Source organism: Cololabis saira, chromosome 2 (genome assembly GCF_033807715.1).
Source record: "Cololabis saira isolate AMF1-May2022 chromosome 2, fColSai1.1, whole genome shotgun sequence".
Taxonomy (NCBI): Eukaryota; Metazoa; Chordata; class Actinopteri; order Beloniformes; family Belonidae; genus Cololabis; species Cololabis saira.
The window spans coordinates 2,262,572-2,334,311 of record NC_084588.1 but is presented as its reverse complement, the minus strand read 5'-3'; the positions used below and the strand labels follow the sequence as shown (position 1 = coordinate 2,334,311).

Sequence of the window (71,740 nt, the reverse complement as noted above, 5' to 3'; positions counted from 1 at the left end):
ATCATCAATGATAATGACAAGAATGAAAAATGTGACAGAAATACATTTTTTGAATAGTGCACATTTGTATTGTTTCAGAATAAAATATAAACTCCATGGTTACAGAACCAATTATTTCCATCCGTGCACCTTAGTAGCACATTTTCTAAATTTCTTGCAAATGAATCCTATAACTTGGCATTCGTACCTTGACAGTTAAGTCTAACTGGATACAGCTTTGATTTTATTTTTTTGTTTTTATTTTATTTTTTGCCTTTCGTTTCAACCACTAGCCACGTTTCAACTGTACTTTTGCACAAAATACTGTATAATCAAATATCTGAATATGTGATAAAGGTGACTGGCTACATCACATCCAGCTGCCAGAAACAAAAAATAAGTGCATTATTGAATCGCCTTAAAAACAACCTCATGGAAGCGTAAAAAGGTGTAATATTCTGTCAATATTCTGGAGTTTTTTCAAATGAGTGCTGTTTCCATTACAGCATTTCTTTATAGTTCATGGATATTAAGAACGACAGCAGTGCATGGTACACTTTTCTTCCAAACAACGTCTGGAATACTGGTTTGGAGCATAAATTAGAGCGTCATCTACATATAAACTTTAAAAGCAAACTTTTAAACTTTCCAGTCACAGTAAAACCAGTCCTATAAAAGACAAACCACCAAGAGGAATTTCCCTTTATGGGGAGTGTCAGATTTTCTTTTTTCTTATCTTTTAATCTATTTATTTTAGTTTTTGCAAAACGGTAACCAACACATAATCACTAAAGCCTTGTATATAAGTTAGTTCATGGATATTAAGAACAACAGCAGTACATGGTACACTTTTCTTCCAAACAACGTCTGGAATACTGGTTTGGAACATAAATTAGTGTCATCTACATATAAACTTTAAAAGCAAACTTATTTGGTTTTGCACAAATGTAGGGGTGATGGAAAAGTGCCTACTGTCATTGGAAATTCAGCTTTGAATCACAAATTGTTACAATACAAAGTTGGTCGGCCTTCGGGGGCCCCCTTATAACTCTGGGCCCCAAGCATTTGACTGTTGATTATGCTGGGAGTGACCCCCTGCAATGGCTTTGCATGCCACCTGGGGGCACAGTAATGGACTGGGAATAAATCACAGGTTTGTAATAAACCTTACTTTATTTTAAGTCTTTGCTGTTTTATCATCCATCCATCCATCGTCCGCCGCTTATCTGTTCCAGGGTCGCAGGGGCAGCAGCCTCAGCAGGGATGCCCAGACTTCCTTCACCCCAGACACTTCCTCCAGCTCTTCCTCCAGCTCTTCCGATGGGAGTCCGAGGCGTTCCCAGGCCAGCCGAGAGACTTGGGGTGCGTCCCAATACTCCCCCTCGCCCTCCTTTTCTTCACTAACCCTAACTTTTGCGCGTTCCTGTGAAGGTAGTGGTGTCCCAATTCCTCTTTTCACCAAGGGGGAGGGGGCATAACGAGGGCTAGGGGCTGAGAATAGCCCCTTCAAATCGAGGGATTTCAGATGCTGACTTGGCGAGCGAGGGGGTATGAAAATCTCCCAGAATGCTTTTCGTCGTCATTTGCGGACTGAATCAAAAAAAAAAACATGGAGGACATTTCTTGTTTTTTTGGGAATAAAATCAATATTTTGAGTTAGTTTCTGCATAAAAATGCGTTTTGATTACATTTCCTTTTGCAAACCGATATTTTACTTTCATAATATTCACTCAGTGAATGTACATAATCCCTATTTTGTCCGTTGTTCGCTAAGATCGCGCCGGAATATGGTTACGTAACCTACGTAAGCGACGCCGTAGGTTACGTAAGCTACGCCGTAGGTTACGTAAGCGACGCCGTAGGTTACGTAAGCTACGCCGTAGGCTGCGTCTATTTAAAGCTCGCCGACCGAGGAAAAGGAAAAAGGAAAAGTTTTTTTTGAGTCAAATGGCGACCCGCAAAGAGCAGGAGGATATTGAAAAGAAAACGCACAAATGTAAGTATAATGTCCCATGGAATTTAAAAAAAAAGTTTTGTAATCACAGTGCTTTTGTATTTTTGTATGAACAGTACATAGAAATCCAGGGTAGATAACGTTGCCGTGTCCTGTTAACTACTCGTTAACTCCCATATTTTCTACAAATGTGTTGTATATTTCACATTACTATAAGGCAGCAACGTTATTTGGGGGGGTTACGAAGTAATAACGTTGCTTGCTGCCTTGTTATCATAGTTCAAACGTTTTTTTTTTTCGTTTTTTTTTTTTACGAGGACGTTTGTGCATTGCAGTAATCACATTTCATTCCAGGGACTCCGGATCAGGTCCGACACCTAATAAGCTTTAGAACTACCAACGAGGATTATTTTACTAAGAAGAAATATGCTGCTAAACCGCTGTGGGAGTGAGTGATCTAGCTATCTGCTTGCAGAATATCTGTGATGGGGTCCTTAACCATGGTATAACTACTATTCACCACTGAAAATCTTTAAAAAAAATATAAGGTAAGCAATGGTTATGGTAATATTATCTGCTGAAGAGATGATGCTTAACAAAAAAAAATACATGTAAAGTATTTATCAATAATCTTCTGTAAATTTTGTGTGTGTGTGTGTGTGTGTGTGTGTGTGTGTGTGTGTGTGTGTGTGTGTGTGTGTGTGTGTGCGTGCGGGCTCCGAGACAGACAGTGGAGAGGCCACAGCAGCCCCATGGCCTTTCTACAAAGAGATGCATGAGGTTTTGGGGTCCAGACCTTCAATCCAGCATCCATGTTTGTTGGCGTCTTATGAAGATCCCACGCAAATACTCATGGTAAGTTTAGCAGTAAAAAAGCACAATCTTATTCCCCAGTCCTTCTTCCTATAGCTAGCTTGTGCTACGACCGGTGGTTCTCTAACTGTTATTTTCTTTTCAGAACATAATCGACCCTCCATCCTCACCGGTGTCCTCTCTGACAAATTCAGAGGAAAGCACAGAGGTCATTTTGTGATAATGAACCTGGTATGATGTTGTGGGTGTGTATGATAGTCCAGTCATGTGTGTAATCAACATGTGTATCCATCTTTTTTTTATCTCAGAACACTTTGGAAGACGCCAGCACATCGGCCTCAAGCTCTGCCTCACCAGCTGGAAGAGGAAGCTGGAAGCTTCAGGCATCAGGTCCACTTTCCCCCCGATCCCCAAAAAAAAGAAACTCTCTATGCAGGACTTCCTTCAAGCTGAGGCCGCCAAAGAAGACAGAAGATGTCAAAAGAATGAAGAACACATGGACAGGTTCCTGAACCTTTTAGAGAAAATGGTGGACTAGACACCTCATCAGCAGTAGCAGCACATACACTGCAATTTTTTTTTTTTGTAAATATTTCTGTGCAAATTTTTTTATATGGAACAGCACCTTTCTTTGTTTTGCGTGCAATGTTTACTTTTTTCTTTTTAAAAATTGTATTTGAATATAGAAAATAAAGCCTTTTTTACTGCAGATTCTCTCACTATCCTTATTTTACTATTGATCTTGTTGTACAGTTTATAATTTGAGACATTACCTTACTTTGAGAAACCCCAGAAGAGAAAACTGTTGTGTAACAAGTTTTATTAGACAATTTAAAAGTATTTCCAAGTGAGTAAAACCACACAAATACAAAACTATTTACACATATGCACGATATGAGCAAAACCCACTTAACCGATTATTAATTTCAGCAAATTTTTTAACAGGCGTTATTTGGATAAACTGAGCCCTGGTTGCGGATCTTAAGGTTACCTTTATGCCTGAAAAAATATTAAAACTTAATAAAGTGCCATATTAACAGCGCTACAGCTGAAGTTAAAACAGCTTTTAGCTCTGGGCTTCCTGATCAGGCTAGGGATGAAAACGAGGGGGAGTAGGAGAATTGGGACAGGCCCCTGGGCCAAGTGCCCTAGATCTCAAGTGCCCTAAAATCTCCCCCTTCTTTTTTAGGGCTTAGGGAAGAAAAGAAGTGCGAGTGGAGAAAAGAAGGGCGAGTGAAGTTGAATTGGGATTGGGCCATAGTCTCTCCAGCGTGTCCTGGGTCTTCCCCGGGGTCTCCTCTCGGAGGGACATGCCTGGAACTCCTCCCTAGGGAGGAGGGACATGCCTGGAACACCTCCCTAGGGAGGAGGGACATGCCTGGAACACCTCCCTAGGGAGGCGTCCAGGAGGATCCGATACAGATGCCCAAGCCACCTCAGCTGACTCCTCTCAATGTGAAGGAGCAGCAGCTCGACTCCGAGCGCCTCCCGTGTGACCGAACTCCTCACCCTATCTCTAAGGGAGCGTCCAGCCACCCTGCGGAGGAAACTCATCTTGGCCGCTTGTATCCGCGATCTTGTCCTTTCGGTCACTACCCAAAGTTCATGACCATAGGTGAGGGTAGGTGCGTAGATTGACCGGTAAATCGAGAGCTTCGCCTTTCGACTCAGCTCCTTCTTCACCACGACGGTCCAGTACATCGACCGCATAACTGCGGACGCTGCACCGATCCGTCTGTCAATCGTTCCCTCAGTCGTGAACAAGACCCCGAGATACTTGAACTCCTCCACCTGAGGCAGGACTTCTCCACCCACCCGGAGAAGGCATGCCACCCTTTCCCGGTGGAGAACCATGGCCTCGGACTTGGAGGTGCTGATTCTCATCCCTGCCGCGTCGCACTCGGCCTCAAACCGCCCCAGCACATGCTGAAGGTCCCGGTCCGATGAAGCCAACAGGACAACGTCATCTGCAAAAAGCAGAGATGAACTTCTTTGGTTCCCAAACCGGATCCCCTCCGGCCCCTGGCTGCGCCTAGAAATCCTGTCCATAAAAATTATGAACAGGACCGGTGACAAAAGGCAGCCCTGCCGGAGTCCAACATGCACCGGGAACAAGTCTGATCTACTGCCGGCAATGCGAACCAAACTCCTGCTCCGATCATGCAGAGACCGGACAGCCCTTAATAGAGGGCCCTGGACTCCATACTCACCGAGCACCCCCCACAGAATGGCACGAGGGACACGGTCAAATGCCTTCTCCAGATCCACAAAACACATGTAGACTGGTTGGGCAAATTCCCATGAACCCTCGAGCACCCTGCGGAGGGTGTAGAGCTGGTCCAGTGTTCCCGACCGGGACGAAAACCGCATTGTTCCTCCTGAATCCGAGGTTCAACTATCGGCCGTATTCTCCTCTCCAGTACCCTGGCGTAGACTTTCCCGGGGAGGCTGAGAAGTGTGATCCCCCTATAGTTGGAGCACACTCTCCGGTCCCCCTTTTTAAAGAGAGGGACCACCACCCCGGTTTGCCACTCCAGCGGTCCTGTCCCCTTCCTCCATGCAATGTCGCAGAGGCGTGTCAACCAAGACAGCCCTACGACATCCAGAGACCTGAGGTACTCGGGGTGAATCTCATCCACCCCCGGTGCCCTGCCACTGAGGAGCTTACGAACTACCTCAGTGACCTCGGCTTGGGTGATGGATGAGCACGCCTCCGAGTCCCCACTCTCTGCTTCCTCAGTGGAACGCATGTCAGTCGGGTTGAGGAGATCCTCGAAGTATTCCTTCCACCGTCCGACGATGTCCCCAGTCGAGGTCAACATCTCCCCACCCACACCGTAAACAGTGCCGGCAGAGTACTGCTTCCCCCTTCTGAGGCGCCGAACGGTCCTCCAGAATTTCCTTGAGGCCGACCGAAAGTTTTCCTCCATGGCCTCCCCGAACTCCTCCCAGACTCGAGTTTTTGCCTCCAGGACTGCCCGAGCGGCTCGCTTGGCCTGCCGGTACCTATCTACTGCGTCAGGAGTCCCACAGGCCAACATAGTCCGGTAGGACTCCTTCTTCAGTCTGACGGCATCCTGTACTTCCGGTGTCCACCACCGGGTTCTAGGATTGCCGCCACGACAGGCACCGGAGACCTTGCGACCACAACTTCGAGCCGCCGCGTCGACAATGGAGGCAGAGAACATGGTCCACTCAGACTCGATGTCCCCCGCCTCCCCCGGGATCTGAGAGAAGCTGTCTCGGAGGTGGGAGTTGAAGATGTCCCTGACAGAGGGCTCGGCCAGACGTTCCCAACAGACCCTCACAATCCGTTTGGGTCTGCCCGGTCTGTCCAACCTCCCCCTCCGCCAGCGCATCCAACTCACCACCAGGTGGTGATCAGTTGACAGCTCAGCCCGTCTCTTCACCCGAGTGTCCAAGACATACGGCTGAAGGTGAAACGACAACAAAGTCGATCATTGACCTCCGGCCTAGGGTGTCCTGGTGCCACGTGCACTGATGGACACCCTTATGCTTGAACATGGTGTTTGTTATGGACAAACTGTGACAAGCACAGAAGTCCAACAACAAAACACTGCTCGGGTTCAGATCGAAGAGGCCGTTCCTCCCAATTACGCCTCCCCAGGTATCACTGTCATTGCCCATGTGAGTGTTGAAGTCCCCCAGCCGAACGCGCAGGGAAGCGACCCTCTCGTTCACCGAGGTGAACTCCAACACATGGCGACTGAGCTGGGGGGCTATAACCAAGCCCACACCAGCCCGCCGCCTCTCACCCTGGGCAACTCCAGAGTAGTGGAGAGTCCAGCCCCTTTCAAGGAGCTGGGTTCCAGAGCCCAAGCTATGTGTGGAGGTGAGCCCGACTATCTCTAGCCAGTATCTCTCAACCTCACGCACAAGCTCCGGCTCCTTCCCCCCCAGCGAGGTGACATTCCATGTCCCCACTGTGAGGGTTTTGGTCCAGGGATTGGGTCGTCGAGCCACCCCGCCAAGACTGCTAACTAGTCCACAATGCACCAGCCTCTCACGGTCCTTCCTGTGGGTGGTGGGCCTACAGGAAGGCGGGCCCATGTCGCCATTTTGGGCTGAGCCCGGCCGGGTCCCACGGGCAAAGACCCGGCCACCAGGTGCTTGCCTTCGAGCCCCAACCCCAGGCCTGGCTCCAGGGCGGGGCCCCAACCCCAGGCCTGGCTCCAGGGCGGGGCCCCGGTGACGCCGATCCATGCGACGTGACAATCCTCGATTTCTTCCTCCTCATGAATGGCTTTGTGAACCGCTCTTAGTCTGGCCCGTCACCTAGGACCTGTTTGCCATGGGAGACCCTACCAGGGACGTAATGGCCCCAACAACATAGCTCCTAGGATCACTCGGGCACACAAACCCCTCCACCACAGTAAGGTGGCGGTTCAAGGAGGGGGCTGTTTAATCAACGTGAGAAAATCTTCTTGGGTAAATTGTGGTAAACTCATCTTTCCGAGCCTCCTTATCTCTTAGCGGTTTTTACCGGCTGCCGAAGATGCTGTGAACTGATCTGTTCATTTTTGGTTTCTAAAGTCTGTTTCTTATCTGTGCCACATATCTGACACTTGTTTAGCTGCTGAGTTGCTTCCGTTTATCTGCATGAGATCAAGAACCTTGATCTGATCTTATCTACCGAGCACACACACGGAGACCCAGGAGGAAGTGAGTGCTCTGCCCTCGGTGATGTCAGCGCTCCGGCACTGATGTGGTGACTCTGGTTTCTGTCAGAGGCGTCAGCGTCTTCTCTCTGACCTGGTTTACTGGCACAACCGTCAGTTTCCTGACCTCGATAAATTAAGCTTGTGAAATACTTAGTTACTTAATATAGATAGATAGATATGAACATTTATTAATGTAGATATATACAGTAGATGTATATTATGGATATAGATATGTTAGATGTAGGTATGTATATGGATATATTGAGTTGTATTATACGTACAGTATTTGTGTATCTATTCTCTATCTATCTCTATTAATATACAGGACTGTCTCAGAAAATTTGAATATTGTGATAAAGTCCTTTATTTTCTGTAATGCAAAAATGTCATACATTCTGGATTCATTACAAATCAACTGAAATATTGCAAGCCTTTTATTATTTTAATATTGCTGATTATGGCTTACAGCTTAAGAAACCTATCTCAAAAAATTAGAATATTCTGGGAATCTTAATCTTAAACTGTAAGCCATGATCAGCAATATTAAAATAATAAAAGGCTTGCAATATTTCAGTTGATTTGTAATGAATCCAGAATGTATGACATTTTAGTTTTTTTAATTGCATTACAGAAAATAAAGAACTTTATCACAATATTCTAATTTTCTGAGACAGTCCTGTATTCTTTATCTATCTCTATTAGTATATACTGATTCATAGTTATATGTAGATATGTCGATATATAGATTTATAGTAATTTTTATGTATATAATTGGAGGTAAATATATGACTAGTGTATATATAGCATATCTACTCTTATATAGTTATTCAAGTATATTGTGATACCATTGCTGTCTATTGTTCTCTATTATATTGTAGTATTATAGTAAAGTAATGATAATGTAATACTATGCATTATAATGACTTCTATTAGTCTATAGTACATACATGTACATACATAGTAACAGAACTAAATGCTGGGTGTTTGCACATCAGGGTTCATGGTAAGTCATGGTGGTTTTTTGGTTTAATTAAACCCGTTAATGGAAACTCTGTCTTCCAGTGTTGAAAGAGTTCAAATGAACGCGTTCATTTAACACGTTCATTTCTGTGAGAACGTTGAACTGAACGGAACATATTTGCAAATAAAGAACTTGAACGTGAACTGGAATTTGAACTGTTCAGATTATGTGGGTTTCAGCTTCACTGTTTAGGTCCAATTATTACAGAATAATCCTTCTCATTTCACCAGCGGGTGGAACATTTAAAATACTGGACGAGATGACGACTTCACACTACATTACCCACAATGCAGTGCACACACTAGCATAACAACGGGCACCATCTCCATGGCAACGGTGGCCCGAGCCCGGTGCATCTTTACATGACCAGTGAAGAGAGAGACGTTGCAGACGCAGATGATCCTTATCATTATCTGCAGGAATTTTATACATCGTCTACCAAAGAGTCTGACGTTAAAAATCTAACCTTTCTGTGCTAATTATGTCCACCTGAGAAAACTAGTCCGAGCGTCTGCCTCGTCAACTTCACATTTGAAACGTCATGTGGAGTTTAAGCATCCGTCCAGTGTGAGGAAATATCTGCAATATCTGACAATCAAACAAAGTGATCAGGAAAGAGCAAGAAGACCCAACAGCCCCAAACGACCCCAGTCCCCCTGCTGCTCCTTCAGGGGGAGGATTTACCTGCATGCATTATAATTACTTCTATTAGTACATACATACATACATACATACATACATACATACATACATACATACATACATACATACATACATACATACATACATACATACATACACACACACACACACACACACACACACACACACACACACACACACACACACACACACACACACACACACACACACACACACACACACACACACACACACACACACACACACACACACACACACACACACACACACACACATACATACATATATACATACATACATAGTAGCACAACTAAATGCTGGGCGTTTGTTTTCTTTTGTTTGCTTTGATTTGCTTTGATTTTGACTCTATTTGTATACTTGAGTATTATATCACTGTATTGAACAGTTATTGAAACTCGTCTGGTTATATGTAAGAATGTACTGTATGTAAGATTCAGGGGTAGGACTCGATAAGTGGTTACTTCATTCCTACTCCGTTTCGAGCATGTTGGTTGGTATGAAGTGCTGTACATATATATTTTTATTCAGTTTTTTTCACTTTTTTGTAGGCTTTTTTTTTGTTCGAAATAAAAATCTTCAAATCAAAATTCAAAAAAATAAATAAATAATGAAAATAAATAAATTATTTATATATATATATATATATATATATATATATATATATATATATATATATATATATATATATATATATATATATATATATATATATATATATATATATATATTCTGGAATACTGGTTTGGAACATAAATTAGAGTGTCATTTTATATATGTGTGTGTGTGTGTGTGTGTGTGTGTATAGGGTGTGTCCTTGCATTAACAAGAGCGATGAAAAACATTAAACATTTTGGTAGTTTCTGCAAAGTACATTTAAATTTCTGCAAAGTGAATTTAATAATGTCTTTTTTTAAATGAGCATTTTCCCTATCTTTCCAACTGTTTCTTGTTTGGTTATAAATAGTCATGAATGGAACTATAAGTATAGCAAAATCATAGTGAATTGAGAAGTTTTATTCCTGGATTTCAGTTGGTTTGTGGTTGATCCAACCACAGCAGAGTCTGAGGTTTGTTCTGTTCAGAAAGTCCCTTGAGCTGCAATTCACTTTGTCAAGGTGTTTCCAGTCACAGCAGAACAAGTTCTACAAAAGACATCCGGTCGGTGTGTCCGAAATAGCATACTTCCACCCTAATGAGTATGCAAAATGAGTATGCAAGATTTTTTAGTGTGTCCGAAACATTAGAACGTACTCAATAGTATGCTCTATCCATACTCATTCTGGAGAAATGTATTAGTGTGGAATGATGGACACTAGCTAAGCAGAAACTTCCCACAATGCAATGCAGCGGTGTTTGGTTGCTAAGTGATACGTATATGTCATAAGTATAATATAAGTATAATAATATTATTATATAATATTAATATTATAATATTTGTATACAGGTCTGTCTCTTGTATTACAGAAAATCACAATATTCAAATTTTCTGAGACAGTCCTGTAGAAAAAAAATATCCAACTCTGGGTGTAAACGCTTAGTTGTTGTGTCATCAAAAACACCAAAAAAAATCGTTTTTTATGACCTTAAGAACATAGCCAGAGTCCGCCCATTTCTCCCTCTGGCAAACACAGAGGTGCTGATGCTTTTAACTCCAGTTGTAATGATTATTGTAATGCCCTGCTTTCTGGTCTTCCTAAAAAGAGCATTTCTAGTCTCCAACTATTACAAAACTCAGCTGCACGTGTGCTGATGAAGACCAGAAAGCGGGCTCACATTACACCAGTTTTAGAATCGCTGCATAGGCTCCCCGTGTGCTTCAGGATCAATTTTAAGGTTCTCTTATTAGTTTTTAAATCTCTTAACGGTCTGGGACCTTCTTATCTGTCTGATCTGCTTTTACCCTATAAACCAGGGGTTGTATTGAACCAAAAACACAAAAAACAAATATGTCTGGAGCCGCAAAAAATCTTGTATAAAAGTCTTGTATAAGCCTTAGAATGAAGGCGACCAACCCAGTCTCACATAAAAACGTACTCTGCCTATGTTGGTCCAAAGTGCAAAAACGTAGAGGGGTTACCATAATAGCCCTTGAATTGTATAACTATTGTATGACTAGAGTAGTCATCACTAGGTGGCGCTATAATATAAGGGTAAAACATGGTTAAAATTAATTTTCACACATTTAACAATTATATATTTAAAATATATTTACACAAATGTGTGTATCATGTCCTTAAACTACTATGTGCACTCTTATTTTAGTATTAACAACCTCCATTTCTGTGGAAAAAAAATAAAAATAGCTAAGAACTACATTTCCCTAGTCATGCTATACAGCGTTATGCTAATCAGCGCCATATTTGTAGTCACATTAGACAACTAACAGCTGACAACTAACAGCTGACAACTGACACAGAACATGCATTGCTAAGCAACCATAAAACGCCCCGTGACCACGCCCCCTTCCATACAGTCCTGATGGCTGCGAGGTCCGTAATTGTGTCCTCCACAATACTTTATTTAACGTCCTGTAACTGAATTGATGTATTCACAGTGATTCAATATAAGTTGTAAATGTACCTGTGTACGGTTTATTTTAATATTTACCGTTCAAAAGCACAACATATTTAACCGTTTACTTCCACGTCCACGTCGGGGCACTCGTCACGTGATCAGGATCTCCGCTCGTCACTCTATGACGAAGGGGGGACGCCCAGGGAATTCCCCAACCTGATCGATCAGGTTGAAAATGTTGCAGTTTCACATTATCCTGGCGAGATCTGAAACAACTTCGCAACAATGAGCAAGCGAGTGATTATGTACATTCACTGAGTGAATATTATGAAAGTAAAATATATATTTCTCGCTAGAAATGTAATCAAAATGCATTTTTATGCAGAAACTAACTCAAAATATAGATTTTTTTCACTAAAAAATGAGAAATGTCCGCCATGTTTTTTCATGTCACGGCCAGAATCTTGAAAGTCACGTGACTTGGACGTAAAACGAATAGGCAGAAAAATGTAATAGTTATACAATTGAAGGACTATTATTGTAACCCCTCTACGTTTTTGCACTTTGGACCAACGTAGGAAGGGTACGTTTTTATGTGAGACTGGGTTGCGGACTGTCTCAGAAAATTTGAATATTGTGATGATGTTCAAATTTTTTGGGATAGGATATTTGAGTTTTCTTAAGACATGACATGAAACCGGCAGAAACCTGAGCAGCAACCGTCCCAGGTCTCGAGATCCAATCACAATCTGAGCTAAGATACCGCGATTAACAAACCCCAAAAACTACAGAGCAAGCATGCAGGTGAACGAGCCGGTGTATCTGTCTATATGTATGTGTGTGTCTGTGTGTGTGTGTGTGTGTGTGTGTGTGTGTGTGTAGGGTGGGCTATGTATGAGTAGGATCAGATGAAATACATTAATAATAATATCCAATAAAAGTCAATGACTCAAAACTAAGTCCGATGACACCACCCATGACTCTTTATGTCAAACCATTCAAACGTGATGGCAGAAAATAGGAACAGAGTGCGAAATACGGCGGGGTTTGGGGGGGTCCAACCCCCCCAATTAACCCTTGAGCCCCCCTGAAGGACTCAAAAGCCAAATTTAGGGGGGGTCTCAATGTTGTCAAAAAAATAAATAAATTAGGCTATATAATATAATATGATCATTTGATTGTCACTAATGGTCAATTCAATATGTTTAAGAGATCGCCATATCAAGTATTCACAATTCAAAACTTTTATTGGTTTAATATATTTTCAATCCCTCTTTTTAATATTAACAACAAAAGTGTTGCTACAATAGCATTAATAAGTAAATACAGTGTATATAATTAGTAGAATGTGAATAAACTACAACTCTCCATCCCCTGGGGGAATCATGATGGTACTTGCAGGCATTCATTCACTGTTTAGCATGAGATAATCCACACTACAGTCTTACATTTGTATTTGCTAATAAACAGACACAGTTACACATCTATGTGTCTGTGTGACTAATGTTCCAATTGTTCAAGTATTGCATTTTATTCATACACTTTTTATTTTATTTTTGAATCTAGTGGAGCCGCGTTTTAGGAGACGGGCAGATGGAAGCCTGAACTTAACTAACACCATAGAAGCATCAGAGCACCAACAGGTAGATAAACTAAGCAAGAACAAGGTCTTGACTGTTTAAAAAAAAAAAAAAAAAAACAATTCAAAATATCTCATTACAAAATAATAACACTGAAAAAAGTTGTGTTTTAATAGTATGTATGGGATTGTATTTTTCAGATCTTTCATCGGGGCCCACAGTCCAGCTCAGTGGCCTGACTGTAACAGGGTGGTGGAGGCGTCTTCCTGAAGCTCAGTGACTGTAACAGGGTGGTGGAGGCGTCTTCCTGACCCTCTCTACCCAAATGCTGTGCACTGTGACGGGAAAAAGGTGTCCCGGTTCACAGTGGTGGCTCGTTTATACAAGCACATCTGATAACACACGGTAGAGTGATGAGTGAGACCACCATCCAGCTCCCCGAAGTAAACGCTGCCACACTCACATAATGGTGAGGACCTCAGCATACTTCATATACAGTTCAGTACAGAAGGATTTGAACGATGACAGAATATGTACAATTTTGCACCAAAACAATGGATTTACAATGAAAACAATCAAGTGTTATCTTTCACCTTTATTGCTGCTGACAGCTTTACAGAGATTTCACTTTACCTCACATTTACCTGCATTTCCGAGGTAATTAAAGCCTTGAAAAGAAAGTACTTATCTTCTTATATATTTATTTTACACAGGTACAGCAGGCGCAGCAGGGGACAGGAACAAAAAATTCTGCTCCGGGGCGTCCCAGCTCCAGACCCACTCATGACTGGCCAGAAAAACCTTCAACGTTACAGAAAGTTCCTTCCCTGTTTTCAGCCAGTTTACTGCCGCTTCATCAATTCATATTGCCACCAAATACTGCTGGGGAAGCACAACTGAAAGGGAGGCCACAACCCCAAGCCATCTTCCCAACTCCACAGCCCCATCAACAGCTGCACTTCCTGTCACAACTGCCACCTGGCTACGTTGTCCCGTCAGGGGCTGCATCCTCACAGGTGACGGCTGCACCTGGATGCTCACAATACATACTTTCATATATACCATTATCATCACCATCCACCCAGACACAAGCACACAATGAAAGCGGACGTAGGAAACAGGTAGAAGAGCACACAGCCCAAGGAAAAAGAAAATACACCAGAAAGACAGATGTGATTATTTGCAGCAAGTGCAAAGAAAGCCAAAAAACGCCATCACACAGGCAGTAATTCGGCAACTGGTACTGTGGAGAAACAGAGACACAATCATATGATCAATGGAGGGCTGAATTGGAGAAAAAGGGCTACAGAAAAAGCAAAAAAAACAGAAAGCAAGGACCCTCCTGCTTCTTAAAAGTTAATTAGTTGGGTTTAGTTTATTTGGTGGTAACTTTTTTGCTGTTTTATGTTTTTGTGTTTGGGTTTAGCAGCTTTTTTTAAAACAACCTTCATCCTTTTGGGAATATTGTTATTGCTATGGGTGTTTTTCTTTTTTTATTTCTAAATATTAGTTATTAATTATATGCCTTTTTCCATCTTATTGTAAAATATTAGTATTGTAAATATAAATGAGTGCCTTTCTACATCTTAACGTTACAGCTACGATTGTTATTGTTGTTATTGCTGTTTTATTTTACCATGTATATTTATATAAGTTAATAGAAGTTTATAAATATGAGTCAGCATTTATTGTTTTATTACTGTTTCTATTGTTGTTATTGTTATTATTTGTTATTATTATTATTTGTTATGTTGTTGTTATTTGTTATTGTTATTATTTCAATAAAATTGTATGTTTATAAGTGATTTTATAACTTTCTTCCTCTTATTCCATTGTTATAAACTTATAGATTAAGGATAGATAAAGGATAAGATCCTTTAGAATCTATACAAGGCTAACTGTCCCAAATTGGACATAGCTTAGGGAAGAAAATGTGTAGAATGAACCTTTATTTCTACCATCTCATTTGTTTTTACTCTTAAAAAACACGTTCTCGTTCACTCCTCAGGTTAAGGAGGAGACCTGAGCTCAGTGCAGGGCCCTCCCGGGGTTGGTAGAGGATGGCAATGCCCAGGACTGTTAGGTAGGAGCACTGGGTGATAAAATAGGGAAAAAACCGGGATAAAAATATAAAAAAAAAAAAAAAAACATCATTTCCTGGATGGTTACATAACGTTAAATAATCAGTCATCATTGCGCAGGCTGAGGATCTGTTTAAGTGCACTGATTGCACGTCTCCGATAGTGGAATTTGTTGTTATTACTGTTATTTGAATGCACAATTCATTTTCATTGTATTTTTTTTTTTATTTATCTAAAAAAATATATTAGCCTATTTTATTTGTTTATTCGTTTCTGCAATGCACTGTTCGTGCGCCAGTGTCCTATACCTGGCATTTATTCATTACGTGCACCAGTGTGGTGCCAATTAATGTCTTTTATTTATTTTAATTATCAGATTTAATTTGTAAATAACATTCTGGATCGTAATGCACAATTTTGCCTCCTGTTAGAAAAACAACGTGCATCTAAAATGGTTAAAAGTGTGCGTGTATTTGTCATAGGCTATAGTAGGCTGGTTGTATTGGTTTATTGCATAGGGCCACACTGTTTAAAAAACAAAAAACAAATAAAAAAAACGCGAGTAAGGGACCCCCCTGAATATGGATGGGTATTTCGCACACTGAATAGGAACTATCACATATCAACCAATCAGAAGAAGGGGCGGGGCTAATTTGCACCAATTGTGTTCAAGGACTCAAAACCGAGTCCGATGACACCACCCACAAGTCTTTATGTCAAACCATTCAAACGTTATGGTAGAAAGTAGGAACTATCAAATATGGACCAATCAGATGAAGGGGGGTGCGCTTTTTGGCGTCTAGCGTCGCCACGGTAACGCTTTTGACTGAGAAAAATAATACCTATCGTCACAGGATGGAGACGCACATTTTGATGTATAACACACCTGGGTGCACGTTACGGTTCGGGCCGTATTAACTGCCGAAGAAATGGCATAAATTGCGCCAAAATTACACGATTAATTCAAAATGTCCGACTTCCTGTTTGGTTTTGGCCATGGCGCCAAGAGACTTTTCTTTAAGTTGCACCATGATACAGGTGTGTAGCGATTTTCGTGCATGTACGTCAAACCGTATTGTGGGGCTTGAAGGACAAAGTTTTCTAGGGGGCGCTGTTGAGCCATTAGGCCACGACCATTAATGCAAACCATTAAATATCAAATTTTTCGCCAGGTCTGGCTTGCGTGCAAAATTTGGAGACATTTGGGGCACGTTTAGGGGGAAAAAAGACGCTCTTTTCGTCAGAAGAAGGAAAAAAAAAAAAAAACGTGAAAAATTCCTACAGATACAACAGGTACTACCGATACTTCGCACTGTCAGTGCTCGGGCCCTAATAATAATAGAGAGAGCCGAAATATTTGTATTTGAAGTTAATAACCACTTGTTTTATCATCGTTTTACATATGTCTACCTTATCTTTAGCTAAAACCTTCATTCTGAACATTTTTCTGAAAATGGTATGAAAGTGTTAATCTGCTGAGTCACCTCATGACTTCACTCCATGTCATCAGGGTCTCTTTAATGTCAAAGATATGATGCAGCAATAGAAGCGTTGCCCCACTCCTGGCCCCTCAGTTGTGGTCCCACCAGTGCTACAGATTTGCAATGTTCATTGTTTCCTGTGCAGCTTCATTCTTGTGATTCAGACTCTGACCTGGTTTATGATTGTGTTGACATGTGACTCGGGTTGCTCAGAATGCGGCATCATCTTTTCGTTTTTTGTTCCTGCCCACGCTGCTAGCTCTACTTTGACCCAGTTGATTCTAATCATTCATCCGATACATTTCCTGCTTCCTTCAGCAGTCTGCAGAGTCTTCCCAGAACATTCACCAGATCACCAGAACAGGCGTATGCACCGTTTAAGGAGCTGAAAGGGTTGCTACATTCAGACGTGCTTGTTCTTATTCACATATTTTCCGATCTGATTTATGTAATAGATAGTCTGTGCTCTTGGTTTAAAAACCTAACAAGATAATAATAATACTAATACATAATACAAATAAACCAACATACGGGACTGTCTCAGAAAATTAGAATATTGTGATAAAGTTCTTTATTTTCTGTAATGCAATTAAAAAAACTAAAATGTCATACATTCTGGATTCATTACAAATCAACTGAAATATTCCATGTCAAGGTTGACATTCCCCCCAGCTTTCAGTTTCTGTTTTGCCCCGCCTGTGTCCCATCTGCCCTGATTGTGTCTGCACCTGTGTCTCGTCATGTCTCGTTATCCCCTCAGTCTTGTCATTCCTTTGTTCCCTGTCGGCCCGTACTGTTGTTTCCTCCATGTGCTCCAAGTTTGATCCCTGTTACGTTGAGTTTTTTGATCCTGCTCTGCAGCATTTAGTTTGGCTTTTTGTGGAATAAATCCTTTTTGTTGCAACTCCTGGCTCCTGCTCTCCTGCACTTGGGTCCTAACTAAACCGAACCATGACAGAACGGACCGACCAGGTGGACCCAGCGGGAGAATACCTCAACCTACTGGACTCCTCTGCCGAGAAGCGGCTAAAAACGTGGGCCGAGGAGGAGTATTGGGACCCCTTTTGGGGAACACGCCTGGCTCTGGGTGGGCCCAGGAGCCTGCAGAGGCAACGACGACGGCGTCAGCGCCAGCGCCAGCCCCAGCTTGTTCCGGCTCCAGCTCCTGCTCCTGTCCCTGTTCCAGTGGTGGTCCCGGACGCACCTGTCCCTGTTCCAGTGGTGGTCCCGGACGCACCTCCACATGTTCCAGTGGTGGTCCCGGACGCACCTGTCCATGTTCCTGTGGTGGTCCCGGACGCAGCAGCCCCTGCTCCGAGGACCTGTGTCGCCCCCCAGCCAGCTCCGAGGACCCGTGTCGCCCCCAGCCAGCTCCGGGGACCCGTGTCGCCCCCCCAGCCAGCTTCGAGGACCCGTGTCCCCCCTCAGCCAGCTCCGAGGACCCGTGTCCCCCCCCCAGCCTGCCCTGGATGTGGACTGTGGGGACATCTGGAATCTGTCCCTTGAGGGCGCGGCGCCCCTTGAGGGGGGGCCAGCGCCACGGACCCGGGCTCCCCCGCAGCCAGCGCCACGGACCCGGGCTCCCCCGCAGCCAGCGCCACGGACCCGGGCTCTCCCGCAGCCAGCGCCCCGGACCCGGGCTCCCCCGCAGCCAGCGCCCCGGACCCGGGCTCCCCTGCAGCCGGCGCCCCGGACCCGGGTACCCCCGCAGCCGGCGCCCCGGACCCGGGTACCCCCGCAGCTGGCGCCCCGGACCCGGGTACCCCCGCAGCTGGCGCCCCGGACCCGGGTTCCAGAGCCACGTCAAGTTCCAGAGCCACGTCAAGTTCCAGAGCCACGTCAAGTTCCAGAGCCACGTCAAGTTCCAGAGCCACGTCAAGTCCCAGAGCCACGTCAAGTCCCAGAGCCACGTCAAGTCCCAGAGCCCAGCCAAGTCCCAGAGCCCAGCCAAGTCCCAGAGCCCAGCCAAGTCCCCGAGCCCAGCCAAGTCCCCGAGCCCAGCCAAGTCCCCGAGCCCAGCCAAGTCCCCGAGCTCAGCCAAGTCCCCGAGCCCAGCCAAGTCCCCGTCACGCCCCCCGCCAAGACCCACGCCAAGACCCAGGCCTAGGCCTCGGGGACGCCCCCCGAGCTGTCTCGCCGGTCTGCCCAGTCCCCAGGATGGCCCCCGGAACGTTGGCCATGTGTTGGCTTTCTGGTCTTCCTAAAAAGAGCATTTCTAGTCTCCAACTATTACAAAACTCAGCTGCACGTGTGCTGATGAAGACCAGAAAGCGGGCTCACATTACACCAGTTTTAGAATCGCTGCATTGGCTCCCCGTGTGCTTCAGGATCGATTTTAAGGTTCTCTTATTAGTTTTTAAATCTCTTAACGGTCTGGGACCTTCTTATCTGTCTGATCTGCTTTTACCCTATAAACCAGGGGTTGTATTGAACCAAAAACACAAAAAACAAATATGTCTGGAGCCGCAAAAAATCTTGTATAAAAGTCTTGTATAAGCCTTAGAATGAAGGCGACCAACCCAGTCTCACATAAAAACGTACTCTGCCTATGTTGGTCCAAAGTGCAAAAACGTAGAGGGGTTACCATAATAGCTCTTAAATTGTATAACTATTGTATGACTAGAGTAGTCATCACTAGGTGGGTTGGATTGTGCTGTTCAGTTATTATTTTCCTGATAAGTCAATTGGTGCCCCGTTTTGATTTAATCATCTTGATAATTCATTTTGATAAGTCATCTTCATTATTAATCATCAATAACTCTCTCTAATAACTGAACCAGCGGAGGAGACTTTGTTGCACAACACCGCACAAACTGATACGAACTGGTATGAACTGATGTGACTCAGCAGCATATGAATAAAGTTGTTATTGACTGTTAGGATACTTTCAGAGTCTTATATCGAGTCGGCTGCAGGACTATAGGAAGAGTTTCTCCGGTGATGGACCGGGACCCAGACCGGTCTCTCCTCCTGCGGATGCATCACTCCGAGTTACAGCAACTTTGCTCTTTATTTCTCACGTTTGCACCTTGATAATCACATTGGTGTAGGAGTGCGGTTGATGTAGGCAGAGAAACAACAGAGATTAATTCCTCTTTGGAGAGCACTTCATTTAATTCAATTAACACAGTGAATAACCAAAAACCACCATCAGAAAACCGTCGCGCAGGTAAAACGTCAGCACCTCTGAGGTGTGTCTCTACTCTTAAAGTAGCACGTATAATTAAAGGAAAGAATATCCCTAGTAAAAGGAAACAACAAGGCATTGTAACATGGGCGAGGTCGCCGTGAATTATAACTCTGAGAATTAACAATTGTCCTGTGTGTGTATATCCACCACACACGTCCCCCCAGAATTCACAAGAACAGGCCCAGTGAAACGACCAGGGACCCGTATGACCCTCCCAAAGCTATTCCGAAGCTCCTAAGCAGGCGGAGGGGGTCGAGGCGGGGGGATGGCAGCAGGCTGCTGACGGCGAGCAGGTGCTGGGTGGCAGTGTGGGGAGGCCAAAGGGGGCGGGACCAGCTTCAAGGGAGGCCTACCCGGGGGGCGGCCGCGCCGTGGTGCCTTAGCCACCTCCGCCGGGCGGCCCAAATCCAGGTGGGCCGGTGATAAGACAAAAGTCTTATCACCAGCCTCCACAACCCGATAAGGTCCATCGTAAGGCAGTTGCAGGGGTCCCCGATGGGCATCGTGGAATGTGCACCCGAGGCAGGCAGTGGTGTGAGGTTGGAACTTACCTGCCATTGTTTAGGTAATGTGTTGTTAGCAGGATGTCCAAGTAATTTGCTGAATAGGCTCCAGCTGATCCAGAATGCAGCAGCATGAGTACTGACAGGAATCAGCAGGAGAGACCACGTCTCTCCAGTGTTAGCGTCGCTCCATTGGCTACCTGTAAAATTCAGAATTCAATTTAAAATTTTATTACTTGCATATAAAGCCCAAAACGGCTTAGCTCCGCAGTATTTACAAGATTTGATAGTGCCTTATGTTCCTGGCAGAGCTCTCCGCTCCCAGGGTGCAGGTTTACTCGTAGTTCCTAGAGTATCTAAATGTAGATTTGGAGGGCGGGCGTTCTGCTATCAGGCACCATTACTTTGGAACCAACTTCCAATCTGGGTTAAGGAGGCTGACACCACCTCCACCTTTAAAACTAAACTTAAAACCTTTCTGTTTAGTAAAGCCTATAGTTAGTGTTTAGTAAACCTCTAGCTGGTGTTGGTAAATCTCTAGGTAGTGTAAATTCTAGTGTGTTAGAGTCAGTAGTCATAGTTGGAGCTATAGAACAAAACTATAATAGTTAGTCTCAAATATAGCTTCGTGGTAGATATGCTGCTATAGGCTTATGCAGGGGGGCACCGACATGATCCGCTGGGCGGTGCCTCTCACCCTTCTTCTCATCTCCTTTTCCCTGCCTCTCTTCTCCATTACCATTTTTATTTATTATAAATATCTCATAGCTATCGTTTTTGTCCATCGTTCCTGTAGTTTCTTGTGCTGGCCCCCCTTTTTTCTCTTTTGTGCATGTTTGCAGGCTGGAGCCTCGGGAGCTGCGTTCTGGCCTGCGTACCCGCCCCCCCCCCCATCCCCGGTCATCCCGTTGCTGCTTCCACCTGCCTACGTGGATGTCTGCTGTTGCTGCTTCCGCCTGCCTGCACCCCCCCCCCTCTGGTCATCCCATGCTTCCACATGACTGTTGTGTGCTGCTGACGCCCCCCCACCTCTGGTCATCCCATGCTTCCACATGACTGTTGTGTGCTGCTGACGCCCCCCCACCTCTGGTCATCCCGCTGCTGCTTCCACCTGCCTGCTGTGTGCTGCTGACGTCCCTGACTCCCCCAGTCTGGCCTTCGGCAGGAGGGTCCCCCCTTATGAGCCTGGTCCTGCTCAAGGTTTCTTCCCTCCTAAAGGGGAGCTTTTCTTGCCACTGTTTGGCTTAAGGCTTTTCTCCCACTAGAGGAGTTTTTACCTGCCATTGTTTATATAATAATTGCTCGGGGGTTTATGTTTATGTTTATGTTTATGTTCATGTTCTGGATCTCTGGAAAGTGTCTAGAGATAACATCTGTTGTATTAGACGCTATATAAATAAAATTGAATTGAAATGAATTGAATTAAACTCAAAGTATATTTGAATATTTAGATAAACATGTTTATTTTTTTAATTTCTTATTTATCTTTGATATTTTTGCTTATTTTGGGGATTCTTATTCTACTGCTGCTGCTCTTTTTTATTGTTAGTGTGAAACTAAACAATGAGGCTACATAAAAGTTCCCCCAGTTTTCGTTCAAGTTCTTTGATGTATTCGTGATTCTTCAGCAAAGCGCTGACCTAGAAAACGAAGTGCTTTGCGTGCAGAATGGATCTCGGCTGAGTCAGTTTTTGCATTATTGTGGTTTGTTAGAAGTTCGAAAGAGAAAATATGACATCAACACAGGAAGTGTTGATGGATCTGCATAAAATAGCAGGCCATTAGAACTGGAGTCCATCACAACTCCATCGAAGAAGAAGACTCTATACCTGATCTCCAGGAGGGCCTTGGCAGCCTTTGACCAGTAAAGACCAAACCAGAGCTGCAAAAAAGAGACAAAAACAGAGACTTGTAAGAGACGCATATAAGACGCGAGGAGGGTGGACGAGACGAAAAGCTCAGGAGCATGTTTTCCCCAACAAATTCTTTCAAATTGACGGTAAGAAATCCAAATGCAGCTTCTGAAAATGCTCTTTATACAGAGATACTGTAGTACACATACTGAAATCATGTAAAGCCAGTACTCAAGTTGTAAAAAAAAGATCAGGGGGGATGGTGGATTTTATCATATGGGGACAGATAATTTGTACTCATTACAAATAATATAATATATTACAAATAATAGCAGTGACCAAAACACCTGCAGGAATGACATAGCAGCAGTTAAATGCAGCCTTCTGTAAGCTTTAAATATCCACTGGACTTACATCAAATACATCAAAACACAACAATAAAAAACACTTTTCTGAACTTATCAATATGACTCTGTCCTTCACAGGATAAGTAACTTGGATCACTGCAAAAACTCACAATCTTAACAAGAATATTTGTCTTATTTCTAGTTAAAATGTCTCATTTTAGTAAAAAAAATCTTATTACACTTAAAACAAGACTCATCACTGGAAAGAACAACAATTTTCACCTGTTTCAAGTAGATTTTCACTTGAAATAAGTAGAAAAATCTGCCAGTGGAACACGATTTTTTTGCTTGTAATGAGAAGATAAATCTTGTCCCACTGGCAGATTTTCCTACTTATTTCAAGTGAAAATGTACTTGAAACAGGTGAAAATTGTCAAATAAGTTATTTTTCTGGTGTTATTTTTCTGGTGATGACTCTAAATGTTGAAATAGCAGTAAAACCACATTCATTGATGAAATGACATAAGGGATGGAAAGGGGGGATGGCAGTTTTACAGGGGGGATGATTTGGACCGTTTTTATTTCAGGGGGGATGATTTGGACCGTTTTTATTTCAGGGGGGATGATTTGGACCGTTTTTATTTCGGGGGGGATGATTTGGACCGTTTTTATTTCAGGGGGGATGATTTGGACCGTTTTTATTTCAGGGGGGGTGATTTGGACAGTTTTTATTTCAGGGGGGGATGATTTGGACCGTTTTTATTTCAGGGGGGGGGGATGCCAACCCTCTCATCCCCCCTCATCCCCCCTCAACTCCAGTACTGTGTAAAGCTCATTTTAACGAGCTGCTCAATCGTTTGAAAGTTAGTATCACTCATTCTGTCAATTATAAGGTAAATACAACCTTAGATCAAGAACTCCATGGTTATGTTTTACATTTCTGTCTGTCTGTCCTTGAATTTGAGGAGCAGGTTCTTATTTTAAACATGGTTTTACATGCCAGGTTGCTCTCAGAAACAACTGAAAAACTCATGATAAGACCATCAATAGAAAACTAAAATAAATATGCGAAAGCAAAATATGACCAAATACTAATAGTAATAGTATTTAGTATCTGATACTATTCTCAGATACTAGTATTAGTAAAATACTAGTACTGGTACTAGTAAAATTGTATTTGAAAAGTTGCAAAGTAGTTTTTAGTTTGTTTTTTAAACAACGTAATTATCATTTTAAAAGCTTAAAGATTAAGAGTTAAATGGAAAACATTAATGAGATGAACAGTTCCTTCAATTATCAATGTGGCATTTTGGCTTTCTCTATATTGCACGTTAAATTTTTAAAAATAACTTTTGTTGTGATGGAATTGTCATCATTTTTGGTCGATAAAGAAACAGTAGTTAATTATTTTCTACAGTTGATCATGTGATTCTACACGTAAGCTTCTAAAAACTTTTTTTTGTAAAAAAAGTTAACAAAAAGTCACATGTAAACATGTGACTTTTTGTTAACTTTTTTTTTAACTTGGTCCATTCTCACACATGAGGCTTGAAATATATCTATGTGTGTGTGTATATGTATGTACAAGTTAACAAAAATAAATTAAAACAAACAAATCAGAGACATTGACGGACGACCAACCCGTCAGTGTCATTATATTTCAAACGTATGCAAAGGGAGGAAAATGTTTAAAACATTAATAATGATCTTATTTTATGGATTGATCAGATAAATTTAACTTTTATTTCACAATTTGAAGTTATATTGTATGTTATGCTTAAAAATGGAGACACCCCATGTGTCAAATAAATATTTTAAGATTAAGAATCGGAAAATATATGCCTTTTCTAGGCACTCAAGGTCGCCGTACACAACATGTTAAAATAATAGTAGAATACATTTAAAAACAAACATCAAAGCATTAAAAAAAGAGCAGAGGTAAGAACATTAAAAGAGATGAATTGTTAGATGGGATAGGCAGTCTTGAACAGATGAGTTTTGAGTTGTAATTTGAAGTCAATGAATGAGTCAATGTTCCTGAGTTGAGGTGGTAATGAGTTCCAGAGACGAGGAGCAGAGCGGCTGAATGCTCTGAGACGGGTGGAGGGGACAGACAGTTGTATGGAGGAGGAGGATCTTAAAGCTCGGGAGGGAGTGTGGACGTGGAGGAGATCAGACAGATATGGGGAGGCGAGGTTGTGGATGGCCTTGAATGTGAACAGGAGGACCTTGAACTGGATGCGGAACTGAACCGGGAGCCAGGACAGGAGTGATGTGATGGATGGAGGGGGTCTGAGTTATGATGCGGGCAGCTGAATATATATATATATATATATATATATATATATATTTTTTTTTTTTTTTTTTTTTTTTATTACATATTTTCGATTGTTAGTATCACCAGAAAATGCCATTTTATTGTTAGGAAAACATTAGATTTAAAAAAAAAAGTGAAATGTATTGTTACTCATATTGTCTGGTTGAATTTTGGGTCTGAATAAAATGGGTCACATTAATAAGCATCAGAAGCTGAAGGTAGGAAAATGTGTTTTCTTAGAAGTTTAAGATGTCTTTCATTTGTAGAGTTTTTGAAGAAGTTAAAACATTGTCATTAAAACTTGTTAAGTGGAAATGGCCGCTCTCAAAGAATGACTTGTGTATATCAACACTCGTGCACATCAATCACCTTTGATTCACCACGTTTTACCTCCGTCATCTAAAGTGGAACTGCTGTTTGTCCTCCGAACTGTAAATGAGCAATTACATTATATTAGATAACATTGATAACAAAATCAGCAAAAAAATGTTAAAAAAGGAAATCAAAATTTCAATGAGCAGCACAAATCAATAAATTAAAATATGGAATTAAAAAGTCTAATTAATAAGAGTTTCCTGCTTTTATTTTTGTTTGCGATTTATTTTACCCTTGTGACCTTCTGTACTTCCTTAATCTGGTTGGTAATCAGTAACTCCCTGCTTCATATTCCAGTTTCCAGACACCTGACAGTCTGTAAAACAGCGAGGAGCTTCACCGGAAATATCTTGACCGCTTTTTTTGAAAGCAGGAGTTTCAATATTTTGTGTTCCTCAGTTTGCCTGCGTGGTACTGATGATGATGATGACGGACTCAACTGTCATGTCGAAGGGGCCGAAGATGGTGCAGCTGCTGCTGGACCCCAGTGCCCTGGTTCCCAGCAGAACCAACCGGCCGCTGGAGAACGCCTCCATCTCCCCCTGGGCTTACAAGTGAGTCAGAGAATTCAATTCAATTCAATTTTATTTATATAGCGTCTAATACAACAAAAGTTGTCTCCAGACGCTTTCCAGAGACCCAGAACATAAACCCCAGAGCAATTATTACATAAACAATGGCAGGTAAAAACTCCCATAGTGGGAGAAAAACCTTAAACCAAACAGTGGCAAGAAAAACTCCCCTTTAGGAGGGAAGAAACCTGGACCAGGACCTGGATCATAAGGGGGGACCCTCCTGCCGAGGGCCAGACTGGGGGTCGGGGACGTCAGCAACACAACAGGCAGGTGGAAGCAGCAACTGGATGACCATGACCGGGTGGAGGGGGGGTAGGGGGGACCGCAGGCAGGTGGAAGCAGCAGCGGGATGACCGGGGGTGGGGGCCGCAGGCCAGCACGCAGCTCCCGAAGCTCCGGCCCAATCAGCAAGCCCCAGATTAGGTGCAGGGTCGGGGGAAGGTTGAGAAGGGGCAGGGCCAGGGAGAGGAGTCTTGACGGACAAATCTCTCCCCCGCCTGACCGGGCCGTTACCCTGCCCCTCTCACTCCCACGCTGCAGGTTCCGTTGTTGTGCATTCAGAGATGCTCTTCGCCACCAGCAGAGGATGCTGCACCATGTAAAGAGAGAACAGTAGAGAACAATAGAGAACAGGAGAGAACAGGAGAGAACGGTAGAGACCAGTAGAGAACAGTGGAGACCAGTAGAGAACAGTAGAGACCAGTAGAGACCAGTAGAGAGCAGTAGAGAACAGTAGAGACCAGTAGAGACTAGTAGAGAACAGTAGAGAACAGTAGAGAACAGTAGAGAACAGTAGAGACCAGTAGAGAACAGTAGAGAACAGTAGAGAACAGTAGAGACCAGTAGAGACTAGTAAAGAACAGTAGAGAACAGTAGAGAACAGTAGAGACTAGTAGAGACTAGTAGAGAACAGTAGAGAACAGTAGAGAACAGTAGAGACCAGTAGAGACTAGTAAAGAACAGTAGAGACCAGTAGAGAACAGTAGAGACCAGTAGAGAACAGTAGAGAACAGTAGAGAACAGTAGAGACTAGTAGAGAACAGTAGAGAACAGTAGAGAACAGTAGAGACTAGTAAAGAACAGTAGAGACCAGTAGAGAACAGTAGAGACCAGTAGAGAACAGTAGAGAACAGTAGAGAACAGTAGAGACCAGTAGAGAACAGTAGAGACTAGTAGAGAACAGTAGAGAACAGTAGAGACCAGTAGAGACTAGTAAAGAACAGTAGAGACCAGTAGAGAACAGTAGAGACCAGTAGAGACTAGTAGAGAACAGTAGAGAACAGTAGAGAACAGTAGACACCAGTAGAGACCAGTAGAGAACAGTAGAGACTAGTAGAGACCAGTAGAGACTAGTAAAGAACAGTAGAGAACAGTAGAGACCAGTAGAGAACAGTAGAGACCAGTAGAGAACAGTAGAGAACAGTAGAGAACAGTAGAGACCTTTGACCTTTAACCATCCCTTTATTGGTCCAGATCACTACAAACAATCACAGCCAAAAAACAGATAGAGACAGAAACTCAGAGAGTCACCCCATATTTTTTGTGTGGTTGTGAATCAGAACTTTAAAGTTAGCACATCCTCAGCGACACAACATAAAACGTCCCCCTCTCCCCACACAGAAACAAACTAATCTAACCGTGCCACCATTTTATAGTAGGCAAACTCAGTAGAGAACAGTAGAGAACAGTAGAGAACAATAGAAAAATTTGTCCGTGACCTCCATGTGTCTCTGCCCCCAGCGACTCCGTGGACCCCTCCCTGCTGACGCAGCTGTCCGAGGCGCGCTGTCTGCTGCGCGGCTGCCTGAACTCCAGCGGTCGGGAGGACCGGCGGCTGGAGTCCAGGCCCATCATGCACCAGGTGTTACTGCTGCGTCGGGTCAAGCCCGAGGGGGCGGGGCCTAGGCCTGCACACAACTACCACTACCGCCTGGAGTCTCGCCTCGTCTCTGTGGGATGCACCTGCGTAAGACCCACGGTCCAAGTCCAGGAGTGAAGTCAGAGAACCACCCTGTGTTCGGGAAAACCTCCATGGCAGGAAAGATCCAACATGAATAAGTAAAAGATGGGGCCATTTTCTTATTTGAAGATGATGCAAAGAATAAGAGAAGTGGGAGTCACTATCGTGACTTTAAACGTAATGCATTCACGTAATCATCACTCATTATGACGTCATAGTTTGCTGTTGTCTTTTATCATGCGCTTTGTTGCATGTTGCTCTGTGACCTGATATCTGTTTTATCTTTTTATTTTATAGCTTTTGTTTCGTAGCAAGTTGAAAACTGGATAAACTACACAAAACTACACAGCTAAACACACACTGACGTTTAAATATGGATTTTTTATTGGATTTGCTGCTTTTTATTTTAAAAGTTTATTTAATTACGTTTTATTTAAGTGTTTTATGATCTTTGGCAGATATTTATTCATGGGGTTATTTTACTGTGGGTGTATTTATTGTTCTGAGGTGTAGAGTAAATAAAAACAAGTTGAATAAAGAAAGCAGAGTGTTGAAGCTTCAATTTTAAGTCAGAATATAATGATATCTTTGCAGCTCTCATCAGGGTAGGGCTTGGACTCACGAGTCGTTCAGGTGGGTTCATAAACTCTAAAGTTGATCCATTCAAACATCCACACAGATCATATCTTGAAGGCAGGAGCTTTGTACGGTACGGTAGTTTGAATTCAATACAATTCAATTTCAATACAATTTGATTTATATAGTGTCTATTACAACAGAAGTTGTCTCTAGGTAAAAAACTCCCCTAGTGGGAGAAAAAGCTTAAGCCAAACAGTGGCAAGAAAAAAACTCCCTTTTAGGAGGGAAGAAACCTTGAGCAGGACCTGGATCATAAGGGGGGACCCTCTTAGCTGGGCAGAGCAGGAAAAGAGAGAACAGACAGAGAGAATGAATAACAGAGAAAGGAGAGGGGGCAGGCCAGGATGTCAGCAAGCATATAGCAGACATCTGCACACACAGGTGGAAGCAGCAGTGGGATGATCAGAGGGGGGACCGCAGACCAGAACGCAGCTCCCGAAGCTCCGGCCTGCAAACATGCACAAAAGAGAAAAAAGGGGGAGGCGGGCAGACCAGCACAACAAACTACAAGAACAATGGAGAACAATGAAGGCTATGAGATACTTATAATAAATAAAAAATGGAAGAGGAGATGAGAAGAAGGGTGAGAGGCACCGCCCAGTGGATCATGTCGGTCCCCCCTGCAGCATAGGCCTATAGCAGCATATCTACCACAAAGCTATATTTGAGACTAACTATTATAGTCTTGTTCTATAGCTGCAAATATGACTACTGACTCTAACACACTAGAGTTTACACTACCTAGAACTTTACCAACACCAGCTAGAGGTTTACTAAACACTAACTATAGGCTTTACTAAACAGAAAGGTTTTAAGTTTAGTTTTAAAGGTGGAGGTGGTGTCAGCCTCCTTAACCAAGATTGGAAGTTGTTCCATAGTAATGGTGTCTGATAGCAGAACGCCCGCCCTCCAAATCTACATGCACTCCGAGAACGGAGAGCTCTGCCAGGAACATAAGGCACTATCAGGTCTTGCAAATAATGCAGAGCTAAACCGTTTTGGGCTTTATATGAAAGTAATACAATTTTAAATTGGATTCTGAATTTTACGGGTAGCCAATGGAGCGACGCTAACACTGGAGAGACGTGGTCTCTCCTGCTGATTCCTGTCAGCACTCTCGCGCTGCTGCATTTTGGATCAGCTGGAGGATATTCAGCAAATTACTTGGACATCCTGCTAATAACACATTGCAGTAATCTAGTCTAGAAGATACAAACGCATGAACTAGTTTTTCTGCATCACTCTGCGAGAGGATTTTCCTAATCTTTGCAAAATTACGGAGATTGAAAAATGCTATTTTACAAACCTGATTAATATATGGTTTAAACAACAAATCCTGATTGAAAACAACACCAAGGTTTCTCACAGTTGCACTGGAAGCCATCGCAACACCATCTAATCCCTTCCTAAAATGCTCTGGACCAAGAATGATAACCTCAGTTTTATCTGAATTTAGAAGCAAAAGATTAGTGGACATCCATTCCTTGATGTCCCTAAGACATGCCTGAAGTTTAACCAACGGTTCTGTCTCATCCTGCTTCATAGACAAATAGAGCTGCGTATCATCAGTATAGCAATGAAAGTTTAAGCCGTGATTCTGGATTATACTTCTCAATGGCTGCATGTATAAACTGAACAAGATTGGCCCTAGCAGTGAACCCTGCGGAACACCATAACAGACCCTTGACTTTTCTGAAGAAACCTCATGTACATGAACAAACTGGAACCTGTCAGATAGATATGATTTAACCCGATGTAGAGCTGTCCCTTTAATCCCAACAACATGCTCTAACCTGTAAAAATGCTGATCTACAGTGTCAAAAGCAGCACTGAGGTCCAGTAGAACCAGTATGGACACTAATCCCTTATCTGAGGTCCAGTACAACCAGTATGGACACTAATCCCTTATCTGAGGTCCAGTAGAACCAGTATGGACACTAATCCCTTATCTGAGGTCCAGTAGAACCAGTATGGACACTAATCCCTTATCTGAGGTCCAGTAGAACCAGTATGGACACTAATCCCTTATCTGAGGTCCAGTAGAACCAGTATTGACACTAATGCCTTATCTGAGGCCATAAGAAGGTAATTTGTGACTCGAACCAGTGCTATCTCTGTGCTATGATGCATTCTGAACCCTGACTGAGTGTGTGTGTGTATGTGTGTGTGTGTGTGTGTGTAATAAACCAAACAAAGCTCCACCTGAAGTGTATCTATAGTGGGGGAGGGGGGGGAGCAACCCCGCCACCCGCGAGACCAGAGGCCGACACGGAAGAGCCCGGAACCCAGGCCACCGGCAACCCCACAGAGGGGAGAAGTAGGAGGGAGGCAACCCACCGCCTGCGAGCCCCCTCGGACCCAGGCAATCCCCGGCCACCCGGTCCGGGCCGGACACGCGGCCAGGAGGCCCTCACCCTTCAGGCCAACGACCCCCACCCGGCAGGGGGCCAGCCTGCCCGGAGAGACAGAGCCGCCCCGGCCGCCGACGCGGGCAGGCGCACCCGTCCCCCACGAAAGTGGCCCTCCAAGACCAGAGGGGCGCCCCGCCGCAGAGGCAGCGGGGGGGACCGGAGACGGGCCCGGAGAGAGGGAACCCCCCAACAAGGCGACACACGTGCAGGCCCGACAACGGAGGGCCCCAGACCCAGGCATGCCATTCATTCATCCATTCACCTATCCGATACCTATACTAATAATAATATAATATACTATACATAATAATAATACTAATAATAATAATAATAATAATAATAATAATAATACTAATAATAATAATAACCATCTTTGTATAATATAATATTCATAAATTATTAAGTTTTGATGTCCTGCCAATGGAGGCTCAAATCCTCCATGGCAGGACCCTTCCATACCGCATTCTCACCGACACAGACATACAATCACGCACCGTTTCCCCCTCCCCGGGGGGGTCCAGCACCGCCAGAAGGCACCCCAGGCTGCACGGCGGGCCCCGCCAGGCCCGGGTAACCCGACCCACCTGTCCCAGGCCAGTGAGGGAACGCGGGTGATGTGGGACCCCCTCCCGCCCCTGGTGTTGAGTGCGTGTGATTAATGCCATAAAAACAGGGAGGGGGGAGGGCCAAGTATCGATTGACACCGACCCCCCCCCCTCCCGAACTACGTGTCCTTGTCAAATGTATTTATTAAGTGTTGAATGTGCAGTGTCTATTTTGCTGTTAAAACCGTGAGGCGGGGAGTGCCGGGCCACGCGGGACGGTGCCCCCCACGACCCGGACCCCCCGCCCTTCGCCTATGTACGTATGAATCGTGTAGGGGGGGAAAGAGGGGGAGCGGAGGCCGAAGCCAGGAAGCAGGACCAGCAAAGCCGGCCCTGGTAAGACACCCGCGTCCCCCCACCGGCCGTCCAGTAGACGGGGGCCGGCCCTCCGAGCCGGGCCAGGGCCCCACCGTACCTCCACGGGCGCCCCCGGCGCCGCCGGAGCCCCCAGACAGAGGGGGAAACGGTCCAACATCCTCCCATTCATACTGACAACATAAGACATAGATACCTGGGAATGGTGCCACCCCGCCGTCGCGCCCGCCCGTGCACCCCCCGGTCAGGGGAGGCCCGCTCCCCGGACCCGGCCCCACCCCCCCCCCGAGGCCACCCCGGCGGACACCCCAAGGGTCACGGAGTCCCCACATCCGCAGGGGCACTTGGCCCCCGCCCAGCGACGGAGGACCAAGGCAGCAATGCCCCCCCAGCGCAGACAGCCACCCCCCACCCAGGCAGGGCCGGGCCCTCCGGGTGGGACCCCCACGTCCACGGCCCAGCCCCCCCCGGGAGGCCCGGAGACGCCCTAGCCACAGCCCCCCGCCCGAGCCCTCCCCAGCCACCCCCCCCCACCGCCATGAGGCAACCCCCCCCATAGGCCCCCAAGGCCCCCACCGGCTAGGGACAGGGCCCCGCGGCCCCCCCCACCGCCCCCCAGGGGCCACCAGAGGCCCGCGCCCCAGACCCCCCAAGCCGACCCCCAACCCCAAGGGCTACGAGATCACCACCCCCCCGCCCCCACTAGGTAACGAAGCCAATAAACGGGGACCACAGAGAGTGCAATTCAGCCGAATGTTGTTCAGTGGAGGCAGACATTATCTCACTACTAATATGATCTGATAAAAGATTCCTAAAATGGTTGATACATAAACTGGATTTTTGTTTCCAATTTACTAGAATGGTTTTCTTTGCGATACATAAGGCAGTGAGAACCCGGTGTGTCCAATAAGGATCTATTTGAGTGTCTCCCAGGTGACCTAATATACATACCATGGGGCACACTGGGATTCTGTGGTTGATCCATGTGGATAAATCCTCACAAATCTCCTTCCAGAACCTCTGTACCGTGTATCGTGATTTTACTGTTAAAGAAGCTCATAAAGTCTTCACTACTGAGAGCTGCAGGAATGCAGGGCTCAACAGAGTTGTGACTCTTTGTCAGCCTGGCTACAGTGCTGAACAGAAAACGTGGGTTACTTTTGTTATCCTCTATCAACAATGAATAATAAGCTGCTCTGGCTTTGCCAATGGCTTTTTAATATACTATTAGAATATCTTTCCATTCACGATAAGAGTCTACAGACTTACAAGTCACTTCCTTTCCATTTTACGTATATTTTGTTTCAACATGCGGATATCTAAATTATACCAGGGAGTTAAGTTCCTATGGTTGGAAACCCTCCTTTTCAAAGGAACAACTTCATCTAAAGCTGAATGCAACAAATCAGCAGTGTTACTAGCAAGGAAATCAACATCTGCAGAGGTAGAACCCAGGTCACCGGCCTCGACTGCTTCACTATTTTCCACTGTCGTAAGATAAGCAATGGCCTCCCTAAATTTAGCAATAGCTTCATCAGACAAACATCTGCTAAAGTAATACCTCCTATTTTGCACTTCAACATCAACAATATTAAATTCAAACGTTATTAAATAATGGTCAGATAAAAGGGAGTTTACAGGTGACACCAACAGATCATCAGTTTCAACACCATAGGTGAGAACGAGATCCAGAGTATGATTAAAACAGTGCGTCGGTCTGTCCACTTTTTGTGAGATACCCATTGATTCTAGAAGAGAATTGAAAGCTAATTTAAGATTATCGCTTTCAACATCCATATGAATGGGAGATTTGTGAGGATTTATCCACATGGATCAACTACAGAATTACGGTATGCCTCACGATATGTATATTAGGTCATCTGGGAGATATTCAAAGGGAACCTAACTGGACACACCTGGCTCTCACTGCCTTATGTATCGCAAAGAAAACCATTCTAGTAAATTGGAAACAAAAGTCCAGTTTATATATTAACCACTTTAGAAATCTTTTATCAGATCATATCAGTAGTGAGATAATGTCTGCCTCCACTGAACAACATTCAGCTGAATTGCATTCTCTCTGGTCCCCGATTATTGGCTTCATTACCTAGTGGGGGCGGGGGGGTGGTGATCTCGTAGCCCTTGGGGTTGGGGGTCGGCTTGGGGGGTCTGGGGCGCGGGCCTCTGGTGGCACCTGGGGGGCGGTGGGTGGGGCCGTGGGGCCCTGTCCCTGGCCGGTGGGGGCCTTGGGGGCCTATGGGGGGGGGGGGTTACCTCATGGCAGAAGGGGGGGGGCTGGCTGGGGGGGGCTCGGGCGGGTGGCTGTGGCTAGGGCGTCTCCGGTTTTCCTGGGGGGGCTGGGCTGTGGGTGTGGGGGTCCCACTCGAAGGGCCCGGCCCTGCCTGGGTGGGGGGTGGCTGTACCTAAACGCGCTCCTGGAGAAAAATGCGGCCAGAAATCTGCAAAGAGGGAGAAAATTCGCCTGGAGAGAGATTACCACAGAAGAGATGACCAAGTACCTGGGCTTGTTGCTGTATATGGCTGTGCTGTACCTACCGAAGATGTCAGATTTTTGGAGGACGAAGACCATTTTCCACGTGGCCTTCCCCTCCACCATCATGTCCAGGGACAGGTTCATGGCAATTTCTGCCAGTCTGCACATGAGTGATCCAGCAGAGGATGCACTCAATGACCAGAAGAGGGGCACAGGGGAGTATGACCGTCTCCACCGGGTCAGACCTCTCCTGGAGATAATGAAGAACCGCTGCATGTCTGTGTACCATCCAAAACAGTACATCTCAGTGGATGAGAGGATGGTTGCCACAAAAGCCAGGATTGCCTTCAAACAGTACATGAAGGCCAAGCCGACCAAGTGGGTCTGATGTAAACGGCTATACAGTGGACTTGAAATTGTACACGGGGAAGTCATCAATTGCTTCCGGGAAGGGGCTCTCGTATGACGTGGTGATGTCGCTTGTGAACAAAAACTTCCTACATTGTTTACTGCGACAATTTTTATACAAGCCCCCTCCTCTGCCGTCACCTGGGCCAGCAGGGATTTGGTGCCTGTGGGACATACCAGCAACGAAGAGTTGGTGTTCCAGCAGTCACCGAAAATGCCCTGACTACAAGGTCACCAAGACGCTCCATTCGCTGGATCAGGGAGGGTGACCTTTTATTTGTGAAGTGGATGGACACCAGAGAGGTCTCCATCTGCACAAACGTGCATCCTGTGTACAGTGGGGAGACGGTGCTCCGCTGTCAGAAGGCAGAAGATGGGCAGCATCAGAGGGTCCCTGTCCCCAGACCAACAGCTGTGAGAGAGTACAATAAGTACATGGGAGGGGTGGACACATCGGACCAGATGCTGGGAACCAACTCCTCCCACAAGAGAACCAAACGGTGGCCCATAACCGTATTCCAACATTTTCTGGATATACAGTAGCTGTAACCAACAGCTATATCCTTCACAAGGAGGTATGTGCCAGCCAGCAGCTGAAACCAAAGACACGCCAGCAGTTCCAGGAGGAGCTTGCTGCATTTCTCCTCAGAGTCCCGCTTGACAGCAGGCCACAGAACCCCGCTGAAAACCACTTCCCTGTGGCCACAAGTGGAGGGCAGGGGAAGACACAGAGAGCCAGCATGGGGCGACGGCAGTGCACTCTGTGCAAAAGGAGCACCCCATGGCAGTGTGGGGTGTGCAATGTGGGACTCTGTCTGCAGCTGGAGAGGAACTGCTTCACAGACTACCACACCAAATAAAAAACGCCTGGACATTTGGTGCAAAAACAGGCAAAAAACAATAGAAAACAAGGTCCAGGACTGAAACATTTTTTTGTAAATATGTAAAATAAATGTAAAATTATCTTTTCACTCCTTTAAACAGTTATTACACAGTCAGAACACACAGTAATATTGAATAACTGCCAGATATTGAAAGTTGAAATTATATTGGGAAAAAAATTGACAGGAGCACTGATTATTTGCACATTTGACAATTCTATAGCCATAAAATCAAAATAAATCCAGGCGGCCTGAATGTAATTACAGTAGTAAGGAGGTTAATAACACTGTAGACACTGCACATTCAACATTTAATAAATACATTTAACAAGGATACTTAGTTCTGGAGGTGGGGGATTATTGTCAGCATGATACCCTGACCTCCCCCTCCATGTTTTTATGGCATTAATCACATGCACTCAACACCAGGGTCGGGAGGGGGGCCCACGTCACCCGCATTCCCTCGCCGGCCTGGGATAGGTGGGTCGCAATGCTCGGGCCTGGCAGGGCTCGCTGCGCACGGGGTCGATTGCCTGGGTCACGGTCCGCCGCTGCGGGATCCCTGGCTGCTTCTTCCCGCGCCGTGGGGGTGAGGGGCGGGGGGCCTCGCAGGCGGTGGGTTGCCTCCCTCCTACTTCTCCCCTCTGTGGGGTTGCTGGTGGCCTGGGTTCCGGGTTCTTCCTTGTCGGCCTCTGGTCTCGCGGGTGGCGGGGTTGAACCCCCCACTCCCCCACTATAGATACACTTCAGGTGAAGTTTTGATAGGACTATTACACACACACCCACACACACACACGTATACATACACATAGCCACATAGACATACAGTATACACACACACACACTCATGCACACATACACACATATATATATATATATATATATATATATATATATATATATATATATATATATATATATATATATATATATATATATATATATATATATATATATACATCAGAATCAGCTTTATTGGCCAGGTTTGAACATTGTCCAACAAGGAATTTGACTCCGGTAAACATGCACACATATATACATGCACACATACACACACATAGCCACACATATGCATACACACACACACACACACACACACACACACACACACACACACACACAGACACACTTAGCCACACATACATATACACGCTCACGCACGCACACACACACACACACACACACACACACACACACACACACACACACACACACACACACACACACACACACACACACACACACACACGCATGTATACACATACATATACACACACATACACGCAAACACACACAGACATATACATACACGCACATAGACATACACACTGGCTTGTTCACCTGCATGCTTGCTCTGTAGTTTTTGGGGTTAGTTAGCGGTAGCTTAGCTTAGACTGTGATCAGATCTCAAGATTTGGGTCGATCGCTGCTCTTGTTTTGGTCTTCGTTTGTGGTTTTTGTTGCAGATTTCCAGTGCTTGACGTGAGGCCTCCGTGTGTTCTTGCTTCCTGGATTGGCAGTGGATGTCACTGTTTGTATCACTTGGTTCAGATTCTTTAAGAGTCTGGTTCTGATGCTGCTCCCCAACAGATACTGCAGATGTGACTGAACTCTCCACAACAGACTTATTGAAGATATTCTACATCTTGCTGCAAAAAATGCTGAATAGCATTAGCTCACAATAATTCTGTTCAATTCTGTTTAATCAAAAACATGATTTCACAATAAACACACAGAGTGGAGTCAATAAATAGAAACTGAACAAAGAAGCAAAGTGTCTCATGTTTTATTTTTGAGTTAAAATATAGTGTGATTTGTGTACATCGTCATCGTCAACACATCCTGACATTTGACAATGATATAGCCGGTGAAAAGCAGTTGTAAACACTGAACACATTCATTCACTCAGCATGGTGGTGGTGCCGTAATCCTGCTCTGTAGCGAATGTTACAGCAGTTTACCGTCAACATAACAGAGAAACATCTCGTTCAGTGACGCCACCTTGTTCCTCACCCAGTTCACATTCACACGTTAGCACTAATTCTGGTACAAATTCTTGATTGTTCCACATAAACCCAAGCACAGAATCTGAAAAATAGAAGCTGGACTTCTGATTGTACAGGGTGGACTTGTCTGGAGTGAGTGGTTGACTCCTTCTTGACTTTGGCCTAGTAAACTATGAAAATTATTCTACTCTTGGGTACAAAGAGTAATTCTGTATCCTCTGGATTGCACTTGATGATTTCCAGGAGGCGGTACTAAGAGATTCAGAAGCAAATGCCTCCACACAACCAGTCTGGTTGCCGGACTGGTGCCAGTTTATGTGGGCTCCCTCCTAAAGTCTGGATGACCATTTTACAGATTATGTCACTTGATAATGACACTAATCTTACCCTGCGTTCACACTGAAAGCGTCACGGGCGTCATAGGCAGCCGGCACCATTCATTTTCTATGAAAACGCGCGTCGAGAAGCAGCAGAAGCAGCGGAGGCGTCGGGAACAGCCGGAGCAGCCGGAGCAGCGCGTCAATTTGAAGTTGAAAAATCTGAACTTTATGCAAATGAGCAGCGTTGACGCCGAGGCAGCGTCCAATCACAGACCAGGATTCCCGAAGCGAGAAGCCTCAATGCAGATTGTACTTTCATGTTCACACAAACGTTCACTCATTCATATGCGTACAGGAGCAGAGCTGTGCACTAACAAACTTATTTTATCAGGAATTAATATATTTCATCCTGACATTTTTGCTGATTTGACTGACGTTTTTACCTCATGTGAAACACTAACTGATGGTTGAGGAGCTGAATGGTCCCAACGATTTTATTTTCTACATTGATCCAACGCAAAATAATTAAAAACCGTGCTTATTAATCACAAAACACAGTTTAAACATCATGACTAAATCCGCAGCCAGACTGCAGCTTCAAGCCTGAATTATGGTTCCACGTTAAATCGATGGCGTAGTGTACGTGTGCGTCGCCGCGTACACTACGCCGTAGGCTCTGCGTTGGTGTGACGCAACCGGGAGCAAGGGCTCGTTGGCGGTTGATGTTGATCCGCAGACCAAACTTGTTAAGGAGCATCAAACTCACTCTTATCTACTCGGAAATAACGCTAAAATATAAAGAAGGTGGCCCAAAGTGTGATCTATGGTGAAATAGGAAACTGAAGATGTGCAGCTATATGTGGCTGTTCCCACTGTTCCCTCCAGTTCTGCAGCACAGCTTTAGCCCCGCCCACTGCAGCTTTAGCCCCGCCCACTGCAGCTTTAGCCCCGCCCACTGCCGCCGTCAACGGTGCAGCAGCTTTCAGTGTGAACGCTCCAAACAGCGAGATGCTGGCGTAAGGAGATTTTTGACGCTTTCAGTGTGAACGCAGGGTAAATGGTGGTATTTTGCCTCACCCTTGCCTTGGTCTGCCATGCTAACTCCCCCCCACCCAAGTAATACCTGCTACTGTTGAATTATCTTGGAACAGTTCAGATGTTTCGTGAACTTCTCTTTTTTAGTTGCTTCTGTTCTACAGTACCTCCAACAGCCACTAGGTGTCTCTGAGGAGCTACATGAACATAGTGATTACAAACGTCCAGCAGGTGGAGCCATTTCACACGGGTTTCTAACAAATCCACGTCATAAAGACTGCGTGTCTCCGTCCAGTCCATGCTTCTACCTCAGCTTCTGTTTTTCAGAGTCTCAGCCTGAACGCTGCCGTTTCCTGAGGTGAATCAGGATCTGGTCCAGCTCTCGTTAGCTCTGATTCGGATACGGTTGGTATTTGTGCATACGCAGCCTCACGCACACACACGCAGACATGAGCACAATGGCACCATCGGCATAGCAACAAAGCACAGTAAGAAGACCTGGCAGACGATCTAGTGATGCCTGAAACTGCAGCGCTGCATCATGTTATGAAGAGTTCATCTCGTTGATAAGACTCCTGGTTGTACAGAGGAGGTTCGGCTCAGGTCAGACTCGGCCTCAGTCTTTCTCCTCCTCTTCCTCCTGTGTCGCTTCTTCTTCTTCTCTCACTCTTTTCAGTCACTTCCTGTCAGTCAGAGCAGCGCCAGCTTCCCGGCGCATCAATCAGCTCAACAGCCCTCAAAAATGGCTTCCAAATAATGTTCAGCTTGTGTTGTGATCAGGCCATCAAGACACCTGGAGAGAGAGCAGAGAGATGAGCCACACAGCCTTCAGAACACAACAATGCTGTCAAATCCACATGTAGAGGATGCAGATGGAGATACGTAAGAGCTCAGCAGGTTTAAACACGACATGCGCTTGATGTCATATGAGTTCCTGGGTAACCCCTAGACCGGGGGTCGGCAACCCACGGCTCTAGAGCCGCATGTGGCTCTTTAGCGCCGCCCTCGTGGCTCCTGGAGCTTTTTCAAAAATGTTTGACATTTTTTTTCCTTTTTTTCTTCTTTTTTTCTTTTTTTTCTTTTTTCTTCTTTTTTCCTTTTTGTCTCTTTTTTTCTTCCTTTTTCCTTTCCTTGTTAATCTCGACATTTCAACTTTTTTCACGAAATTTTGACTATTTCCTCGACATTTCGACTTTGTTCTCAACATTTTGACTTTTTTCTTGACATTTCGACTTTTTTCTCGACATCATTTCGCCTTTTTTCTCGAAATTTTGACTTTTTTCTCAAAATTTCGACTTTTTTCTCGACATTTCGACTTTTTTCTCAAGATTGTACTTCAACATTAATCTTGACATTTTGACTTTTTTCTCGACATTTCGACTTTTTTTCAATATTTCGACTTTTTCCTCGACATTTCAACTTTTTTCTCAACATTTGAACTTTTTTCTTGACATTTCACCTTTCGCCATTTGCCTTCATTCTAAGGCTTATACAAGACTTTTCATTTTTTGCGGCTCCAGACATATTCGTTTTTTGTGTTTTTGGTCCAATATGGCTCTTTAACATTTTGGGTTGCCGACCCCTGCCCTGCACTAACCCAACACTCTGAACAACTTGCATGCTGCAGTTTTCCCAAAAATCATAAACTGGGAGTTAGATAACCCAGTCTTCATTTTGTGGTTTTTTAAAACTCTTTTCATTGAGTGTTTTCACCTTTTTTTTCCTAATAGATAGATTTTTTGGCATGTTATTTGCATTCTGATCCACAGTGGCCATACCAAGTTGTGACTGTCTCAAACAATCTGTCTTGTGGATGTTTTAACTAATACCAGTCTAACCCATGACTTCATACTTTTTCTCCATCCCTACACACTTTGGACTGAAACGCAGTTAGGCCTACGTGGCTCTTTTGACTTGAACACGAGTTCAACGGCTAAGAACACAAGTTACTGAAACTGTGGCGGCTCCTGGTCTACTGTGTACTGAGTGGCAGCGTAAACTTTCAGCTTCCAAATCGTTCATTTTTATATTTTTTGTTATTGTCGTTAACGCTTCACAATAGGCTATGTGCCACTACCCAGAATCCTTCACTCTGCCCACTGGTCCTCACCTCCACTTTGTGCTTGTCCTGAAACACAAACAGAAACAGCAGAGAGTGGGGTTAGTATTCATCTCCGTGACGCTGACTGTGATGAACCTCCTAGTGTCGGGGTGGGGCCCTCACCTCCTCCTGCGAGGTGCTCAGGTGCATCTGCCGCCGCTCCTTGTCGGCGTCGGCGCGGTGCTCCTGACGCTCTTTGGTCAAAGCTTTCTGAGCAACTTCCCGCTCGTGCTCCCTCCGCTCAGCCAGGTGTTTCAGCAGCTCCGCCTCCTGGAACTGAGAGAGCAGGAAGTTACTCCCTGGAAGAAGTTACTACCTGGAAGGCCGGGATGCATCCGTCCTGCTCATGTTTTAATGTCTACTCTTCATCCGGCCATGTACACACCTTCCTCCTTTCCTGAGCAGCGTCCAGTTTCTTCTGGATCTCCTCCAGCGAGGGTTTCTGGCGCGGCGGGGTGGTGGCCCTGAGCTCGGGGCCCCCGTCGAAGGTGGGGGGCTTCAGGATCACCTCGAAGGCCTGGCCGCTGGCCCGCTTACTCAGCTCTATCACCTCCATGTCCCTGATGTCGCACAGGTTCAGGTCCACCACCCCTGCTGCTGCAGCACAACAACACAGCACGGACTGAGATCACGCTCTAACAGCTCCTTCACCGCTACAACACTAACATGCATGTATATCCCATCAACTAAAGGTTTTAGTAGGGGCTGCAGGCCTGAAACAGCACAAAAATACTTGAAATTTAGGAGTGTTTTTATTTGAAAATTAATGAGTTTATAATATTTATGCCTTAAAAAAAATATTAAGCCACAGTGCCTTGTGAAAGTATTTGGCCCCATTGAACTTTGTGACCTTTTGCCACATTTCAGGCTTCAAACATAAAGATATAAAACTGAATTTTTTTGTGAAGAATCAACAAGTGGGACACAATCATGAAGTGGAACGAAATGTATTGAATATTTCAAACTTTTTTAACAAATAAAAAACTGAAAAAGTGGGTGTGCAAAATCTTTTCTGCTATACAAATAAAATTGAATTGAATTGAATTGAATTTCAGGTATTCAGATAAACCCAATCTCGATGTTACATCTTTTCTCTTCAATTGTATTGTGTAAAAACATTTCCAGTAAGTACAGGTGAGCTGCTGACCTTCTGTCTTGTGAGCCGCTGGTTCTCGGGGTACAGGGAGGATGCAGGAGCAGAAGAGAGACACCAGGGGGAGCTCTCGCATCTTCTCTCTGTATGCTGGAGGAGTGCAGAGCAGAAACTGTTCAGACTGCAGAGCAGTGACACCAGTACTGGAGTTGAGGGGGGATGAGATCCCCCCTGAAATAAAAACGGTCCAAATCATCCCCCCTGAAATAAAAACGGTCCAAATCATCCCCCCCTGAAATAAAAACGGTCCAAATCATCCCCCCTGTAAAACTGCCATCCCTCCTTTCCATCCCTTATGTCATTTCATCAATGAATGTGGTTTTACTGCTATTTCAACATTTAGAGTCATCACCAGAAAAATAACACCAGAAAAATAACTTATTTGACAATTTTCACCTGTTTCAAGTAAATTTTCACTTGAAATAAGTAGAAAAATCTGCCAGTGGGACAAGATTTATCTTCTCATTACAAGCAAAAAAATCTTGTTCCACTGGCAGATTTTTCTACTTATTTTAAGTGAAAATCTACTTGAAACAGGTGAAAATTGTTGTTTTTTCCAGTGATGAGTCTTGTTTTAAGTGTAATGAGATTTTTTTAACTAAAATGAGACATTTTAACTAGAAATAAGACAAATATTCTTGTTAAGATTGTGAGTTTTTGCAGTGATCCATGTTACTTATCCTGTGAAGGACAGAGTCATATTGATAAGTTCAGAAAAGTGTTTTTTATTGTTGTGTTTTGATGTATTTGATGTAAGCCCAGTGGATATTTAAAGCTTACAGAAGGCTGCATTTAACTGCTGCTATGTCATTCCTGCAGTATTTCTGCAGGTGTTTTGGTCACTGCTATTATTTGTAATATATTATATTATTTGGAATCAGCACAAATTATCTGTCCCCATATAATAAAATCCACCACCCCCCCTGATTTCTTTTTACAACTGGAGTACTGAGTGAAATGGAAGAGGTTCCCTCCTCAGGCGAGGCTACAGTCTTACCTGAAAGAGTCATGGTGATGCTGTTGGTGCGTCTCTGAGGTAGCGTCTGTTCCTGAGGACAGAACCAGGAAAACCGGTCAGAAATATCCCTGCAGAACCAACACTAACACGACAGTAGAGAGCAGCAGCAAGACGCCGGCCTGGTAGACGGAGGAGTGTCTGAGGAGTGGTTTCTAACTGACTCCAGTGTTTTATATCTCTGGCTGGAGTGTCCATCAACTATACACCAGGTTACATCCCTGAATACTTCACTCCCTGCCATTGAGCACTTTCTGGACTATGAAACAGCTTCTGGTCTGGAATTAGTGTGAAATGACTGTGGACTGTGTGCTACAAGGCTGGGACTCATTCTAGAACCAATGTGATTCCCATCATAGTCTGACTAAATGTATTTACCCATCATAGCCTTATTGTAAACCATTTTTCCATTCAAAATGCCACATGACCCTACCAATTTATTTATTTTAATACATAAAACACAAATAAAAACTAGATCCGTATAGCATAATTACCTACAGGAATTACAGGACTGTCTGGGAAAATTAGAATATTGTGATAAAGCAACGATCTGTAATGCAATTAAAAAAACAAAAATGTCATACATTCTGGATTCATTACAAATCAACTGAAATATTGCAAGCCTTATTATTTTAATATTGCTGATTATGGCTTACAGTTTAAGATTAAGATTCCCAGAATATTATAATTTTTTCAGATAGGATATTTGAGTTTTCTTAAACTGTAAGCCATGATCAGCAATATTAAAATAATAAAAGGCTTGCAATATTTCAGTTGATTTGTAATGAATCCAGAATGTATGACATTTTTGTTTTTGTAATTGCATTACAGAAAATCACAATATTCTAATTTTCTGAGACAGTCCTGTAAAGTTAAATTTTAACATACTTAACTATATAGGCTACTTAATAAATAATAAAACTTCAGGGGCCTATTAGATTACAGACGGGGCCTCGCCCCCATTGCCCCCCCCCTGATAGATCCACCCCTGGACAGCATGACAGCATGACAGCACATGAGGATTGTAGTTAAAAATTCATGTCTGGATACACAAGGACAGATTTCTTAATCTTGTAAATGTACAAAGAAAGAGAAAACCCCTCATTTCGGAGCTGATAACATAAAAAAATGCAAGAAAAAAGATGCAGAAAACACTGGACAGGAAAGGAGGGGGTGGAGGGGGGTGGACGTGCACAAACAGACGAGCAGAATTAAAAGAGGAAGATGGTCACAGATGTTGGTGATTCGGAGGGTTTCATTGTGTGTTTTATTTTTTCATTTAAGTAGCACACAAACAAACACACACATACTTTATAAACTTGCAGATATTTGACGATATTAAACCAAATTTTGAATTCACAAATGAACATAAAAAAGTGAGTGTCAGAAAGACTGAGTGTCAGAAAGACTGAGTGTCAGAAAGACTGAGTGAATAAAGACTGAGTGTCAGAAAGACTGAGTGGCAGAAAGACTGAGTGTCAGAAAGACTGAGTGTCAGAAAGACTGAGTGAATAAAGACTGAGTGTCAGAAAGACTGAGTGAATAAAGACTGAGTGTCAGAAAGACTGAGTGGCAGAAAGACTGAGTGTCAGAAAGACTGAGTGGCAGAAAGACTGAGTGTCAGAAAGACTGAGTGGCAGAAAGACTGAGTGTCAGAAAGACTGAGTGTCAGAAAGACTGAGTGTCAGAAAGACTGAGTGGCAGAAAGACTGAGTGTCAGCGTAAACTTTCAGTTTGAGCCACTAGAAAACATCTAAAATGGGGAGGAGCTGTTGTGCGATCGACTGTACTCATAGATTTAGCAAGAAATCGGAGTTATCGTTTTACAGACTGCTTCCAGTAATGGGAAGTTTAATTCCTCTTTAATAGACGGTTTATTCTCAATACCAAGTACAATTCTCAGCAGATCAGAGGTTTGAACCCGCGCCTCGGCCACACTACCACTCACACTGAAGAGTCAGAGTTTGCTCACGAAGCAGCTTTTTCAGCTCATGTGAGTCATTTGCAGCACATTATGTGTTGAGACTGGAGCAGGTTCCAGTAATGAGTCAGAGCTGCCAGGCATGTGGGGGAGCACATCCTGAATCATCCTCACTAACACAGCTTTCCCTCACTCTCCCGTCCACAAACCACAGATCCCAGCTCCGTGGGTGCAGATGGGTGGTATGGACTAAAAGATTTATCACGATCATTTCTGGCATTTATCCCGATAACGATAAAAATGACGATAAAGAAAATACCAATTTAACTCCACCTTTTTAACTATAAATCTATCACCACATTCAGTCTTTGGAGCCCCCAAAACACTGCTCTAAACTACTAAACTACACCAATTAAATTGAATTAATAAAAACCAAATAAATTAGTACACCTGTACTGCAAAACTGTAATGACTCGAATGAAACGAGTTTGAAATGTAAGAACAGATTCAACATTTATTCAAACTGTATGGCTTAAACAGTGGGATAACAGTGCAAACAGTAAAAGTACCATTGACCTTCAAGTTTTCTTAGCTTATAAAATCACAAAGTAGAAAAAAATACAACCTGATAAATAAAGAAACAGGACAAATACATAAAAGTTCACTGAAAATAAAACCCTATCAGTGACGACCTCTTCTAATATAAATAAAATGTGCAAATTAACCTGTGGTTGGAACCTGCCACAAATTAGACATTATTGCAATTATTGCTATTACAAAAATTAATAACCTAATAAATGTTGACTATTACTTCAAATAATTGTTTATATCTGAGAGGAAAAAATAAGAATTCGGGAGTTGACAAATTAAATTTGTAGAACTCGGGAATTTATACTTTTAATTTTATACATTTTATGATGCTCCTATTTCATAAAAAAAAAAGAAAGTATTTTGGCCTGAGACCCTCTAAGAGCTCTGGTTCATCAGGTACAATAAAAGGTTTTATCTTTAACTGTGACTAGAAACGTACAAGAACTGAACGTGTGACTTTATAATGTTCTCAGAACATTACAAGAAACAAGTCAGAAATTCAGCTTGATCATTTTGTAAAATAAAACTGAAATTTTCACTTCATGAACAAAAATTTCAGAAATGATCTCAAACCTGCGAGATATAACTCAAGACAGCAAACTCCAAATGATTCATAAAGATCAAATCCTGGAGTCCCAACACAGATCTGGGAATCTGAGCTTTTATTTCAGAAGAACTTGAGTGGCCACGGTTACATGATGTTTTTTAATTCGGAATTAATTATTCTGAATTAAATAATTCATAATTAAACTATTTTCCTTCGAGTTTACATGGAAATAGTAATTCTGAATTGAGGTTTACATGGAAAACACGTTTGATGGTCTTTCTCCAATTCCTCTCCAGGTCTGGGGGTTGGGAAGGTTCTGATTGGATAGGGGGGGGACCGGAAGTTAAACTACCGGAAGAAAAACTAACTTAGCCACTTAGCCGCTACAACTTTGAAAAGCTCACAATGTACACAATGTACAATGTACACACTATTCGGATTTAAAATCTGAATAAACCAGCCACTTATTTCGGAATTAAGTTTAATTCGGAATGGCTATTTTCATTCGGAATTAGGTGTTTACAGGGTAATTTTTATTCATTTTAAATCGGATTTAATTCTAATTCTGAATTAAAGGGGAATTAAACTTCCCATGCAAACACACTCAATGTTCTTATTGGTGGAGGCTGAGCTGCCATGGGCGCCCCCCGGTGGCCCGGAGGACCTGCAGCATCTGCAGCAGCGGCTTCTCCAGGAACCACAACTTTGGAAATGTTTTCCAGAAAAGTCATTTATTTTTTAGAATAATCCAAACTAGAGTGTCATTCTGCACAAACACCAACCTCTGTCTGTTAAAGCTACCGACCTCTAATCGCTTCATACAAATATCAAAGACTACGTTTACATGCAGTCAAAATTCGGGTTATTGCTAATATTCCGGTTACTGAAACATTCAGAATATTCCGTTTACATGGTAATTAATCATTCAGGATATCTGGATCAAACCAGCGACGCGTGGAGAACGTGATGACGCAATTACCGTCATTTCCGCTTCTTCTTCCTGTATCCAAATTCAAAACAAATGCTGCTTCGCGCAACTTTTCTCTCACCTTCTTGTAAATCTTCTATCCCGGTACTTTCTACCGTCTACAAATGCAGAAATGTTCATATCCTTCATTACATTTATTAAGTGATTAGTCTCCTCCTGGTCTCTCCGTGTTTATAAGAACTTCCTGGACTCAAAAGACCAGGATTCCTTGTGAACAGAGCATGTGCAGAAAACAAATTCCTGTTCCGTTTGATGGGGATATTCCGTTTGGCGTTTACATGACCCAATATTCAGGTTTTAAAAGGAGTAACCCAGGGCTCATATTGGGGTTTTTAAAAACCTGAATATGAGAAAATTCATGGCCGTGCAAATTCGGGTTATTGCCAATATTCGGGTTTTAAAAGGGTTATTGATGCTGGAAACGCAGTCTATGTTCTCTATCCGCCTCTTCATTCTGAACAAACACAAAAAGACTCAAACTGTAGCAACGGAAAAAAAGCAGCAGAGCCGCACAGAATAAGGCGGTTTTTCCTGCAGAAGACAACTTAAAAAGCAGGAATGTGCTCAAACAGAGAGAGGAAACGCAGAGATGGGACCTGGTGTGGGAGCGATGATGTCATCGCTATCAGTGAGCACAACAGTCTACAGAGATGCAACAAGATGAGAACAAAGAAGAAGAAGAGGTGCAGCAGAGACAGGAGATGAGGAGAACATGCAGGTTGAGATAGGATTGATTGGAGAAGTGAGTGGATGAGTGGAAGGAGGCAGAAACACTCACCCTGTAGCTGCAACCGCTCTCTCCTCTGCTCTCTGAAGATCTGCAGCTCCGCAGCTTCAGCACCACACAGCAGCCGCTGCATGACATCACCCCGCTGGGCTCTGATTGGCCGGCTGGGACTCTGGGCTCTGATTGGTCCACAGAGGTGTGTGTGTGTGTGTGTGTGTGTGTGTGTGTGTGTGTGTGTGTGTGTGTGTGTGTGTGTGTGTGTGTGTGTGAGGGGGGGTTTACTTCAGAGGAACCCTCTGCACGGTTTACTGAAGCATCTTCATCAGGGGGATTTTACTCTAAAACTGCTCCTCAGCAGCAGAGAAACAGCCAGTACTGGAGTTGAAAAAAATAAATCAGGGGGGATGGTGGATTTTATCATATGGGACAGATAATTTGTGCTGATTACAAATAATATAATATATTACAAATAATAGCAGTGACCAAAACACCTGCAGAAATACTGCAGGAATGACATAGCAGCAGTTAAATGCAGCCTTCTGTAAGCTTTAAATATCCACTGGGCTTACATCAAATACATCAAAACACAACAATAAAAAACACTTTTCTGAAATTATCAATATGACTCTGTCCTTCACAGGATAAGTAAAATCACTGCATTGGGATCACTGCAAAAACTCAAAATCTTAACAAGAATATTTGTCTTATTTCTAGTGAAAATGTCTCATTTTAGTAAAAAAAATCTCACTACACTTAAAACAAGACTCATCACTGGAAAAAACAACAATTTACACCTGTTCCAAGTAGATTTTCACTTTAGTCTAGTAGGAAGGAGGGGTTCCCGAGCACCCGATGGACTCTTTTCTGAAACGTGTTTTTTTGGGATCCTTTAGGTGTTTGCTTACAATTTTTGCTTGTTGCCCGAAAAAAAATTGGTCCGAAAGTTCTTTTTTGGAACCCATTTAGAATTTTTGCCTGTTAAAATGGCAAAAACGCAGATTTCCATAACTTCTGAACCATAAATCCTAGAAAGACAAACAAACACACTTTTTCTCATAATATTGACACCAGGAATCCAATGGAAAGGTTACTGGGATGGTAGAACCACTCTTTATTAGGGAAAAATGAGCTTCAAGTAGTATTTTAGGGCAAAATTACCCAAAAACGCTTGAAAATGTTTTTTTCAATCAAGTGCATCTCCCTTTTGGAAATACCTGTTGGTGTATTGTTTACACCAAAAAAAGGCCCAATTAGTCCCCTTTCCAACGAGGTACAACTTGTAAGAAATCTCCATTTGTGGAATGAGTAATGAAGCAAAATGCGGGGGATGCAACCCATTTAGAATGCTTCGAATGTTCAGTAAAAGGGGCGTGTCTTCCCACTGTTAAGTGTTTAGAATGTTGAGAATTTGAAATCTCAAACCAACTGTAGCATCAACTGTCAACTGTCAAACACAAGCAAACTTGAACAAGGAGTGTAAGTATTTTCTGAATGTTTTATCATTTCTAATATAAGGTTATATCTTATCATTTTTGCTAATATAACATTATACATGGTTGTTTTTCTTATATTAGAGCCAGAGGTAATACATTCTTCAAAATAGCTTCATTTCTATTTGGTTAGCTGGACAAGCTAACCAATTAGCATGTTAGCTAGCTTTTTTCATTGAGGTTAGCTTTTAACTCTTACTGTTTTGCTTGTATTTTGTAGGTTATAACTAACAGTAGGGTACGCTAAAAGAAATGTGACATACAGTAAGTTCGATTATCCAGGCCTTTTTTTTAATAATTTAGTCCAGTGGCACTAATTGTCACTCACTCACTCACTCATCTTCTCCCGCTTTTCCGTTACCGGGTCGCGGGGGCAGCAGCCTCAGCAGGGATGCCCAGACTTCCCTCACCCCAGACACTTCCTCCAGCTCTTCCGGGGGGAGTCCGAGGCGTTCCCAGGCCAGCCGAGAGACATAGTCTCTCCAGCGTGTCCTGGGTCTTCCCCGGGGTCTCCTCCCGGTGGGACATGCCTGGAACACCTCCCTAGGGAGGAGGGACATGCCTGGAACACCTCCCTAGGGAGGCGTCCAGGAGGCATCCGGTACAGATGCCCAAGCCACCTCAGCTGACTCCTCTCAATGTGAAGGAGCAGCGGCTCGACTCCGAGCTCCTCCCGGGTGACCAAACTCCTCACCCTATCTCTAAGGGAGCGTCCAGCCACCCTGCGGAGGAAACTCATCTCGGCCGCTTGTATCCGCGATCTTGTCCTTTCGGTCACTACCCAAAGTTCATGACCATAGGTGAGGGTAGGGGCGTAGATTGACCGGTAAATCGAGAGCTTCGCCTTTCGACTCAGCTCCCTCTTCACCACGACGGTCCAGTACATCGACCGCATTACTGCGGACGCTGCACCGATCCGTCTGTCAATCTCACGCTCCATCGTTCCCTCACTCGTGAACAAGATCCCGAGATACTTGAACTCCTCCACCTGAGGCAGGACTTCTCCACCCACCCGGAGAAGGCATGCCACCCTTTTCCGGTCGAGAACCATGGCCTCGGTCTTGGAGGTGCTGATTCTCATCCCTGCCGCGTCGCACTCGGCCGCAAACCGCCCCAGCACATGCTGGAGGTCCCGGTCTGATGAAGCCAACAGGACAACATCATCTGCAAAAAGCAGAGATGAAATCCTGAGGTTCCCAAACCGGATCCCCTCCGGCCCCTGGCTGCGCCTAGAAATCCTGTCCATAAAAATTATGAACAGGACCGGTGACAAAGGGCAGCCCTGCCGGAGTCCAACATGCACTGGGAACAAGTCTGACTTACTGCCGGCAATGCGAACCAGACTCCTGCTTCGATCATACAGAGACCGGACAGCCCTTAGTAGAGGGCCCCGGACTCCATACTCACTCAGCACCCCCCACAGAATGGCACGAGGGACACGGTCAAATGCCTTCTCCAGATCCACAAAACACATGTAGACTGGTTGGGCAAATTCACATGAACCCTCGAGCACCCTGCGGAGGGTATAGAGCTGGTCCAGTGTTCCACGACCGGGACGAAAACCGCATTGTTCCTCCTGAATCCGAGTTCAACTATCGGCCGTAATCTCCTCTCCAGTACCCTGGCGTAGACTTTCCCCGGGAGGCTGAGAAGTGTGATCCCCCTGTAGTTGGAACACACTCTCCGGTCCCCCTTTTTAAACAGAGGGACCACCACCCCGGTTTGCCACCCCAGCTGTACTGTCCCCTTCCTCCATGCAATGTCGCAGAGGCGTGTCAACCAAGACAGCCCTACAACATCCAGAGACTTGAGGTACTCAGGGCGAATCTCATCCACCCCCGGTGCCCTGCCACCGAGGAGCTTACGAACCACCTCGGTGACCTCGGCTTGGGTGATGGACGAGCACGCCTCCGAGCGCCAACCCTCTGCTTCCTCAGTGGAAGGCATGTCAGTCGGGTTAAGGAGATCCTCGAAGTATTCCTTCCACCGTCCGACAATGTCCCCAGTCGAGGTCAACAGCTCCCCACCAGCACCATAAATGGTGCCGGCAGAGTACTGCTTCCCCCTTCTGAGGCGCCGAACGGTCCTCCAGAATTTCCTCGAGGCCGACCAAAAGTCCTCCTCCATGGCCTCCCCGAACTCCTCCCAGACCCGAGTTTTTGCCTCCAAGACTGCCCGAGCCGCGGCCCGCCTGGCCTGCCGGTACCTATCTACTGCGTCAGGAGTCCCACCGGCCAACATAGCCCGGTAGGACTCCTTCTTCAGTCTGACGGCATCCTGTACTTCCGGTGTCCACCACCGGGTTCTAGGATTGCCGCCACGACAGGCACCGGAGACCTTGCGTCCACAGCTTCGAGCCGCCGCGTTGACAATGGAGGCAGAGAACATGGTCCACTCGGACTCGATGTCCCCCGCCTCCCCCGGGATCCGAGAGAAGCTCCTCCCGGAGGTGGGAGTTGAAGATGTCCCTGACAGAGGGCTCGGCCAGACGTTCCCAACAGACCCTCACAATCCGTTTGGGTCTGCCCGGTCTGTCCAACCTCTCCCTCCGCCAGCGCATCCAACTCACCACCAGGTGGTGATCAGTTGACAGCTCAGCCCCTCTCTTCACCCGAGTGTCCAAGACATGCGGCCGAAGGTCAGATGAAACGACAACAAAGTCGATCATTGACCTCCGGCCTAGGGTGTCCTGGTGCCACGTGCACTGATGGACACCCTTATGCCTGAACATGGTGTTCGTGATGGACAAACTGTGACTCGCACAGAAGTCCAACAACAAAAAACCGCTCGGGTTCAGATCGGGGAGGCCGTTCCTCCCAATCACGCCTCTCCAGGTATCACTGTCATTACCCACGTGAGCGTTGAAGTCCCCCAGTAGAACAATGGAGTCCCCAGTTGGAGCACTATCAAGTACTCCTCCCAGGGACTCCAAGAAGGCCGGGTTTACCCCACTGCTGTTCGGCCCGTAGGCACAAACAACAGTGAGAGACCTTTTCCCGACCCGAAGGCGCAGGGAAGCGACCCTCTCGTTCACCGGGGTGAACTCCAACACCTGGCGACTGAGCTGAGGGGCTATAACCAAGCCCACACCAGCCCGCCGCCTCTCACCCTGGGCAACTCCAGAGTAGTGGAGGGTCCAGCCCCCTTCAAGGAGCTGGGTTCCAGAGCCCAAGCTATGTGTGGAGGTGAGCCTGACTATCTCTAGCCGGTATCTCTCAACCTCACGCACAAGCTCCGGCTCCTTCCCCCCCAGCGAGGTGACATTCCATGTCCCCACTGTGAGGGTTTTGGTCCAAGGATTGGGTCGTCGAGGCACCCCGCCACGACTGCTACCCAACCCACAATGCACCGGCCTGCCATGATCCTTTCTGCGGGTGGTGGGCCTACTGGAAGGCGGACCCACGTCGCCGTTTCGGGCTGAGCCCGGCCGGGTCCCACGGGCAAAGACCTGGCCACCAGGCGCTCGCCTACGAGCCCCAACCCCAGGCCTGGCTCCAGGGCGGGGCCCCGGTAATGCCGATCCGGGCAACGTAGCGGTCCTTTGATGTCTCCTCTTCATGATAGGCTTTGTGAACCGCTCTTAGTCTGGCCCGTCACCCAGGACCTGTTTGCCATGGGAGTCCCTACCAGGGGCGAAAGTGCCCCCGACAACATAGCTCCTAGGATCACTCGAGCACACAAACCCCTCCACCACAGTAAGGTGGCGGTTCAAGGAGGTTTTAACTAACAGTAGGGTACGCTAAAAGAAATGTGACATACAGTAAGTTCGATTATCCAGGCCTTTTTTTTAATAATTTAGTCCAGTGGCACTAATTGTATTCTTTTATATTCTTTTTTTCTGTGCCCAGTGATGGATTAATAAAACATGAGAAGTGCAAAGAGACTGCATGATCAGACTTCTGATGTGTCTGAACCCCCACTAAAAATCCAATCATATACCTGTGTATTGCACACCCCAAGTCCATCGCCTGGGAACTTAATTTGCTTCAGTGCCTCCAAAAATGACCCCAAAGAAAAGTTGCATCACCTTCTTCAAATACGAGACAAGAGACAAGCTGAGCCAATCGACTCACCTTTTCGGATGAAGGCAATTTGTGATCTATTGCCAGAAACCAATAACATAATAAAAGACCAATAACCTTGCACTCTTCCATAAGTGCAATGGGGACATGGCCGACTTGTTTTTTGCTTTTGATGGTCAGAACTACTCCAGGTAATAAGTGTTATCATATTGTATATTATTCTGATGATGATTAGTGTTGTCAAATTATTAAAATATTTTAAATATCCAATATATCACAATGTAACACAGTGCTTATCATGACACACAAATCAGAAATCACTAACATTCTGGCATGAGAAAACACTAACATCAGCTTATAAAATCTCAAAACCAAACTTCTGGTAACCAACTGAAGTAAATAGTCTGCTTTAAAAATGCTATCATAATCAAAACTCAACAGTATTATCCCTGCTTCATTAGGTACCTGGTGTGGTTTGAGGTCTTCCTCACCAACCTCAACCTGACTCATCCTGGTGCAACAGACCTCATCAAGAAAGGGGCTATTGCTGTGGCTCGCTCAGGGGTGGGAGAAGGATAGCCACGGCATTTTAGAGCCAATATGGTGCTATGGACCAGTTTTACCTGAGTCACTAGTGGATCTGTTGGTGGGTGGCATCATTTTAAATGATGGTGAAGTGGAGGAGATGGACATGGACAGTGATGTAGAAGAGTGAGAATGATTTTGTACTAAAATACTTATTAAATTTGTGTTTTTTTCTGTAATAAATACTGGTCCTATCATCTCAGTGACCGTTCCATTGGATCCCTAATGTAAAATAAAGTGAAAATAAGTGTTTGTTTGTCTTAGTAAGATGTCAGGTTTAGGAGTTTAGGTTTAGGAATGTTGGTTGTGTTTAAATTCTAAGAATTCTAAATGGGTTGCATCCCCCGCATTTTGCTTCATTACTCATTCCACAAATGCAGATTTCTCACAAGTTGTACCTCGTTGGGAAGGGGACTAATTGGGCCTTTTTTTGGTGTAAACAATACACCAACAGGTATTTCCAAAAGGGAGATGCACTTGATTGAAAAAAACATTTTCAAGCGTTTTTGGGTAATTTTGCCCTAAAATACTACTTGAAGCTCATTTTTCCCTAATAAAGAGTGGTTCTACCATCCCAGTAACCTTTCCATTGGATTCCTGGTGTCAATATTATGAGAAAAAGTGTGTTTGTTTGTCTTTCTAGGATTTATGGTTCAGAAGTTATGGAAATCTGCGTTTTTGCCATTTTAACAGGCAAAAATTCTAAATGGGTTCCAAAAAAGAACTTTCGGACCAATTTTTTTTCGGGCAACAAGCAAAAATCGTAAGCAAACACCTAAAGGATCCCAAAAAAACACGTTTCAGAAAAGAGTCCATCGGGTGCTCGGGAACCCCTCCTTCCTACTAGACTACTTGAAATAAATAGAAAAATCTGCCAGTGGAACAAGATTTTTGTGCTTGTAATGAGAAGATAAATCTTGTTCCACTGGCAGATTTTCCTACTTATTTCAAGTGAAAATTTACTTGAAACAGGTGAAAATTGTCAAATAAGTTATTTTTCTGGTGTTATTTTTCAGGTGATGACTCTAAATGTTGAAATAGCAGTAAAACCACATTCATTGATGAAATGACATAAGGGATGGAAAGGAGGGATGGCAGTTTTACAGGGGGGATGATTTGGACCGTTTTTATTTCAGGGGGGATGATTTGGACCATTTTTATTTCAGGGGGGATGATTTGGACCATTTTTATTTCATGCCCCTCATCTCCAGTACTGGAAACGGCTATGTGAAAATCAGACTGAAATGGGGAGTGGGGGACCACGGGCAGGTGGAAGCAAAAAAAAAAAAGCATCGTCATCCCTGTAGTGCACCAACTAACCAGGTATCAGTCACATGTACGTAGAACTTAGTTCTCCAATGAACGGATTGATACCAATATATCTGCCCCTTTGGACCTTTGAAAACATATATCCGCGTCTCTCGTTTCTGTTCTTCATCGTCTCTTTTCCTGCTCTACCCAGCTGATCTTGTGTGCTGCTGACGCCCCCCCCCCCCACCTCTGGTCATCCCGCTGCTGCTTCCACCTGCCTGCTGTGTGCTGTCGACGTCCCTGACTCCCCCAGTCTGGCCTTCGGCAGGAGGGTCCCCCCTTATGAGCCTGGTCCTGCTCAAGGTTTCTTCCCTCCTAAAGGGGAGTTTTTCCTTGCCACTGTTTGGCTTAAGGCTTTTCTCCCACTAGGGGAGTTTTTACCTGCCATTGTTTATATAATAATTGCTCGGGGGTTTATGTTTATGTTTATGTTTATGTTTATGTTCATGTTCTGGATCTCTGGAAAGCGTCTAGAGACAACATCTGTTGTATTAGACGCTATATAAATAAAATTGAATTGAATTGAATTGAATTGATCTTCAGCAGGAGACCCCCCCTTATGATCCAGGTCCTGGTCCAGGTTTCTTCCCTCTTAAAGGGGAGTTTTTCCCTGCCGTTTTGTTCATGTATTAAGCAGTGTGAACAAGTGTCACATTACCAGTCGATACAAACCACAAAACTCTGGGAAAAGGATGCTGGATCTGGTTCAATCTGGTGTTTCTGAGGAAATGTCAGCACTAAAATTAAAAAGCTGACAATGAGGCATTACTCATCCTGACTAGAAGACACACAGTGAACGCCTCCATCTGTCGCTGGCCCATCCATCCAGACATGAGAACAACACGTCTGTGACAGGACATCACCGCAGGTTCATTTTTTATCTTCTTTTTCTTTCAACGTCAGGTTCCCCCCCAAAGATACTGAAGATAGATACATGAAAAGGATGTGAGGAGTCATGGGCTTCAAAACAAACTTTCAATGAGTCAAAGTGCAGAAAAAGATGCAACTGCAGGTAGAATTAAGGACTACTGCTCCCATCATGCACGGTGGCAGGACATCACGTTCTCACTCCGAACCAGGTGATGTAATCCAGCTGCAGTGTGTGTGTGTGTGTGTGTGTGTGTGTGTGTGTGTGTGTGTGTGTGTGTGTGTGTGTGTGTGTGTGTGTGTGAGCGAGAGACAGAGAGAGAGAAAGAGCTGTAGCAACAAGGAGAGGAACGAACACATCTGAAATAATGATGTCACCAGCAGCCAATAAGCTGCAAGCTCTCAAAGCAACACCCCCAGTGTGTGTGTGTGTGTGTGTGTGTGTGTGTGTATGTGTGTGTGTGTGTGTGTGTGTGTGTGAGAGAGAGATCAAAGCTGCTGGATCCAGCAGTGGAGGCGGGGCTCCGGCTGCTTCTGCAGAATCCTTCAAGGACAAACAGCAGCAGAATATCTGAACACATGACATCATCTCAGAGAGGGGATGGTGATGTCAGCGAGAATGAGGTCACCACCATGAGCTGCCACTGAGTGATGTCATGGTGAAACACAGAAAGAAAGAAAGAAAGAAAGAAACCTCAGATGGACAACAACAATATTGTCAATATTTAACATAAATAAAACAATTAAGGGGAAAAAACATTTGGGCAATCCTAAGTACCTCCTTACTGCCTCCAAAGGATTTAAGAGGGTAAGTTGCCTCCTTGAACCGCCACCTTACTGTGGTGGAGGGGTTTGTGTGCCCGAGTGATCCTATGAGCTATGTTGTCGGGGGCACTTACGCCCCTGGTAGGGTCTCCCACGGCAAACAGGTCCTAGTTGACGGGCCAGACTAAGAGCGGTTCACAAAGCCAATCATGAGGAGGAATAGATCAAGGACCGCTACGTCGCACGGATCGGCGTCAACGGGGCCCCTCCCTGGAGCCAGGCCTGGGGTTGGGGCTCGATGGCGAGCGCCTGGTGGCCGGATCTTTGCCCGGGGGACCCGGCCGGGCTCAGCCCGGCAATGACAGTGATACCTGGAGAGGCGTGATTGGGAGGAACGGCCTCCCCGATCTGAACCCAAGCGGTGTTTTGTTGTTGGACTTCTGTGCTAGTCACAGTTTGTCCATAACGAACACCATGTTCAAGCATAAGGGTGTCCATCAGTGCACGTGGCACCAGGACACCCTAGGCCGGAGGTCAATGATCGACTTTGTTGTCGTTTCATCTGACCTTCGGCCGCATGTCTTGGACACATTTGGAGCTGTCAACTGATCACCACCTGGTGGTGAGTTGGATGCGCTGCCCTCTATTGAGGAAGCATGGACTGTGGACTCTGGGATGTGCTCATCCATCACCCAAGCCGAGGTCACTGAGGTGGCTTGTAAGCTCCTCAGTGGCAGGGCACCAGGGGTGGATGAGATTCGCCCTGAGTACCTCAAGTCTCTGGATGTCGTAGGGCTGTCTTGGCTATGCGACATCATAGGGGGATCACACTTCTCAGCCTCCCAGGGAAAGTCTACGCCAAGATACTGGAGAGGAGAATAAGGCCGATAGTTGAACCTCGGATTCAGGAGGAACAATGCGGTTTTCGTCCCGGTCGTGGAACACTGGACCAGCTCTATACCCTCCGCAGAATGCTCGAGGGTTCATGGGAATTTGTCCAACCACTCTACATGTGCTTTGTGGATCTGGAGAAGGCATTTGACCGTGTCCCTCGTGCCATTCTGTGGGGGGTCAGTGAGTATGGAGTCCGGGGCCCTCTACTAAGGGCTGTCCGGTCTCTGTATGATCGGAGCAGGAGTCTGGTTCGCATTGCCGGTAGTAGATCAGACTTGTTCCCAGTGCATGTTGGACTCTGGCAGGGCTGCCCTTTGTTACCGGCCCTGTTCGTAATTTTTATGGACAGGATTTCTAGGCGCAGCCAGGGGCCGGAGGGGATCCGGTTTGGGAACCACAAGATTTCATCTCTGCTTTTTGCGGATAATGTTGTCCTGTTGGCTTCATCAGACCGGTACCTTCAGCATGTGCTGGGGCGGTTTGAGGCCGAGTGCGACGCGGCAGGGATGAGAATCAGCACCTCCAAAACTGAGGCCATGGTTCTCCACCGGGAAAGGGTGTTGATCCTTCTCCGGGTGGGTGGAGAAGTCCTGCCTCAGGTGGAGGAGTTCAAGTATCTCGGGGTCTTGTTCACGAGTGAGGGAACGATGGAGCGGGAGATTGACAGGCAGATCGGTGCAGCGTCCGCATTTATGCGGTCGGTGTACCGGACCGTCGTGGTGAAGAAGGAGCTGAGTCGAAAGGCGAAGCTCTCGATTTACCGGTCAATCTACACTCCTACCCTCACCTATTTTTTTTTTTTTCTCTTTTGTGCATGTTTGCAGGCTGGAGCCTTGGGAGCTGCATTCTGGCCTGTGTTCCCGGCCCTCCCCCCCATCCCCGGTCATCCCCGGTCATCCCGTTGCTGCTTCCACCTGCCTACGTGGATGTCTGCTGTTGCTGCTTCCGCCTGCCTGATCGCGGATACAAGCGGCCGAGATGAGTTTCCTCCGCAGGGTGGCTGGACGCTCTCTTAGAGATAGGGTGAGGAGTTCGGTCACCCGGGAGGAGCTCGGAGTCGAGCCGCTGCTCCTTCACATTGAGAGGAGTCAGCTGAGGTGGCTTGGGCATCTGTACCGGATCCTCCTGGACGCCTCCCTAGGGAGGTGTTCCAGGCATGTCCCACCTCCCTAGGGAGGTGTTCCAGGCATGTCCCTCCTCACTAGGGAGTTGTTCCAGGCATGTCCCTCCTCCCTAGGGAGGTGTTCCAGACATGTCCCTCCTCCCTAGGGAGGTGTTCCAGGCATGTCCCTCCTGCTCAGGGAGGTGTTCCAGGCATCTCCCACCGGGAGGAGACCCCGGGGAAGACCCAGGACACGCTGGAGAGACTATGTCTCTCTGCTGGCCTGGGAACGTCTCGGACTCCCTTCGGAAGAGCTGGAGGAAGAGCTGGAGGAAGTGTCTGAGGTGAAGGAAGTCTGGGCATCTCTGTTGAGACTGCTGCCTCCGCGACCCGGTTCCAGATAAGTGGTGGAAAATGGATGGATGGAATTAACGAACCAAAAGATGATACCAACGTTAGCACGTACAACCATTCAAAATTTCCTAAATGAGCTTGTCTTGCAAAATGTGTTTTATTTTGAAACGCTCTTCACCGCTGCGCTGCATTGTCCCCATAAATGAGGTTTTGCAAGCAGGACTCCTCTTTCACAGAGACAGATGAGAGCAGGAGGACCGTCGTCTGCTGCCCGAAACCGGCCCCCCCATCCTCCAGCAAAGCCACCTGCCATGTGGAGGCGTCGTAACCGTGTCTGCCCAGTAAGCCGAGAGCACAGATTCATCCCAGAAGCTGTATCAGCAGAGCTGCAGTAGGAGCTTCCAGAGACCACCTGACGTGCGGCTTGCTGGAGACCCCCTCTGATCCAGGACGCCACATGCTGACCAGCCACTAACCACTGATTGTCAAGTCTGGCCAGTCCTGATCATGTCTGCAAGTAACACTTCTCTAGAAACTCCTACACACTGTTAAATTGAAGATGCCTGGGGATGTAGGTCACCATAGAAATATGGCTGTTCTCAGTAGGACAGTAGGATCCTTCTGATGTTTCCCCGACCTGCACGAGTGTGAAGGTGCTTCTCTCCTTTGTATTGGAGGTGCTCTGCAACACGCATATGAGTGTGGTGGAGTGAGAGCGGCTAATCCTTGGCTAGGGGTTTGTCTAGTCAACAAGGGTCCTGCTTGTTGCTGCTTCAGCACAGCGTGATACAAGGATCTGTGTCACTAATGAGGACCGTTAATTCATTTCCTTTATTAATCCCACAATGAGGAAATTCTTTCTCTGCATTTAACCCATTTTCTAGTCGAACTAGTAGCAGTGGCCTGCTATTTGCACGGCGCCCGGGGAGCAGTAAGGGTTAAGGACCTTCCTCAGGGGCCCAAAGTGGTTGACCTCGGTTGCAATCCAGAGCCTTGAACCTGGAGAACCAGGAGACTCCAACCCTCCTCTGTAACCACTAGGCCACCACTTCCCCAGATTAGAATTAGAATCAGATGTGATGATGGAGGGAAACATCTAAAACCTGCAGGACGGCAGCTCTGGAGGACCAGGGTTGGCCTCCCCTGATGTCGAGGACGGCAGCTCTGGAGGACCAGGGTTGGTCTCCCCTGATGTCGAGGACGGCAGCTCTGGAGGACCAGGGTTGGCTACCCCTGATGTCGAGGACGGCAGCTCTGGAGGACCAAAACAAATGCTGCTTCGCGCAACTTTTCTCTCACCTTCTTGTAAATCTGGCTATCCCGGTACTTTCTGCAGTCTACAAATGCCAAAATGTTCATATCCTTCATTACGTATATAAGATATAAGTGATTAGTCTCCTCCTGGTTTTGTGTTTCTCCGTGTTTATAAGAACTTCCTGGACTCAAAAGACCAGGATTCCTTGTGAACAGAGCATGTGCAGAAAACAAATTCCTGTTCCATTTGATGGGGATATTCCTTTTGGCGTTTACATGACCCAATATTCAGGTTTTAAAAGGATTAACCCAGGGCTCATATTGGGGTTTTTAAAAACCCCAATATGAGCAAATTCAGGTTATTCAAAGGTGTTATTGGTGTTTACATGGCCGTGCAAATTCAGGTTATTGCCAATATTCAGGTTTTAAAAGGGTTATTGATGCATGGAAACGCAGTCACAGTTACACAGACATACACACTGCTCACTCACCTACACACTCACTCCACAGTTTTGGGGGACAGATAATCGCAGTAGTCTAGCTTTGATTCAGTCTCAGGGACCTGAAATGGTTGCTGTTTGTCTCTGCCTGTTCTCCTGTGTAATGGAAAATTTTGGTATAACACTGTCTGTTGCCTGTTTTCATTCCTATGCCAAGGTCATGTTCCTTTGACACAGATCATGGCACGGTTGCCAGGGTGATGGGTGATGTTTTGTCTTTTCCTGCTCTCAACTATAAAATAACCTGTCGCTAATCTTCTTCAGCGCACTCAGGACTGACGGTTTATGTGACCGGTTGGACTGTGTGGCTCCGTTCAATTGAATGTTTGTCCTCTTTTCATTAAATCTTCAGAAAGACAGCTGAGGTGTCCTGACATTCTTTTTGAACAACAATTTTTGCCACCACAATTTGGCGACCACGAAGGGACCTCATCTGTGCCGGATTTTTTCCTTCTCTCCTCCGGAATCGAAGGTGTTTTAAGCATGCAACAACCTCGTACTCCCCCATCAAGTGAAGGTCGAGTGAGGGCCTCTCGTCCGGAGGGGGGTTGGGAAGGTCCCCGCACCGACTGGGGTCGAACGAACCCGGTGGCTTCAGAAACGCCTCGCTGTTCTTTTGGGTGAGTTTTGGAAAGACAGCTGAGGTGTCCTGACATTCTTTTTGAACAACAATTTTTGCCACCACACCTGTCTGTTTGTTTTCGCTTACAGATCTCCAAGGCTTGTGTGCGTTTCCCTGTGTTTTTCGCGTTTTAGACTAGCAGATGTGACCCCTCACACCCCTTCACATTAAAAAAATATATATATTATATATTAAAAATGCATATATATATATATATATATCCAGTGCCTTGCGAAAGTATTTGGCCCCCTTGAACTTTGTGACCTTTTGCCACATTTTAGGCTTCAAACATAAAGATATAAAACTGTAATTTTTTGTGAAAAATCAACAACAAGTGGGACACAATCATGAAGTGGAACGGAATTTATTGGATATTTCAAACTTTTTTAACAAATAAAAAACTGAAAAAGTGGCCGTGCAAAATGATTCCGCCCCTTTACTTTCAGTGCAGCAAACTATGTCCAGAAGTTCAGTGAGGATCTCTGAATGATCCAGTGTTGACCTAAATGACTAATGATGATAAATGGAATCCACCAGTGTGTAATCACGTCTCCGTATAAATGCACCTGCACTGTGATCGTCTCAGAGGTCGTTTAAAGCACAGAGAGCATCATGAAGAACAAGGAACACACCAGGCAGGTCCCAGATACTGTTGTGGAGAAGTTTAAAGCTGGATTTGGATACAAAATATTTCCCAAGCTTTAAACATCCCAAGGAGCACTGTTCAAGTGATAATATTGAAATGGAAGGAGTATCAGACCACTGCAAATCTACCAAGACCTGGCCGTCCCTCTACACTTCCAGCTCATACAAGCAGAGGACTGATCAGAGATGCAGCCAAGAGGCCCATGATCACTCTGGATGAACTGCAGAGGTCAGAGGTCATGATCACTCTGGATGAACTGCAGAGGTCAGGGGTTAGGGGTCACCTACAGCTGAGGTGGGAGACTATGTCCATACGACAACAATCAGTCTTATACTGCACAATTCTGGCCTTTATGGAAGAGTGGCAAGAAGACAGCCATTTCTTAAAGATATCCATACAAAGTGCCGTTTAAAGTTTGCCACAAGCCACCTGGGAGACACAAACATGTGGAAGAAGCTGCTCTGGTCAGATCAGACCAAAATCAAACTTTTTGGCAACAATGCAAGACGTTATGTTTGTCGTAAAAGCAACACAGCTCATCCCCCTCAACACACCATCCCCACTGTCAAACATGGTGGTGGCAGCATCATGGTTTGGGCCTGCTTTTCTTCAGCAGGGACAGGGAAGATGGATGGAGCCAAATACAGGACCATTCTGGAAGAAAACCTGATGGAGTCTGCAAAAGACCTGAGACTGGGACGGAGATTTGTCTTCCAATAAGACAATGATCCAAAACATAAAGCAAAATCTACAATGGAATGGTTCACAAAAAAACATATCCAGGTGTTAGAATGGCCAAAGTCAAAGTCCAGACCTGAATCCAATGGAGAATTTGTGGAAAGAAGTGAAAACTGCTGTTCACAAACGCTCTCCATCCAACCTCACTGAGCTCCAGCTGTTTTGCAGCTTTGCAGCTGTTTTCTCTCCATGTGCAAAACTGATAGAGACAAACCCCAAGAGACTTACAGCTGTAATCGCAGCAAAAGGTGGCGCTACAAAGTATTAACTTAAGGGGGATGAATAATTTTGCACACCCACTTTTTCAGTTTTTTATTTTGTTAAAAAAGTTTGAAATATCCAATAAATTCCGTTCCACTTCATGATTGTGTACCACTTGTTGTTGATTCTTCACAAATCACAGTTTTATATCTTTATGTTTGAAGCCTGAAATGTGGCAAAAAGTCACAAAGTTCAAGGGGGCCAAATACTTTCACAAGGCACTGTATATACATGCCTTAGGTTTTTAACCATGAATTACAACGTATTGTAATGGATTATAACGAGTATTAGGGCCAAACTAGGACCAAAAAAAAATATATAAGAATAAATTAAGAGGATAAAGTCATAATAATATGAGAATAAAGTCGTAAAATTACGAGAAGAAAGTCATAATGTTGCGAGAATAAAGTCGTAATATTATGGGAATAAAGTGGTAATTCATGAGAACTCTAACAGGAAGAGCTTCTTCTCCCTGTGTTAAAATGAGGAATATTGAGCATCTTGTGAAGTTATATTTCGGTATCGGTTTCACAAATAAGGTCTACACCTTTTGGTCCTTGCTTGATCTACATGGAAAAAAATACAAAAAAACTATGTATTGACTACTGACTTCTACAACGTGACCAAATAAACATATCAAATCAAATACTTCATCTTTTGGAAGATCAGCATCGAATTATTATCAGTATAAGGACTTTAAAACGATTGTGGAAACGACTGCGTCTATTTCGAAGAAGGAACCACACAGACTTGGAAGAAATTGCGTCTTTTGTGGAAGAGGAAAATCTTTATGATCATCCTCATTGTTTCCTGAGAAACAACAAAATCTCTTTGAATGGAAGCAGATGGAACCACCGCTACTATACTATACTATACTATACTATACTATACTATACTATAGTATACTATACCAGACAGCTCCTCTTCCACAAAAGACGTATGTGCTCTTCCTGTTAGTTCTCATTAATTACGACTTTATTCTCGTAATATTACGACTTTAGTCTCGTAATATTACGACTTTAGTCTCGTAATATTACGACTTTAGTCTCGTAATATTATGACTTTATTCTCATATTATTATGACTTTATTCTTGTAATTTCCAATTTTTATTTGTCTTAGATTGGCCCTAATACTCTGTCGTAATGAATATATATGCAGACAAAAAAAAAATGGATGTATATAACTTGTGTTTAAACCAAGCAAAACTTGCTCATCAGTCACATTTGTACTTTGGGAGGATAAAAGTGGAGGAAAAGTGTTGCCCACGCACGCTGAAGTGCAGGATGTGTGGCCACACTTCATGCAGAATGTCACTTCTGTCTCTCTGCACATCCAGGCTTTATGTTTCTGAAGGAAGTGTGAGTGAGTCAGCGGCTCGGCCCGACCACGCTGCCGGATTATTTCAGCAGGCGCGTGGGCTCCGGCGTGCTGGCAGAGCTGGCAGAGCGGCGGCAGATGGGCGGAGGTGGACAAGTGGAATTCATTCACAGAGCAGACATGAATGAAGGCGAGTTGACAGATTCTCAAATAGGCAGACAGCTGATGAAGATGATGAAGACTCCCGAGTCCGAGGGTGCTCAAAGTGTCTGACACCTGAAGTCAACTTTTAGCAGTATTGTCCAAGTTCCTACTTCTCATGAACTAGTTCAGAGTTCAGTTCACATAGTTTAAAAATGAATAGTTCACGTTCATAGTTCACTATTTTCATTTTGAACTAGTTCAAATTCAGTTCATTTCAATATTTTTAGGTGTGAAATACGAATGAAATCCTAAAACTGTTCACTGTATACAATCATGTACAGGACTGTCTCAGAAAATTTGAATATTGTGATAAAGTTCTTTATTTTCTGTAATGCAATTAAAAAAACAAAAATGTCATACATTCTGGATTCATTACAAATCAACTGAAATATTGCAAGCCTTTTATTTTAATATTGCTGATCATGGTTTACAGTTTAAGATTAAGATTCCCAGAATATTCAAATTTTTTGAGATAGGATATTTGAGTTTTGAGTATTACATTGTTTTTTTAATTGCATTACAGAAAATCACAATATTCTACTTTTCTGAGACGGTCCTGTATTTTCCTAGTGGTTTTCAACTTCACTCAGAGGCTGTAAATCTCCAACAATGTGGTCCATTATCAGTGTGTTACCTGTTGCAGGTAAATCCTCCCCCTGAAGGAGCAGCAGTGACTGGGGTCGTTTGGGGCTGTTGGGTCTTCCCTGATCACTTTGATTGTCAAAGACTTGAGATATTTTCTCACACTGGACGGATACTTTAACTCCACATGACGTTTCAAATTTGAAGTTGACGAGGCAGACGCTCGGACTAGTTTTCTCAGAGCAGGTGGACATGATTTGCACAGAAATGTTAGATTTTTACTCTTTGGGAGACGATGTATAAAATTCCTGCAGATAATGATAAGGATCATCATCTGCATCGTCTCTCTCTTCACTGGTCATGTAAAGATGCACCGGGCTCGGGCCACCGTTGCCATGGAGATGGAGCCCGTTGTTACGCTAGTGTGCACTGCATTGTGGGTAATGTAGTGTGAAGTCGTTGTCTCGTTGAGTATTTTAAATGTTCCACCCGCTGGTGAAATGAGAAGGATTATTCTGTAATAATTGGACCTAAACAGTGAAGCTGAAACTCACATAATCTGAACAGTTCAAATTCCAGTTCGTGATCTGCAGAATGAACAAGTTCACGTTCAAGTTCTTTATTTGCAAATATGTTGCGTTCAGTTCAACGTTCTCACAGAAAAATGAACATGTTCAATGAACGTGTTCATTTGAACTCGTTCATGCACAACACTGACTTAATCGGTATAAAAATGGAAGTGAAGATGCAGTTGTGGTCCTGACGAAGGGCTCGCTGGCCTTTTATTTAGCATATAGCACCTAAACCAGGGGGCGGCAACCCAACATGTTTTAGAGCCATATTGGACCAAAAACACAAAAAACAAATATGTGTGGAGCCGCAAAAAATGACAAAAAAAGCCTTAGAATGAAGACAAATGGCGAGAAAAAAGTCGAGTACAATCTCGAGAAAAAAGTTGAAATGTCGAGAAAAAAGTCGAAATGTCGAGAAAAAAGTCGAAATGTCAAGATTAAAAAGGGAAAAGAAAAAGGAAAAAAAAAAAGAAAAAAAAAAAAAGGAAAAAAAAAAGGTCAAACATTTTTGAAAAAGCTCCATGAGCCCCCAGGGCGGCTCTAGAGCCGCGGGTTTCCGACCCCTGCTCTAGAGCCACTGGGACTGCAAGCCCGTTTTTTAGGTTTTCATTACTTTAAATTGCAAAAAATGTAATTGTCAATTGCAAATGTGCCGAGTGGAATTGCAGAAAATCTTCCAAAACTCCTGCAAATCACAGACAAGTTGATCCAAATATGAGGAAACACCTTCAGGTCCCACGTTCTGTAGGAACCTGCTCTCTTGGTGGGGATAAAGCACGACCACAAAGATTCAACGCTCACTTTTATTTGCAGTTGTTGCAACACAAAAACAGTCCAACAACGATGGACGCAGGAAATATCAAAAACAAAAATAGAAATCCTTTTATTTGGGGAAGCAGCAGCCGTTCGGCTGCTCTGAAGGTGCGAGGGGTCAGTGGTCACCTGATCAGGAGGGTCATGTACAGGACCGTCTCCAGGTAACAGTCCCAGTCCTGCATGTAGACAGTGACATCACTTCCTTCTTCCTGACAGTGTGGAGTCAGAGGTCAGAGGTCAAGGAGCATCAGGCTGTGCACACTTCCTGTTCCGCACCTGAACCACCTCCTTTCTCTCCTTCAGGAAGTTTCCGAAGGCATCGGTTTCTTTGCTCTCCTCCGTTGCTGGAAATGGAGACAAAACGTTCAGGGTTTATTGCTCAAAGTATTTGTTTTGTAAAGAAGAGAAAAAAAAAACACCATAATTCACCAAAACTGGTGGATCTGAGCTTGAAATGTGGTGTTTTCTGTGTTGTTAATGTTGCCTTTAGTCTTTCAATCACTGACGTGCGTAAAATGGAAAGGAAGTGGTACTCTTGTAAGTCTGTAGATTATCGTGAATGATCTTATCGTGAATGGAAAGATATTCTAATAGTATATAAAAAAGCAATTTGCAAAGCCAGAACAGCTTATTATTCATCGTTGATAGAGGATAACAAAAGTAACCCACGTTTTCTGTTCAGCACTGTAGCCAGGCTCGAATTACTGGAATTATTGGAGGAATGGTTTCAGCCCTAGACCAGACAGACCTCAACCAGACCTCAACCAGACCAGACAGTTTACTCCGGTTCTTCTTTTGTTCCAGTTCCTCCCAGATGTTGGTGGTTCTGCTCCCGTGGCACGTGTTTGAGTATTTAAAGTGTTCATATCTTACCGCTGTGGTCAATGTCATCTGTATCACTGTCCACGTCCTCCTCGTCCTCCCCGTCGTCAGGGTTACCGCGGGTCATGATGAGGTCACTGGGTCCTGCTACGTGAGCCGGCTCTGTGGACGGGAGGGACGGGTCAGTAAGACCCCCGGGAGCCTCGCGCGGGCCAGTAAGACCCCCGGGAGCCTCGCGCGGGTCAGTAGGACCCCGGTCAGTAAGACCCCGGGGAGGTTTGATCTGGGGGGACCCTCTCACGGGTCCCCGGGGTGTTCCAGCTCACCTGTGGATGCAGCGTTGTGCATGTGCACGGCTCCCAGGTCCCTCCGGAGACGCTCCAGCTGCTCCTGCTGCTTCTGGCTCTGAGCCTCCGCCTGAAACACAGCAGTCAGTCAGAGACGGAGACACGTGGCTTGGGAATTTTTCAGTTTTTTATTTGTTAAAAAAGTGTGAAATATCCAATACATTTCGTTCCACTTCATGATTGTGTCCCACTTGTTGATCTTCACAAAAAATTGCAGTTTTATATCTTTATGTTTGATGCCTGAAATGTGGCAAAAGGTCACAAAGTTCAAGGGGACCAAATACTTTTGCAAGGCACTGTAGCAAAATGTGGAAAAAGTGAAGCGCTGTGAATACTTTCCGGATGCACTGTATAATCTATTGTGTTTACTAGTAACATCTATTGGTGCAGCGGGATCACGTGACGACCTCGACCCGCGGACCAAAATCTGACTACGCTCAGAAGAAACTAGGACCGATTTGGTCCCAATCATGGGACTCTTGGGGGTTATTTATTTAAATTTAGTTAAATTTCTGGAAAAGAAAAAAGTCATACATGAGAGAAACTATTCAGTTTGTGGCAAAATATTTGTACTTGTATGAAACTGAAGATGCATAATGCAAACCTGACATTTACTTTTAGTTCAGTTTGTGGAAAATGGTTGGCCTGGCTTTCTCTTTAAAACTTAAACAGTTATAAAGCATTACAAACTGGAACAATAGGGCAAACGCACAGTATTGTTTTTTTATTTTGTCTTTCAAATAAAAGACAATTTTTTCCAGTCATATGTTCCTCATTCAAGGTTGTTAAAAAAATACTGCTATAATATCGTATCGTTATTGTGACCTCAATACCCTGTACCGTATGGTGAGATTAGTGTATGGTTCCAACCCGACCATCAGGACCAACACTCACCAGCTGTTTGTGGAGTCTCTCGTATTCTGGACGGTAGTCCCTTAGAACAGAGCAGAGTTACAGACCAGGATTAAACCAACACACCACCAAGTGCAGAAGGATCTGTGAAGCCGTTGATTCTCAGTCACCTCTCGTACTCCTTGGCAGCGTCTTCCACCTGCACGAACAGCTCGTCCAGTCCGCTGCCCGTCACGGCAGACACGCCCACCACCTGCCGACAGAGTCACCGCCGTCAACCTTTACGCGGCTGGGCTTCATATTCAGGCAGCAACACGGCAAACGCCAATATACAGGTGGCATGTAGAACCTGTGACAGTGAGGTTTTCCACGCAAGACAACTGTAACACTAGTGTCATTTGATATACAGGACTGTCTCAGAAAATTACAATATTGTGATTTTCTGTAATGCAATTACAAAAACGTCATACATTCTGGATTCATTACAAATCAACTGAAATATTGCAAGCCTTTTATTATTTTAATATTGCTGATCATGGCTTACAGTTTAAGAAAACTCAAATATCCTATCTCAAAAAATTAGAATATTCTGGGAATCTTAATCTTAAACTGTAAACCATGATCAGCAATATTAAAATAATAAAAGGCTTGAAATATTTCAGTTGATTTGTAATGAATCCAGAATGTATGACATTGTTTTTTTTAAATTGCATTACAGAAAATAAAGAACTTTATCACAATATTCTAATTTTCTGAGACAGTACTGTAGTGCCTTGTACACTCCCACTTCATGTAAAATAGTGAAAACTCAAGATGTTATTTTGTAGGGATGCCCCGCTACCATTTTTTTTCCACACCGAGTACGAGTCTTTTAATTTGTGTACTTGCCGATACAGAGTACCGATACGATACTTCTACCACAAAAATAACTAGGCTAAAAATGTCATGAAAAATGCAATGAATTGGAAGATAAAAATTCTCCACACTGGCACTGTCTTCACATCTAAGAAAATATCAAACATATAACATATCAATGAAACACATCGCTGCTCGAGTGCGTGGAGAAGACGGTGAAATCCTTCGTCTTCTCCAGCTGACAGTGGCTGCTCATCCAGCGCTATATAGTAGTAGTAGTGGTAGTAGTAGTAGTAGTAGTAGTATATAATGGGTCAGAGCCTCCATTGTTTCAACGGCATGTGGGTCGTCTCTTGCCATTATCTGTCTCTTTTGCAGAACCTGAGCTAATGTTGCTGTTGTGGTCTTGCAGTAGCATCAGTAAACTCTGTATACTCAGCTTCCCCCCTTGACAGAACCAGGTCAATCAGGGCTTTTCTAGGATCCACGCATGCTTGGCAGTGGCAGATCCAAAACTGCCAGCTTGGGGGCGAGGTGTGGAGGCGAGGCCACACCTGAAGCAGCATCACTCTTACCCTCAGGTTGGTGTAGAACTCGTCCAGGACCAGACTCATGGAGCGGGTCAGGTTGCTGACGTACGACGTCTCCTGGTTCAGAGCGTCCTGGAACACCTCAAAGTCCTGCATCCACTCCACTGCAAAGCTGTGGTCGATGATGTCGGTCTGGAAGAACGGGACAAACCAGTCAACGACAGACGGGACAAACCAGTCAACGACAGACGGGACAAACCAGTCAACGACAGACGGGACAAACCGGTCAACAGACGCACCGCTCCCTTTCACGTGGGAGATTCCAGCTGGAGGAGGACACGGCTCGGTTAAAACCAGCGCATCTCTGCAGTCACCGTGAAGAAGACACATTAACCCTTGTGCTGTCTTTGGGTCAAGGGAGGGTGAAGGGAGAAAAGAAGGAATGAAGGAAAGAAGGAAGTAAGGAAGAAAGGAAGTAAGTAGGAAAGGGAGTAAGGAAGGGAGAAAAGATGGAAAGAAGGGAGAAAAGAAGGAAAGAAGGAAGGGACTAGGAAAGCGAGAAAAGATGGAAGGGAGGAAAGAATGGAGAAAAAGAAAAAAAGAGGGGAGGGAAGAAGGAAGGAATGGAGAAAATAAGGAAAGAAGGAAGGAAAAGCAAAGAAGGTAATAAAGGAACGAATGAAGGGAGGTAGGAAGAAAAAGGAGTAAAGGAGAGTATAAAAGGAGGAAAAGAGGAAAGGAAGAAGGAAGGAGAGAGCATGGCAGGAGGAAAGAAGGATAGAAGAATTGGTTCATTTTGACCCAAAGACAGTACAAGGGTTAAAGGGGACAGCAGGAGTGGAAACTGAAGTACATACGTTACCAGGCAAGAGTCATTCAGGAAGAAACAACTAAAACTTTGACTAAAGCTTCCACTTTTAGAGGTCAAATCTCTTTGGGTTCATGAAGTAAAAACAAACCCTTTCATCAGTTATTGGAGCAACCGATTTCCTGTGGTGTTTTTACAGAGGAATGACCGGCCACGAGCTGCATGTAGAACCTGTGACAGTGAGGTTTTCCACGTAAGACAACTGTAACACTAGTGTCATTTGATATAAATGTTACCAATATTGCTGATTATGGCTTACAGTTTAAGATTAAGATTCCCAGAATATTCTAATTTTTTGAGATTTCAGTTGATTTGTAATGAATCCAGAATGTATGACATTTTTGTTTTTGTAATTGCATTACAGAAAATCACAATAATCTAATTTTCTGAGACAGTCCTGTATTTGTAGCCAACTTAGTCATTTTGATAGCAGGCTAATATGTCTAATATAGATATATGCAGCATGTGTTGCCTTCATTATAAGAATTATACAGGAC

The 71,740-nt window shown here is 44.6% G+C and overlaps 3 protein-coding genes and 1 long non-coding RNA gene across 6 annotated transcripts in view; 2 read left to right on the top strand and 2 right to left on the bottom strand.

The window, feature by feature from the left end:
- Nucleotides 1-2,742: 2,742 nt before the first annotated feature.
- Nucleotides 2,743-3,210, top strand: LOC133419137 (uncharacterized). The gene is made up of 3 exons (XR_009770496.1): nt 2,743-2,788; nt 2,892-2,954; nt 3,055-3,210. It is a non-coding gene; the product is annotated as an uncharacterized LOC133419137 (long non-coding RNA).
- Nucleotides 3,211-22,268: 19,058 nt separating this feature from the next.
- On the top strand, nt 22,269-28,411 carry LOC133419130 (interleukin-17F-like). The gene is made up of 3 exons (XM_061708145.1): nt 22,269-22,481; nt 25,774-25,928; nt 27,690-28,411. Exons 1-3 carry the CDS (start codon nt 22,449-22,451, stop codon nt 27,943-27,945), a joined length of 444 nt encoding a protein of 147 aa, XP_061564129.1. The 5' UTR covers nt 22,269-22,448; the 3' UTR covers nt 27,946-28,411.
- Nucleotides 28,412-37,443: 9,032 nt separating this feature from the next.
- stmn4l (stathmin-like 4, like) lies at nt 37,444-48,141 on the bottom strand. 3 transcript variants are annotated; one of them, XM_061708131.1, is made up of 7 exons: nt 48,118-48,141; nt 43,275-43,326; nt 42,272-42,367; nt 41,510-41,721; nt 41,248-41,400; nt 41,134-41,151; nt 37,444-39,816 (listed from the first exon to the last, which is right to left on the bottom strand). In XM_061708131.1, exons 2-7 carry the CDS (start codon nt 43,285-43,287, stop codon nt 39,808-39,810), a joined length of 501 nt encoding a protein of 166 aa, XP_061564115.1. In that variant the 5' UTR covers nt 43,288-43,326; nt 48,118-48,141; the 3' UTR covers nt 37,444-39,807. The 3 variants fall into 3 exon arrangements, with proteins under 3 accessions (XP_061564115.1, XP_061564107.1, XP_061564121.1); XM_061708123.1 differs by having other exon boundaries at nt 43,275-43,320; nt 48,118-48,137; XM_061708137.1 differs by having other exon boundaries at nt 41,510-41,718; nt 43,275-43,320; nt 48,118-48,137.
- Nucleotides 48,142-66,942: 18,801 nt separating this feature from the next.
- The window catches only part of gpn1 (GPN-loop GTPase 1), a 15,222-nt gene continuing 10,424 nt past the window's right edge, over nt 66,943-71,740 (bottom strand). Inside the window, exons 8-13 of the mRNA XM_061735889.1 lie at nt 70,421-70,567; nt 69,161-69,243; nt 69,033-69,072; nt 68,118-68,208; nt 67,843-67,953; nt 66,943-67,313 (exon numbers count right to left, since the gene is read on the bottom strand). Of these exons, the coding sequence (XP_061591873.1) occupies nt 67,207-67,313; nt 67,843-67,953; nt 68,118-68,208; nt 69,033-69,072; nt 69,161-69,243; nt 70,421-70,567 (579 nt within the window). The 3' untranslated portion in view covers nt 66,943-67,206. The remainder of the gene's footprint in view (nt 67,314-67,842; nt 67,954-68,117; nt 68,209-69,032; nt 69,073-69,160; nt 69,244-70,420; nt 70,568-71,740) is intronic.

Coding starts and splice junctions, on each gene's coding strand:
- stmn4l (XM_061708131.1), bottom strand. Junction 41,722..42,271: donor AGCGGCTCACAAGACAGAAG/GTCAGCAGCTCA, acceptor GTTGTGCTGCAG/CAGCAGGGGTGGTGGACCTG. Junction 41,401..41,509: donor CTGCTCAGGAAAGGAGGAAG/GTGTGTACATGG, acceptor CTGCTCTCTCAG/TTCCAGGAGGCGGAGCTGCT.
- LOC133419130 (XM_061708145.1), top strand. CDS start 22,449: ATGTTTTCCCCAACAAATTCTTTCAAATTGACG. Junction 22,482..25,773: donor CAAATTCTTTCAAATTGACG/GTAAGAAATCCA, acceptor TGTGTTCCTCAG/TTTGCCTGCGTGGTACTGAT. Junction 25,929..27,689: donor ATCTCCCCCTGGGCTTACAA/GTGAGTCAGAGA, acceptor CTCTGCCCCCAG/CGACTCCGTGGACCCCTCCC.